Below are 57,955 nucleotides of genomic sequence, written 5' to 3'. Positions count from 1 at the left end.
TCGACGTTTATCTTTTCCGGTCATTTTTTCCTCAAATTATATCTTAAAATTTGAACTTGTACATGAAATTTGATTTGAACCACAACTACTCGAACCCGGCCATGCTAACCAGGGGTGCATAGTGGCGTCCCACCAGAGCCTGTGAGAGTGCTGAGTTTGCACAAATTAAGCTAGAACCACCTCAAGTTGGCTACAACTAAGTCTGCCTAATCTTGAATACGGGGCGGGATGGGTCGGGCGCTGCCTTGCATCCCTAATGCTAACCCTAGCCAATAACTACCATCCTCGCCCGAAAATTGTTTCCTCACCACATTTACTGGTGTGGCACTCTTGAGAGAGATCACAGTCCCATGAGTCCTCTCAGGGGTGTAATGTCGTTCGGTTCCTCACCGGCTTGGTATGAGGGTGGTAAAACCACATATTATGAGTGAGTCACCATGTTCTGAACCATTATTTTGCACACTAACTCGAACATGTCTACTTTCTACTCTGTTGTCACAAAGTGCTTCAAAATATCTTGCGCTAAGCCCTGTTTGTTTGAGCTTCGGGTACCAAATTCAGCTTTGCCATTGAAGCTAAATTTGGAATATGAAACAAACAACTATTTCATTTTTGTTGACAGCAAAATCATGCCTCTCAAAATAGTTTTATCTCTCTAAATTAAGCCTTGAGCTCTCGCACCTCTGCAAATCTCTGCTTCCCTATGTGAAGTGTCTATCTATTTACTTTTATGCAATTTTTTTATACTATTGACAAACTATAGACTATTGCTTTGAATCATTCAAGTACAAATGTCCATGCCATAAAAGAAAATATTATATGATGAATATGATAGGTAGCATTCCACATCAAAAATTATGTTTCTATAATTTACATACTCGAGGACGAGCATGAATTGAGCTTGGGGATGCTTGATACGTCTCCAATGTATCTATAATTGTTTATTGTTTCATACTATTATAGTATCAATCTTGGATGTTTTATATACACTTAAAATCAATTATATATCATTTTTTGGACTAACCTATTAACTTAGTGCCCAGTGCCAGTTGCTGTTTTTTGCCTGTTTTTGGTTTTTCAGAATATCAGTACCAAACAAAGTCAAAATGCCACGAAACTTTTTAGAGATTTTTTTTCTGGACATAAGAGACCCTGGAAGTTTCGAGAGGGGACGAGAAGATGGAGCAGTGGCCCACGAGGCACCAGGCGCGCCCAGGGGGTAGGGCCTGCCCTGGTGGCTCGTGGGGCCCACGTGGCTCCGTTTGACCTAACTCTGCATCTATAAATTCTCTAAAATCAGAAAACCAACAGAGGAGTCCACGGGATACTTTTTTCGCTGCCGGCTTCCTATTCTCGAGAGATCCCATCTGGAGGCCTTTTCTGGCACTCTATCGGAGGGGAATCAATCACGGAGGGGCTCTACATCAACCTTACCACCCTTCCGATGATGTGTGAGTAGTTTACCACAGATCTACTGGTCCATAGTTAATAGCTAGATGGTTGTTTCTCTCTATTTGATCTTTAATACAATGTTCTCCTTGATGTTCTTGGAGTTCTATTCGATGTAATCACTTTTTGCGTTGTGTTTATTGGGATCCGATGAATTGTGAGTTTATGATCATATTATCCATGAATATTATTTTAGTTCTCTGAACTCTTTTATGCATGATTATTATAGCTTCGTATTTCTCTCTGATCTATTGATTTGGTATGACCATCTAGATTTATTTATCTTGTAATAGGAGATGTGCTTTGTAATGGGTTCGATCTCGTGGTGCTCAATCCCAGTGACAGTAGGGGACATGACACGTATTGTATCGTTTGCTATTAGGGATAAAAAGATGGGGTTTATTCATGCGTGATTTTACTTTTTCTACATCATTTCATCTTGCTTAAGGCATTACTCTGTTCTTTATGAACTTAATGCTCTAGATGCATGCTGGATAGCGGTCGATGTGTAGAGTAATAGTAGTGCATGCAGAATCATTTCGGTCTACTTGTTTCGAACATGATGCCTATATACATGACCACTGCCTTGGATATCGTCATGATACCATGATTATTTGTTTCTCTGTGAATTGCCCAACAATAATTTATTTACTCACTGTATGCTATTTTTAAGAGAGAAGCCTCTAGTGAAAACTATGACCCCCTGTTTACTTCTATCATATATTAAAATCCTAAAAATACCTTACTGCAATTTTACTTTATTTATTTTATTTTGTATTTTTGTTCGATCTATCTACCTATCTATCTATCTATCTATCTGTCTATCTATCTATCTATCACCATACAATTTAATCTTGCAATTAACCGTTAAGAGATTGACAACCCTTTGTCCGCGTTGGGTGCAAGAATTTGTTATTTTGTGTGCAGGTGCTATTAGCGAGTTGTTGCCTGATTCTCCTACTGGTTTGATAATCTTGGTTTCGTAACTAAGGAAAATACTTATCTCTACTGTATTGCATCATCCCCTCCTCTTCGAAGGAATCCCAACGTAGCTCACAAGTAGCAAGCACCAACATCTTTGAGGAGTCGGATACACAAGATGGTTGGTTGATCGGTCCGGTGCCTTCTCGACGAAATCTATGTATGAGCGTTTGGGGATGGGCATAATCCAATCGATATGTTGGAACTTTGGAAAACTAGACTTCCTCCTCAGATGAAAGTGTTCCTAGGGCAGCTCATTTGGGGCCAACTCTCTTCCGGGGACCAAGTGCTAAAAATAAACATTCCAGCGACTGTGACGCCCGGATAATTAAGCTATAGTAACCCTCTACTAATGATGCCACATCACCTTGATTACTCTTGATAAACTCGCGTTGATTCAAAACTGAACTCAAATTTTAAAATTAAGTCAAATTATTATTTTTTTAATCGGTAAAACAAAAATGTTCGTTGTGTTGCAAATATTCAATAAGAAATTGTGATGAATTAACCAATCTCATTTGAATTACTAAAATTCCCTTAACAAGTTAATAAGTGTCCAACAACACATATCTTGGCCATTTTGAATTCAAAAAAATAATTAGCCTTTTCCAAATATTCTAGCGACTTGTGTGTGGCCCAACAATTTTGCCTTGGATTTTTGTGCGAAGTTTCACATTTGACTAAATTCATTTGGTCACTTAATTAAAATAAAGAGTAGTAAAGAAATATAAAAAAATAGAAACGAGGAGGCCTCCTACTCTATTGAAATATTTGGCCCATCTAGCACCATAGCAGGCCCAACCCACGCAGGCCTCCTTCTGCCTCAACTACAGGAGGCAGAGAGGTCGTGGCGCGCATCCATGGCGCCTTGGCCATGGATGGCCTCCACGTCGCCCTCCCCACGACCTATAAAGGTGCCGAACGAAACCCTAGAGCACTCCCTCCCGTTCCCCTCCTCGATCCCCTTGCGCCCCCTACCTCTACTGCTCGATTTCGAGCTCGGAAGATCCGCGGTGACCGCTACCTCTCCGTCGACAGACGCGGCCACCGGCCTCCCTGCACCTCCTGCTGATGCCCAATGGAACCGCCGCCGACCGCTCCATCCTGTGCGGGCATCCACTTACCCGGAGCCGCTCCGTAGCTTCGCCATCGTCCTGTCTTCTTCAACGGGATCCGTCGCTGCTCGACGCCGATTCGCGCCGCCCCGACAACCCTCGGCTTCCTCAAGCACACCACCGACCTCCGTTGTGAGCTCCTCCTCCATTCCCCCCTCCTTGTGCCTCAATTCGTGCCATAGCCGCTGCCCTTGAGCTTGGTCGGAGCTCCGCGTGCCCGCTCGCCTCTGGCCGCGCTCACCGCGCCTAGCCCGCGACCTGGGTCCCCCCCTGCCGTACCCACACGCCCAAGCCATCCCCTGGCCACGTCCGCCTGGGCGTGGTGCGCCAGCCGCGCGCCCGTGCCGCCGCACTCTCGGCCGCCCTGTGCTGCTGGCTATTAGTGCTGCCCCTTGCGCGCTGCTACTGCTCCTTCCCTGCTGCACTGCTGCTGGCTGTTGCCGCTACCATGGCTGCTACTCAAGCTGATGCCGTTGTGTGCCGCTGCTTGCTCCTGCCGTTGCTTGCTGCTTCGCTCTGGTGCTGCGCTATTTGCTACCGTGTCGTACTGCTACTAGCTGATGTCGTGTACTGCTCCTCCTTGGTCATGGCTGAGCAGGCGTGTGCGTGATGTGTGTGTGTGGCGTGTGCGTGCTGTGTGGGTGTGTGATGAGTGTGCGGCCGCCCATGGCCATGGCCGAGTGCATCAGGTGCGTGTGGTGTGTGTGTGTTCGGCTGAGAAATTGCCAACGAAGGTCGGCCTTCATTTGATTAGTACTAATCCCTCTCTAGTGCTAGTCCCCTCTAGTATTAATTCCCTACTAACCCACCCCCACTTTGAGTCTATCACGTGTGGCCCCACTAGATAAATTGTTTAAACTAAAATAACTTTTAACACATATTACACTTACATGTGGGTCCTCTAACCCTGTTGACTGGTCAATCATTGACTTGGTCAACAATCAACCAAACCCCCTAACCCCACCATCATAGACTAGGCTAGGCAACCCCTTGGTACACTTAGAAATTATGTTTTAATTTCGAATTAATAATAAATCCAGGAATTTCAAAAAAAACTTTAAAACTTTGAAATATCATAGAAAATAAATCGTAACTTGGATGGAAAAGTTTTCTACATGAAAGTTGCTCAGAACGACGAGACGAATCTGAATACGCAGCCCGTTCATCTATCACACATCCCTATTATAGCAAACACACAACAATCCACTTCCGATTCATTTGTCCGAAAACGACAAACTTCGGGAAAACATTCTCGGATGTTTTCCCCCTTCACCTATATCGCCTAGCATTGCGTTAGGTCATCCCTAGCGCCGTGTATTGCCGTGTCTTGCTTTGTGATGCTTTTGATTGCTCTGTTATTTATTGTGTTTCCCCTCTGTTACTTCTTCCCGGTAAAACCCAAGACTGCCGGCGACCCCCAGTTCGACTACGGTGTTGATGACCCCTCCTTCTCGTCTGAGCAACCAGGCAAGCCCCCCTTGATCACCAGATATCGCCTATTCTTCTCTATACTGCTTGCATTAGAGTAGGGTAGCATGTTACTGCTTTCAATTAATCCTATACTGCTGCATAGCCTGTCCTTGCTACTACTGTTGTTACCATTACCTGCTATCCTACTGCTTAGTATAGGATGCTAGTGTTCCATCAGTGGCCCTACACTCTTGTCCGTCTACCATGCTATACTACTGGGCCGTGATCACTTCGGGAGGTGATCACGGGCATATACTATATACTTATATTGTTACATTACTTATGATACTGTTCGGAGATGGGGGTTGAAGGGGCAGGTGGCTCCATCCAGGTAGTGGTGGGCCTGAGTTCCCGCCGGCCCCCGATTGTTACTTTGTGGCGGAGCGACAGGGCAGGTTGAGGCCACCTAGGAGAGAGGTGGGCCTGCCCCTGGTCGGCGTTCACGGATACTTAACACGCTTAACGAGATCTTGGTATTTGATCCGAGTCTGGCTACTGGCCTATACGCACTAACCATCTACGCGGGGACAGTTATGGGCACTCGACGTCGTGGTATCAGCCGAAGCCTTCGTGACGTCAGCGACTGAGCGACGCGCGCCGGATTGGACTGGAACGCCCGCTAGGCTAGGTCTGCTTCCGGTCGCGTTCGCAACGTGCAGGTGTGCAATGGGCGATGGGCCCAGACCCCTGCGCCATAGGATTTAGACCGGCGTGCTGACCTCTCTGTTGTGCCTAGGTAGGGCTGCGACGTGTTGATCTTCCGAGGCCGGGCATGACCCAGAAAAGTGTATCCGGACAAAGGGGATCGAGCGTGTTGGGTTATGTGGTGCACCCCTGCAGGGAAGTTAATCTATTTGAATAGCCGTGATTTTCGGTAACAGGACGACTTGGAGTTGTACCTTGACCTTATGACAACCAGAACCGGATACTTAATAAAACACACCCTTCCAAGTGCCAGATACAACCGGTGATCGCTCTCTCACAGGGCGACGAAGGGAGGATCATCGGTTAGGATTATGCTATGCGATGCTACTTGGTGAACTTACCATCTACTCTCTTCTCCTGCTGCAAGATGGAGGTTACTAGAAGCGTAGTCTTCGATAAGACTAGCTATCCCCCTCTTATTCCGGCATTCTGCAGTTCCGTCCACATATGATACCCTTATTCCATTTGATACCAATGCATACATATGTAGTGTAGCTCCTTGCTTGCGAGTACTTTGGATGAGTACTCACGGTTGCTTTGCTCCCTCTTTCCCCCCTTTCTATACCCGATTGCTGCGACCAAACGATGGAGCCCAGGAGCCAGACGCCACTGTCGATGACTACTACTACTACTACTCGGGAGGTGCCTACTTCTACGTGCAACCCGCTGACGACGACCAGGAGTAGTTTAGGAGGATCCGAGGCAGGAGGCCTGCGTCTCTTTCGATCTGTATCCCAGTTTGTGCTAGCCTTCTTAAGGCAAACTTCTTTAACTTATGTCTGTACTCAGATATTGTTGCTTCCGCTGACTCGTGTATGATCGAGCTCTTGTATTCGAGCCTTCGAGGCCCCTGGCTTGTAATATGATGCTTGTATGACTTTTTTTTATTTGTAGAGTTGTGTTGTGATATCTTTCCGTGAGTCCCTGATCTTGATCGTACACGTTTGCGTGTATGATTAGTGTACGATTGAATCGGGGGCGTCACAGCGACGATATTTATCCGCTTTGTGGTGTCCAGAAGAACCTCAGCCACATATTTTTCTATTGTGCGACCGTGTAATTTCGTTGGGGCTGCCGGAGGGAAGTGTGGGGCAATGATTGGTGCCCTAGCAATTTTCCGAACTTTTATAAGAATATCGCTAGTTTTTCAGGGCATGCCCGCAGATTGTTGTGGATTAACTTTGGGGCCATGACTTGGACCTTGTGGTGCACTAGAAACAAGATGGTCATTGAGCATAGCTTTCCTGTGTGAACCTCTGACATGATTATAAATTGTGTGGTTTCATGCAACTGTGGAGACCTATCAACAAGCGGCGTGACAGGGTGGCCGTTGGTAAGTTAACAAGGAAGCACAAGGAGTTGGTGGCCACGCTCATGATGATCACCTACCCCTTCTGAGACTAAATTTCATTTTTTTCGGGCATATTGTTATTGTTGCCCCAGCTGACCTTATGTTATTCACTTCCCCCTTCCCCCCTCACTCACTCGCCTCTCTCTTTTGCGGACCTTCGTTTTGCGGTTGCTTGTATGTTTGTTTGGGCTTATTCTATATATACCTAAATAGTTCATCTTCATTATTTTTATTATCATAACATGAGCACATACCACATCATCGAAGGCCTACCGCAACAGGCATGGGAATTTCTTTTCATTATTAGTTGATCCTCACTATTTATATTTATTTCAACATGCACACCTACGCTATGCATACATGTCACCTCATCGAAGGCACACCCAACATGCATGGGAAAATATTTCATTATATTATACTACCTATATTCAATAAATTTTTTAACTATACAATAATCCAATACAATATATAATACGTATTTTTAGTTTTTTCCACATATCATTAATCAAAATGTTTCATTCAACCAAATTTTATATAAATATATTGCAATATATTCCCGCTGCAAAGCGCGAGATATCATCTAGTTATAAAGCGGGGCGCGAAGCCTTTTCTGGCTAAGGCACTGATGAGCTTATGTAGCAACAGCTTGGCATGATCTACTTATGGGCACATTGTCGCTGAGATCAAATCTTTGATGGTAGACCGAGAGTTTATTCTGCAATGATAATAAAATAGAATAACAAATTGACAGTTGTACTGAGCGAAGTATTGTTGTGTGGCTACATAGAGGACCCCATGTATTCATGTGGCTGTAGTTTAGTGGTGAGAATTCCACGGTGTGGCCGTGGAGACCTGGTCTCAAATCTCAGCAGCCACAGTTACCCTCTTCACCAGGGTTCAAATCCTGGTGCTCGCATTTATTCCTGGATTTATTTCAAGATTTCCGGTGATGCGCATTCAGTGGGAGGAGACGTTCCCGTCGACGACGAGGTGTCTACAGTGACTTTGTAAATTTCAAGATGATATGCCGGCTCAGTCTTTTAAAGATGCTCATAAAGGTAGGGTGTGCGTGTGTGCGTTCATATGAATGAGTGTATGCGCGTGTATATGAGCGCTTGTGTCTATACTGATGTCCAAAAAAACCCTATTATTATGAGCAAAACTCCTATTTAAATAAAGAAAAGCCTGCATCATCTAAACACCGTGCTCATTGATTTTGAAGCCCTCCCATTCAATTAAGATGTTTAGTTTTGGATTTGGTTGATGAATTTGACCAGGTCAACTATTTCTCAAGGATCTTTTTTATTCATTCATAGTATTCAATATTGGATTTGATTCATGATTTTAACTGAATCAACTACTCCCTCAATTCCACAATGTAGTGCGCTCGCACTTCCAGAGATTCAAGTTTGATCATAAATTTAACCAACTAGACCGACTGCGGTGGGAGAAAAAAATTATATCACTGAATTCATATCGAAAATACGAATTCAGTAATATAATTTTTGCTCCCGCCGCAGTCGGTCTCGATCGTTAAATTTACGGTCAAACTTGAATTTCGAGAAGTGTGAGCACACTGCATTATGAAATAGAGGAGGTATTTCTCAAACAGCAGTAATCAGACTGCACATCCCCTTGCCACCTAGAAACAAAAAGTGCAACCACTTAGACATTCTAGCACCAATGTAATATATATGGTCACCGGTGCAAGAAACTTTCCTACATAAATGAGAGTTAATTAACATATATTAACATTTCTTTTTATTCATTTGGATAACAAGTATTTTTGAACGGAGAGAGTAACCTAGAATCACACTGCAAAGAGCCACCAAAACACTGCATTATAAAAAAACACTCACCATCTTTCGTAGGCGCCAAACCAAATATATATAAAAAAATCTTAACAACATCAACGGTTTAGCGAATAGGAGTAGCGTTGAACCCTTCTAGCATTGATTCATCATGGTATAGGCACCAAGAGTAGGAGTAGCGTTGAACCCTTCTAGCATTGACCAGGACATTTTTTTTCTTTCGCAGGGTCCGTCCCCCATCCCCCGCGCCGTTCCTGTGAGCGGCCCAGGCGGAACCCTAGTTCGCCGCTGCCGCTCCCCTTTCTCGCCTCCTCCCTCCTCGCCGTCGCCAGGGAACGGCGGCGGGCAAAGCCCGCGCGTGCGTCGGCGGCGGCGGGGCTCCTCCCCTCTCGCGAGGCTCCTGGGCGGCGCGGGACAGCCGACCCTCGTGGCGGCGCTCGGCTCGGCGGCAGCGTGCGTCGGGCCGCCGACGGATCTGGGCGGCGTGGCTCCCCTGCTTGGTGGTGCTGCGGCGCTGGCGGCGGCGGGGTCTGCGCGGGACGGCGAGGCGCGGGCTCCTCCTCCTCCCGATCTGATGGCGCCGCGGCGGCGTCGGTGCTTGGGCGTGCAGCGGGGTCCGCGCAGGTCGGCGGCGTGCGACGTTTTCTTCCTCCCTGATCTGATGGCTCCACGGTGGCGCCAGTGCTCGGGCGGCGGTCGGCTTCGGCGTTCTGTGCGCGATTCCAGGATCCCACGATCCGGATCTGGCGCGGGTTGGGAGGTTGACGGCTCCTCTTGGTGGTCGGTGCGCGAGGCTCACAACGGGGTGTGTGTGCTGGCGGCGGTCGTCTGAAGCCTGACGTAGGGCGCATCAGGCTGGTGGGAGTTGGTGGTGCAGCGACATCATCTGTGGCGGCGGTGCTGCGAGGCCCTGCTAGGAAGGGTCCTAGCGGGCAGCGGGCGCTCGGCTACAGCCGTGTGAGGCATGCGGTGATGCCTCGACGGAGTTGGTGCCGGAGAGTGGCTCGAGGTGCGGATCAGACTGGATCTGGTGGCAGTCCCCTGGTGCGGGCGAAGCCCGTCGTGGCGGTTCTGGTCCTTGCACCGCTCGGCGGATGCTGCGGTTCTTTGTTTGTGCTGCAAGCGGTGGCTTGAGGCGTTCTCCCTCGGCAGTGAGGTTGGAGTGGTTCTCGTTGGTGTGGCTTCGATGGCATGTTGCTGCAGCGTCGACGGTGCGAGGCATTGGTCAAGGCTGGCCATGATCTTGGCAGCGTGGATATGTGCAGCGCTATGGATGAAAATCCTGTTCGGCTTTGGTTGGACCGGCGATGATGGCATCCGTGGATGTCATTTCCCTTCCTGGAGGCATCGCCGTGTGTGTTGCCATTTGCCTCGTTGCCTGGTGGCGGCAATTGTCTCCGGGGCGAAAGCCTTGATTCGCAGGATTGGCATGGTGGCGGTGTCTTTGACGCTGTTCCTCTGTTGAGAGCATTGTGCTGGGAGATGAGAGGCCCTTTAATGCACTCCTCCGGTGTTCGCGACTGCCCGGATCGCTTCTCTCATGCGCTATGTACGGTCGTCGCTGGTTTATCCAAGGAAGCTGGAGTTGCTGTTCTTCGAAGATGACCGGTGTTGGTCGAGACGCGGCGAGGTTCGCGGTTTTGGGTAGGGAGTGATGTGATGGCTTGGTTAGGGTTGGTTTGTGACTCTTAGCTAGCGATGTGTAATCTCTTGTGCATATTTTTCTTCCTTCTATAAAGCTAAAGTACGCCATTGGCGTATCTAAAAAACCAGAAATGAAAGAAATGGAGTAATCTTTTGGGGAAGCACTAGCAACCAGACTACTGCTATTTAGCTTCCCATCAGACTACTAGTAAGTATGCACGTGCAACGCACGTCTGAAACAAAATGAGTTGATATAATATATTATTAAAATATATTTTCAAAAGAGTGACATATTTTGTGATCCAGAAACATGTCTTCACATAAAATGCACGATGACATAATAATTGTATTATAATTTGTTACAAAAAGATAATTTAGAAACCACAACTATATATCTCTTGAAGGTCCATCTTTTGAAGCAATGAAGGTCCATCTATTAATACGATCTATGATGCTTCGTTCAATTGATGGGATATTGTTTTGAGCTTCATACTTTAAAATATGCACCAAAAATTGCTTTCTCGGTTCAAAATCATCCTACATATGCATTAAGCAACATTGTTATAACAAAATAATGTGAAATGTGTATACAAATAAGCATGGTGTAAATACTAACCTGGGGTATGGGAAAATATAGCTGTCCATCGCACAATGAGTGCATGAAATTAAACACCAAATAACACGACAAGGCACTCCATTTATAAAAATATTACATTGTCTATTGAATAAATCAATTAATCTTGTAATGCATTGAAAAGATTCATACCCATGTGAGTTTGTTGGAACAATAGGAACTTTGCATTCCCATTTAGAGATGTCGTCTTTGAATGCAGGGTTTGCAACTTGGAGTGCACGATTTAGGTTGTTGACCACAGTTTTAAGTATAATTTTTCTCAAAATAGGTATTGGTATCGGATCCATAATTGAGACAACCTTTTTATTTTGATCGAGAACAAACAATAGAAATATCCCACAAATATCCCATGGCAATAAAATCTGCAACGATGCATACGATTAAAAATTTAGAAAACATTAGTTAAGGCATGACAAACCATTGTTATAAATTAAAATTTTAAAACTTACTATATCGCACTGTGAAATATGATACTCATTACTGTCTGGCCAGCTATCAAACATCGATTTGAACATAGCAATGTCCATATTGTCACGATGACGTGAGTCTCGTGCATAGTAGGACATGGACTAAAATAAGAAAAAGAAAATATTAGTTCCATGAGGCAAAATGTAATACAGGATTATAATGACTTACACAAAAATTTAGATCCATGTAGTGACATGGAATGTCTCTGAAAAGCTGGACTTCGTGGCGCGCTAGTATCCGTACAGCCATATTGAAGCAATCAACATCCATGCATTCATCATTATTTAATATGTCTTTTATTTGTCTCAAATTCAAACTAATGGGATAAGGATCAGAGCTTTTCACCCATTCGCTTCTATAAAATTGAAATTCTGTCAATTATAATAAAATCACAGTAATTTATTACAATACAAAATGAACTTAAAAAATATGGCTTACTCTAGTAGAGCGACATCATCAACCATACCGATGAACAAACAAAGTTCATCTATTAAGTCGTCATTTGTTGGAGTGAGAGAGGGCGAAAGGATAAATGATTGCGAGATGAGCTCTACTTCTGACAATGTACTCGATGGTTTGAGGTTCTCAGGGGGTGTGTCCAGAATCATACAATCCGTGGGATCTGTGTTGTTTTCGTCATCTTCAATGTCTCGATTTCTTATATTATCATCATTCAATTCCGAGTCCACTAAAATGACTGCTAGTTTTGTTCTAAAATCTGTGATATGATCCTATTAAAATAGAACTCATAGTTAAATAGTGATACACCATAGAATGCAAGTATAATGATACACATCGAAAAATACCTGTGTAGGAGAGTCAGACAAAATTTCTCCTGTGAAGTACTCCATAAAATTTACCATCCACAAACCACAAGATGACCTGCATGATTACAAAATTTAAAGATATTCAATAATTTTTTTAATCAATTATATATATATTTATATAAGAAGACTTTTAAAATCATCAAATGATCATGACTGTAACAAAGAAGTGATGATAAAGAAAATCCTGTGCTCACTCACAATCCCTCTTGGGAATGTAATCTCAATAATGTAAGAAGTTGATATATTTTGGTTTGGACAACCCCGCACTCACTCATAATACCTCTGCGAAACGTGCTTAACAGTGGAGATTAGTAAAGTAGTAGAGTATTAAATAAAAAACTCAGTTAGTGAACCTTCCACCGCCCCCTCACTCCCTCCTCCTTCACAGGCACACGCCAGATTCCCCATTCTTCCCCCTCCCTCCCTCCTACACTGGCACACGCCAGATTCCCCATCCACAGCCGGCGATCTGTGGTGGCCGCCCCTCCCCTTCGTCACCACTGCCAGCCGCCACGGAGGTCCCTGATGTGCCCCTTCCCCTCCCTTCGTCACCACTGCCGGCCGCCACGAAGGCCCGTGATGTGCCCCGCCCCTCCTCTCCGTCACCACTGCCGGCGGGCGCGCAGGCCCTTGATCTGCCCCGCCCCTTCTTCGTATAAGGTCGCCGAGGTGCTCGAGGAGGTGCTAGAGCTCGGCATGGGCGCCGGCGACGCCGGGGCCCTCCCTCCTCCTGACGCACTCGCCGTCGCCGCCATGAGCGTCTCCACCTTCTCCCGCGCGCCATGAACTTCCCTTTCCCCCCTGCTCGGGATGCCAGCAAGGTCCGGTTTCAACTCTCATCCCCTCGATCCGGATGCTCTACTCTCCGACCACAACTTTATTTGGCTGTTCGATTCGGTCCGGAGCAGGAGCTCAGATCTGCAGTTCCTTCCTTCCATGGATGACCACGAAGACCTCTGCATGCTGTGCTGCTGCTCGGGACCCTCCCTATGCTTCTCATCGCTCGTCTGGGTCCAGGCTAGTGTCTCCGACCCCTGCTTGTCCCCGTCAAATCGGTGCATAGCCTCATTTTATTCTGCATTCTGCATCCTTTCAACTTGTATACTTTATTCTTATTGTGGAGAAATTTCTTTTGTGATGCAACTAATGGGGACATACAAAAAACACATAATGTCGATTGCTTTGAGTTAGAAGGTATACCCATCTGTTTGCAGTCTTCTCTTAATACACTCTTCCCTTGGCCATGCACTGATGTTTAAGTCTTTCCACTTATCAGATTTTAGTTCCATTTGAAGCTTAGCATATTGGAATACATTTTCCAGTCCTTTCAGTTGTTGCATGAATAAATGACAAAGTATTAGCATCACAACCGAAGAATAACAGAAAGTTGTCTTATCAAAAGATGGTGCAGTGGGACTAATAACTAACCATAGCAGTGAGGTCTTTGCGGTTCATTCCTGGGCCTACCGAGTTGAGCACCTGGATACATCGCTTTCCGGTATTTATAACTGCTAGGTACCAATGAAACTCTTCAATGTTAACTAGAACGAATATCTGAAAATAGGTTTTTTGTTAGTTTAGGTCCCATGTATACAAACATTTGTCCTCTGTTGAATTCATAGTAATATGTGCGGAACTGAGACTCACCATATCATGTTCCAAATAAGTTTTAGCTCTCTGTAATACCCATCTTGGTGCGTCATCCCATATAGAGCTAAATTCCTTTATCATCTTAGAGATGCATGCATTCTCTAAGAAAACACTTCCACCTGACCTCATCTGTAGATGCTCTTTAGCACTTATGCAATGTATGCATGCGTCTATGATCTACAATATCAAGTGCACACCTTGGTTAAGAGATAACAGGAACTCATGTTAATAACATCCTCTTCTCATAAAGCTACATATACTTACTTCGTCGCCAACAAATTCTCCTTCAGTTAAAAGGCGTACTAATTGTAATTTTTTGAGATATGAGTCGTTGACGCTCACTAAATTTCTTTTATCGCTTGGTTCAGTCATGATATTTTCAATCACGGATCAATCATCGCCGGTGCAGGCATAATCTATCATGATGTAAGTCAAAACATTTATTAATAACGAAGAAAATAAATGTAGCAAAAGCAAGGCATAGAAGGACTTGTCCGTGCCTTCTGGAGCCACCACATAGTCTGGTGCCTTCTTGGGTTTGTTATGTAGTCGGATAGGCTTCCCTGTTTGTGGCCCTTTCATGCCGGACGTTTGTGCTAAATCTTTGTCCTCATCTGCCACCATTTGTTCACTTGTTTCATCAAAGGATAATTCCTGAAAGCCACGGTACAAAGAATAATCGGTATACAGGATATAACATAATTAGAATTAGAACTATTTGGGACATAGTTGAAAAAGAGAAGATGCCTCTGTCACTTCGGAGACTTCGGAATCAGTGGACTGCGTGCTCTGCTTTTTCTCCACTTCTTCTGTGTTGGCTATTCCATTTGATTCTGCCAGAGTGTCCCCTATAGTTTTCGCCCCTTCATTGCCCAATGTTTGTGCTAATTCCTCATCCTGAGCTAGCCCCATTTGTTCACTTGTTTCGTCGAAGGTTAATTCCTGGGAGCAACATTACAAAGAATATTTTGTATGCAGGATATAATATAATTAGAATTCGAACTATTTGAGACATAGTTGGAAAAGAAAATATGCCTCTATCACCTCGGAACCAGTGCTCCACGTGTTTTTCTTTTTCTCCACTTCTCCTTTGTCGGCTATTTCATTTGATTCTGCCAGCTTGTCCCCTATAGTTTCTGCCTCTTTGGTGTTGAATATTTGTGCTAATTTATCGTCTTGACGTGGCTGCATTTGTTCGCTTGTTTCCTTGAAGTTTAATTCCTGAGAGCAATATTACAAATAAGGATAATTCCTATGCAGGATATATTATATAATTAGAATTAGAACTATTTGGGATAGTTGAAAAGAAAGCATGCCTTTGTCACTTCGCAATCAGTGGCCTGCATGCTATTATTTTTCTCTACTTCGTCTTTGTCGTCTATTCCATCTGGTTCTTCCTCGCTTACTAACTGAAACACACAATAATATAATATTATCCAGTACTTATAAAATAGCAATTATTATTAAGGTGAGTAAAGAATTATAGGCATGATATTATTATATTGTACAAACTACATATTGTTTTGTCCCGGCAGAATAAAAATAATAGTGACATGTCAAAATAAAAACCGCCTTTGTCGACTTGGGGTTTTGTATGCTTGTCTTAGGGTATGACCTCATCAATTTGCATATTTTCTGTATCATCGATGATGGTTTGTTCTTCTATTGCATTTGTTGACTCGATGTTGTCCTCGTGTTTGGTTTTATGCTCGTCCTTGCCTCCCCCGTCGATGTTTTCCTGAAAACCAAGCACATATTATTGTCACGTTGTTAACATGAGGCCCCTAAGTTCTGTTACCTTGAAAAACAATTTTATATGTTGGGACGGAGGGAGTACATCACAACTGGGTGCACATATTTTGACATTCACTTGCGTGACTATTCTCTCAAGTAATCAGGTGGATGTTGCCCAAAGAATTTCTACAGTCAAGCATCTTGGCAATTTTGTGCGGTCATACAGGGCATGTTGATTCACTTTGTTGGAATCCCTACTATGTTGCCTTGTAGATGTGAAATCGTGAATAGGATTTAATTACAGAGACATATCATTACCGTGATGATAGCAGATTGATCGGCACAGGCCACCGAGGATTGTGACCCAGACATGGAGGACGATGGTAGTTCACCACGGACAGATGCTGGAGAGTCTTGCGGTGGAGGAGGCAGGCGCGGTGGAGGGGTGTGAGATGCAGCAGTCCTTTGCGAGAGATGATGAAGGAGAGGTCGAAGGAAACCCTACGGTGCAAAACCCGTTGCTTCTTTATGCTCTTGATGATCGAGAGATCGTTTGTTGCCACCAATATGGAAGGCAGAAATCACGGGAATTCCTTCCATAGCATGAGGAAAGGGAATCGTGAGTGTTATCTCAGGCCCCACACTTTCCTTTAATTTATCTTAGGCCCAATGCTTTTTTTTCCTTGGATTTATCTCAGGCCCAAAGCATTTCGTTTTATTTTTTATACCCCACGCATACAGAATTAATGGAGTTATTTTCGCAATACATTTTTATACAGAAATATTGGTTTCAGCTCATTGGAACGTATCTTTGATTTTGTGTGTGTTTTCTCTTACCTTTTCATATACAGAAAGTTTACCTCAGTGGCCGTGCTGGACAGGAGGGGCCAGGGAAGTGCTTTAAGTTGTTCCAAGAAATGTGAGCCTGATAAAACGGTGACATAGAAGATTTTCACTATGGTGAGTTTCGTACTATGTTTTATTATTATATTATTGCTGCTCACGTGTAAAATAAAATTTTGCAATGAGAAGATACACGCTAGTTATTTCAGCCAGCTTAAATATTTCTGGTAAAGCAAACTTCTGTCCTGGACGTATGTTTAATATAGTAGTAATAATGCTTGACATTATCAATTAGCAAGTCCGCTAAAATATATTATAAACAGAACTGAAGTGTGTTCTTCAGTTTTCTTATGCATGAACAGTTGCATACACCAAATCAGTTACATTAAAACATAACCCATTCGGTGAATTATCAGAACATGGAAATCTGATGGCCCAAAAGTGGAGCACAATCTTAGCTGAAGCTCAACTATAGGCTAATCAGCGAGTGAATAGCAAAAGCTAATAACTATGATAGATTGTTGATGTTATTAAGACTGCATCATTTTAACTTCGGGTGCCTCTCTTCATGTGTTGTCTCCTTTCTTTCTCCTCTTTCTCGCGGAGTACCTCGACACTCAATTTGTCCTCTGCCTCTTCCTGGCATGAATGTCTGTTCAACCTTTTTTCTTTGCAGGTTTCTCACCTGACACGCTTAAACTCCCTGAAATATTGCAATACATTAGTACATTAGCACATTCTGCTCATAGAAAAATATTTTGCATGGAAGCTCAAAAAGAACACAGTAGCATACTTTTTACTCTTATCATCTGAAAAAAGGTGTAGGCACTATTATTTTATCTATGCCTACTCCATCTGATCATTACATATCATGTGCGTACCCCATTTGGTCATTACATACATATCAGAGGGGGATCAGATGGAGAAGCAGAGCAAAGCTCTCACCTTTTGCTCGATCGAAGAAGATACCCTTGTGTTCATATACCTTACCTCCTCTTCTGCTGCTTATTCTCCTTCGCTAAACCTGCAAATAAAAACAAATAAAGTTAGATCCACGAGTAGTTATAGATACAATAACAAGGTGCAAATAAATAATGGAATAACGCACCCGCCTCATCTCCCCAAAACATCTCTGTAGACAATGTTCTTGGTGCTTTTCCCAGAAATATCAACCTCGTTGTTTGGCTTGGCCAAAATCCGCGTCGTCTCTCTGGACACTCCCCTTGACAATGCAACATATAGCTGACCATGTGAGAATACTGGCTCGGGAAGGTAAATACCGACGTTTGGGATAGTCTGACCCTGCGCCTTGTTAATTTTCATCGCAAAACTCAGGCGAATGGGGAACTGTTTTCTCTTAAGTTTGAAAGGAAGTGAGATGTCCTCCGAGGGCGACATAGGGATCCTAGGTATGAACACCCTCTTTCCAGCATGCTGACCACCAACTATCTCTGCGTCGATAGCATTATCCTGGAAGGCTCTAATCATAAGTCGTGTCCCATTGCATAGGCCATTATGGGGGTCGATGTTCCGGAGCAGAATGACCGGGCAGTTAACCTTTAATCTCAACACATGCGGGGGCAAGCCATTTGGTGTGATCGAGTTTAGAAAATCAATCGTGTAATTATTCTGCAAGTCATCCTCGATGGAGTCGAAGCTATGGTATAACTTTTCTTCGCCTGGAAACCTAGAGATCATCTTGTCATTCAGGTGATCGACATGATCGTTCTTGGTGGAAAGAATAGCACGTGTGCTCATATACTCTCTCGATCTAGCATTAGCATACAACGATGGGAAGACATTGTCGATGAGTGTGTTAATAGCTTTCTCATCCTCGGTATAGCCGATCACAATGTCATCAGGGAGACGCACATAGTCGTCGCCAATTGTCTCTTCTGTTCCATTGCCGATCCGTAGGAGGTATTCGGAGAACCAAGGATCAGCCTGTGCTCGCATATTGCGCGTGAGGCGTATCTTCCGGGTCTTCTCCCACAGATAGGATCTCAGAAGTGTAGCATCCGTGATCTGTGCTCTTGTCCCACGTGTCACAACTGGAAGGACCTACCTGAAATCCCCACCAAATACGACAACCTTTCCCCCAAACAGCAAAGAACAGTCCATTATGTCCTGCAGGGATCTATCAAGCGTCTCAACTGCTTGACGTTTTGTCATAGCGACCTCATCCCAAATTATCAAGGACGCTTGTTTAAGCAACTCCGCTGTACCACTCTGCTTTGTGAAACTACACATGCTATTGTCAGTGAGTTTGATTGGAATTTTGAACCTGGAGTGCGCAGTCCGTCCTCCGGGCATTATCGACGCCGCTATACCTGATGTAGCAGTTGCGATCGCTATCTGGCCCATCGAACGCACCTTTGCAAGCAATGCCTTGTACAAGTATGTCTTTCCAGTGCCTCCTGGACCATCAACAAAGAATATCTGGCTTTTTTGTTTCATCACATGATCCATTATTTCATTGAAACCAGCCAGCTGCTCATTGTTCAAACTGCTAAATAAATCTAGGTGTTCTTTGTCCATGCTGATTTGCCTCTCCTTTGTTACCTCTTTATACTCACCGTCATAAGAACCATCGTTCCCAACCAAATCCGGAAGTCCATAGCTTGTAATATCTTTTCCCATGGATTGCAACATATCCCTGATATCTCTGAGGACCATCTGCTCAAGTGTTGCCTCATTGGATTGATTACGACGGTAATCCTCAGACATTGATGCCAGGTGTTTGTCCCACAGCTGCCGAATTTCTGTTGCCTCGCAAAACACCAGTATAGTTGCAAATAACCGTCTCAGGGCAGAAGGCATCTGAAATGTGGCTGCCTCCGTCATGCAATCATCAAGAGTCCTGTCGTGCTCAATGAGGCCTAAGTGCTCACATGCCTCCCTGAAGGAATTGCATGGCTTGCCGTTTACTGTTTTTAAATCATCGTATGAAGTGGCACCTCGGACATGACTTAGGAGCACACGCAAGTAGTAACTCTCTCCTTCAGCAGGGTGTGCATGCACAAGTCTTCCAATCTGTGATCTTTTATTTCTTCTATTCTGCCACTTCTTATTTCCAGGTATCCATCTATAATGTTCTGGAAACTCTCTGTACAACCATTTTCGTGCTGTTGGAAACTTCCGGTTCATTTCAAAGTATTCTGTAAGCATGGACTTGGAAGAAGATGGTCGAGCTACAACATCTGCAAGATTTTCACATGCTTTAAATGCAACTGTATGCATATTTGGCAAATGAAGCTGGAGTTGTAGCACAGATGGACTGACACCAAACATTTTAAAACCAAAAATCCTGTAAATAGCCTCTGGAGGAGATACATAGCGTGCATCCCTATATTGTCGGATTTCATTGATGATTCCACCATCATTGATGATTTCCTGCTCGAATGCAAAGGATGTACGATTATGCCCTTTGTAGATGTACTTGAACAAGTACTTGACTGCCTTGATGCTCGAGCATGCTTCGACATTAATGTGGCAGTTGTATCGCATAAGTAGTGAAGGGTTGTAAGGGACCACCCACCTATTGTCCAAATCTGCTCCTCTGATCCTAATTCGACGCCCATCGTCCCTCCGCCTATAGATGGGATATGAGTCTTTCCCTTGTTGTGTGGCATCACAAAAATCTCGCGGGTAATGAAACCGACATTGCCCATCAATCATGCAAGGGCAACTTTTTTTCAACTCGCCACATGGTCCATGCAGCATGTGTTTGACGACCAGATCATGTAGAACAGGGTGTTTTTCTTTGTCCGGTATCTCTGCACATATCACTCGATCATAGTCATCTGGTGTCGCTAACTTGCTTTTTGACTTCATGATTAGAAGTATATGCTCATGAGGGAGACCTCGCTTCTGAAACTCAGTTACATGTACATAGGCTGCGACTTCTCCGAAATGCTTACCCTTAGTTAGTAAGTCCATCATATCTCGCTGTTTAGCCTTGTATACTCTTGCCACCAGGTCTGGACGGTCCTGCGGCAGTTGTCCAGGCAACAGTTTCTCGGTTATCTCCTCCCAATAGGGGTTGCAAGTCATCGTGATAAAATAATCCGGTTTACCCCACCGCTGCACTATTGCCATAGCATCCAAGAACCTCCGCTGCATGTCGCGATCACCACCAGGAAATGTACGTGGAAGCACAATTCTTTTGCCAATTCGATCTCCGCGTGACTCGCCGACAACGACGGTGTCAACAAGACCCTATAATAGCATAGAACGTTATAGAAACTCATGGAACAAACCTAATGTCATTGCATTATGATGTATTAGAATAAACACAAGCACACTACCTGGTACAGGTCAGCGCGTATAACCTTCTGATTTTCCGGCTTTGAGTACCAATCAAGCCGCATCGTCTCAATCTTGATATACATGTCAACAGCCCACTGTTGGAAAAGGCGCCCCCCGAACAAGACGATGTTAAAAAGCTTCCTCCTGACTTGCAGCTTGAAACAGTAGTATTCCCTTGCGCTAACAAATTTTCTGGATTGTGTTGCATTGACCTCATTGTCACCAAAATTGTCATCTGGGTTATCCTCATTGTCATCTACAAGATTGAGAACATCAATATCAATATGGTGGGTGGACCTGTAATGATCGACAAAATAATATTTGAAGAATAAGGAATGATGATTAATACCCGAAGGTAAATTAGTGCCATGGGCTTCATGCGGTGTAAAATTCCCATCTTGTTCTCTTTCTCTAATGAAGTTCCCATCTGATAGATATGACAGATGTAGATGAAAACACAAGTTTTGACCAAGCCCCTGAAAAATAGAAAGTATATAAATTATATGGTATTACATCATACCAGTATATAATTCAGGGGCTTGGTTTCCTTGTGGTGCAGGATTATCGGCTTCATGCGCTGCAAAATTACCATCTTCTCTTTCTCTAATCAAGTCTTCAACTGATACATAAAAGCTCTCATCATCATTCATAAAGCATAAATTTAAATATAACAGTGAACATCATACCTATGTGCAAATCAGATGCTTGGTTTCCTTGGAGTGCAGACATATGTACTGAATTTTGGGCCGTGTCATCTAGGGCTCGAATATATGGCATGCAACGATTCCAGCCAGTCTCTCCACGTGGGAAGAATAGTGGATATGACAATGGGTCATAGCACCCATAGTATGCTCTAATATACAGGGTCCATTTTTCTTTTTTTCCATGCACAACAACACTCCTGTCAAAGCAATTATGTGGGTCACTCCCTTCAACCCATATGGCTGCCACTTGGGAACTCGTTGGGGTATTGTACCTTCGTTGATCCAACTTGATATCCGTGTTTAGCGAGATTCTATACTCATGTAGATTCGGAACAGACCCAAGGCTCTTAAAAACTTGCGCATAAGGGTTACGCTGTAGTATTCTCAGAATCTGCCGTATGAGGTCTATATTAAGATCTGGAGACCTATTAGCCCTGTGAACCAAGTTTTGATCTGTATCATAAATATAGAGTTGCAAATGCCGAGGGCCATTATCAGCCGGCACCAGATTGTCAAGAGCGTGGTACAGCCCACCACACGCACGAAATGTATATATGCCAGTTCCTGCCGCAGTGCTTACTCGTCGATCTAGGGTGACGCCTAGACTTGTGAATGAGAAGTGCGAGTTGAAATACCGTATATGTTCTCTGAAATACTTAGCGTCCTCATCATCTTGACTTGTAAACAACCATTTCAACTCTTCTGGAACATCTGGAGTAAACAAATCGACTTTTCCTTTTCTGCAACAAAATGCTGGCCCCTCGAATGGAAACCGCAACGCCCCACAGTGGCGACAGTCCGCAACCTTTCTTAGGACATGGTACTTTGTAGGTAGGTTTCGGTATATGAAGTCATCAGTATTTGCTACGGGTACTGCTCGTGTAGCATGGTGTCCAATTTGGTACGATTCAAAAGCAACATCTAGCACAGGACAGCACATGTATTATCAAAGAACACTAATAATATGTGCATTTTAGATTTCTAAATATGAAAATACGCTGAGCACATACCCTGATCCATAAAAATTCTAGCTTCTTCATCAGGCTCATGGTATGCAGCTTCTCCGTTATGCAATGGCTCCAAACAGTCTAGTAGGGAATATATTGGTCATACAGAAATGATTCTAAATTAAGTACGATGGCCTTTTATGTGTGTAACCTGGACTACTAGTCCGCCGTTGGATTGCTGCAACCTGGACCGTGTGATTTGAGTGGTGGGCCTAGATAGTTAGCAGTTTGCATGTTGCACTAATTGGGATTTGCTACCTGTCAAGTACTCCCTAGAAATCTCGCCAGACCAGTTAAAAAAAACGTGCTAGACCTACATCACTTTAGCAGTATCCTCCTCCTTACTGCTTCATCTGTACGCACTTTGAAAGTGTTGTTGGGCAGTTTTTTGTGACTGGGAAGCACGTACTATGATATATGAAAACACATTCTAGCACTTGAGACTTTGCTATTACTGGTGGTTTTGAAGAAATTTAATTGAGACTTTGCTTCCAAAGAATTCGGTATTTGCGTCCAAAGAAATGGGAATTTGCTTCCAAAAAGTTGGTATTTGCTTCCAGAGAATTCGGTATTTGCGTCCAAAGAAATGGGTATTTGCTTCCAAAAAGTTGGTATTTGCTTCCAAAGAATTTCGAACTTGCATCTAAAAAAATGAGGATTGTTCCCATATACAACAAAAATAATGCATGTGACCAGGGTTTGTATCGTCTGGGCACAATGCAGACGCCATGCTTCCAAGGATATATATTTTGCTTCAAAATCATTATGATACTATTTTCATACATCAGAGAATTACTTCCATACAAACTTATATTTGTTTCAAACAAACAGGGAATATATATAATTTAAACATCGGGATAGTTTTCCACAATTGTGAACATCTGTCTTAGTTAAACGGAGAATTTGCTTCCATGGTGATCATGAAGCACTGCACCATCTACCACAGTAACACGATCTGCAAGCATACGTGCGAAGACGTTGTCAACGGCACCGTGGCCTTGCAGAAAGACGTGTTGAATCTTACGAGCTTCTTCTGTGCTTCCTGCAATTCAAGACATAATTATGCGACAGACTTAGCAAAATTTGATGAACAAATCCTAGAGAGATGGAGAAGAACTCTACAATGCTTCAAATAAGGGAAATGTCCCAACGAAAAAAGACAATACAAGCTATGCCTCATACATTCATTCGTGGTGAAATAATGATACGTACAATGCAGTTTCAAACTAGTGCATCAATCGGGACTACATGTGCTTACCATCGTCGCCTACCTGTACATGTGACGCTGAGATGCAACGTCACCTGGTAATCCACACTACTCCTGTCTCCTGCATGGCGTGAGAGATCCTATCCCAGCTGGCCTCGTTTCCAAACCAAGAAGGCGCTCAGGCGAAGTGGATCAAAGGCTAAAACTGCAGGTGAAACAGGGCCTAATCCTGGCGGAATTAAGCACGGTGGCGAGGGAGGTTACGAGCTCGTCGGCGGGCAGGTGGTGGGTCAGTCCACGCGCGGTCGACGGAGAAGTTGGCGCGACGATGAGGTGCGACGGAGGCCGCAGAGGTGTGGGTCAGAAACTCGTGCTGGGCGAGAGATGAGAGGCAACGAAGGGCATGGCGAGCTCGGCAATGTGCACGAGATGGGAAGGAGAGATGGAGAGAGTTAATTGAGGGAGAGATATGGGGCATGGGCCAGAATACTGGGTGGTGAGACAGGCTTGATTTCAGGGCATCCCTCAGCCGTGAGATCAAAGGCAAATCGACGTCGTCCGACAAGTCTGGTGAGTCATTCTCATCAGACGTCTGTAGCAAAGTGTTTCCCAACCTTTTGTACGGCCAGGTTGAGCACGCAGAGGTGGTTGTAATCATTACAGCGGCAATGTAGCACTCACTCAATACTGGATGGGATGGGATCTCTTCCCTTGGTCGCCACATTACGGCTCATCTCATCATGACTAGCTTGAACCCAGCAAATTAAGCAACCATAGCTAACAACAATGTTGATACCCCCTTCTGAATTGATTATTCTATCCAATTTTCCTTCTGAATTACTATTACTGGATACTTTTCTGGTCCTTTTTACTCTGCATATAAGGATTGTCCGAAGTCAAACTTCGTAAAGTTTGACCATATTTATATGAAAAAGTATTAACATCTACAATCCAAAATTTATACAATATGAAAAGTAAAGTCATGACACATCTAATGTTGTTGATTTCACATTCTAAATCTTGATACTTTTTTTTATAAATTTGGTCAAAGTTTACGAGGTTTGACTTCAAACAAATCTTATATATGAACTAAAAAGAAGGGAGTAGCAAGTGCGTACTACGTACGTAGTAGTCATAAGAAAGAAGCAAAGCCAGATCGAGATCATGCAAGCCATGCCCTGGTGCCCATGATAATGAGGAGCCGTGCAAGCAGAAGCAGAAGCAGGGGTGGAGGAGTGAAGTACTGTGGCCTATGGGCAGCGGCCATCGCCTCTGTTCTTCTCGCCATCTTGCTTGCCTCCACCACACACCTCCCTGCTTCGCCCTCCGATCCTCTGCTACACGGCCGCCGTCGGCGGAGGCAGTGTGACGAGGAGGCCAGATGGGTGGCCGGCATCGCGTCCCAGCTCAACGCCACCCTCGTCCTGACCGTCGACCACCTCGGCTGCGGCAACTTCAGCAGCGTGCAGAAGGCGGTGGACGCGGTTCCTGACCACGGCGCGGCCGGCGGCCGGACGCTGCTGGCCGTGGGCGCCGGCATCTTCAGGGAGAAGGTGGTGGTGTGGGGCAACAAGACGGGCGTGACGCTGCACGGCCGCGGCAACCTCAACAGCACCGTGGCGTGGAACGACACCGCCGCCTCCAGCGGCGGCAGCACCCCGTCCAGTGCCACCTTCACCGTCCTCGCCGCCAGCTTCGTCGCCTACAACATCAGCTTCCAGAACACGGCGCCTCCGGCGGACCCGGGCGCCAGCGGAGGGCAGGCGGTGGCGCTGCGCGTGGCCGGCGACCAGGCGGCGTTCCACTGGTGCGGTGTGTACGGCGCGCAGGACACGCTGCTGGACGAGCAGGGGCGGCACGTCTTCCGCGGCTGCTACGTCGAGGGCTCCATCGACTTCATCTTCGGCAACGCTCGGTCCCTCTACCTCAACTGCACTATCAGCTCCGTCGCGGCGGCCACCGGCAACGGCGGCCGCGTGACGGGGAGCATCACAGCGCAGGGGCGCGGGTCAGCGTCGGAGAAAACGGGGTTCGCGTTCGTGGGGTGCAGCGTCGTGGGGACGGGGAACGTGTGGCTCGGGCGGGCGTGGGGGCCCTACGCCACGGTGGTGTTCGCGAGGACGTACCTCGCCGCCGGCGTCGTGGCGCCGGAGGGGTGGAACGACTGGAACGATCTGGCCAGGCGGCAGACGGTGTTCTTCGGGGAGTACGAGAGCACGGGGCCCGGGGCGTGCAGGGACGGGAGGGTGCCGTACGCGCGGCAGCTAGATCGCCGGCAGGCCGCGCCCTTCATGGACGTCTCCTACATCGACGGCGACCAATGGGCGGTGCCGCCACTGCCAGTAGTACTAGCGCTGCCGCGGCAGGATGGCGGAGACGATTCAGATCATGCACCACGGGGAGAAGTAATGTAGATTTAGCATCTTTTTTGCCCTTTTCGTGGGTTTGATTTCATTTTTCTGACATTATTAAGCTTTTTCTTTTCGAAATGGGACAACCACAGATCATAGGATTCCACTTCTGAAAAATGATATCCCTCCTGTTCATATTAATTGTCCCTAATTTCTTTGCGATTTTTTTTCGAACTATTCATCTTCAATCATGATAGTACTACAACCGAACAACACAAATAATAAAAGTTACATCCAGATCTACTATCTAGGCCTGAAGCAAGCCGAAGGCGTACCGCCGTCATCGCACCTCCTTATCAAAGCTGACCAAAACTTATTATAGTAGACAGTCTGTAAGTCATCGTGCCAAGGCCTCGTAAGATTAGCGCACCACAACAAAAACCGTCGCTGATGAAAAGTGGTTAGTACAATATTATACTTCAAATAAGAACATATTACACCCTTTGTCAAGCCCTTCTTCCCTTCCCCTCGGCGCCTAGGGTAAACTCTCCCCTCCAAGTTTCGTGGGTGAGCGCACAGACTCACCTCTTCTCTACCTTTCTCCGGTGGCTGGTGGCAGGGAGGAGAATACCGATGCCTTCTCTCTAGCTAGTAGTTTAGGCTAGGATTTTCTAATCCTTGCAGGTGCGGCGCTCGGGCAGATGGCAACGCTTTTTCTTCGAGTTTATATTCCGGGCTCCGATTCTTCTCAAGTTAGTTCATCTGAACGTAGCCGACGAAGCCCTGGCGTAGACTCCTTTCATCTCCTTGGGGAGCGAGGTTAGGGTTTCTCATTGTGCATGCAAAATGACAAGATTTCATATCTATTGCTTCAGATCTATATCTATAATGATTCAACCATGGTGATTGCGGCTCCATCGTGCTGGTCCTTAAGGGCACATGCACAAAGACTTTTTGAGTCATCAACAAGGTCAAGTCGACTCCAGTAGAGGAGCGGTGACAACAGCGCGTCGGCGGCTCATTCTAGCAGCTATAGTGGTCGTTCGGTGATCTAGAGACCTCACTGTAAATTTTATTATGTTTGAGATAATTTATACTTTTGATGAACTTTTATAATAGACGTGGATTTTATTTTCAAAACAATAACTATCACGCCCTTTGTCCCTCGGCGGTGTTGGTGGGGAGGCGATTTGTAACACGTAGTGCAGGGGCACTAACCCCATTTTTCTTTTGACTTTCATTTTTTGAACCAAAGTATAATTTAAATTTCGTTTGCATATTCGTGTTTCTTGTGATGAGGACTTTGAAAAAAGGCCACTTTTAAATATATTTTAAGAAGTTTGAAAAGTTCACCAAGTATCAACTACTTAAATTTAATAAGAATGAACGACAAAACCACTAAGTTTTAGAAAATAAGTCTTGCAATCGTGCAAGGAATCAAATGAGTTTGTGAGGCTAAATTTCGTTTTTTGACCCTTTTCTGAAACCTATTCGAGATTTGACCCTAGTTTGTAATTTTTTCGAGATCTGACCCTTTTGCTACCGCCAGGGACCATGGCGGTAGAGTATAACAGCCTACCGCCAAGGTCCCTGGCGGTAGGGTTGCATGCCCTACCGCCAAAAACCTCCTAAGTATTGAACACAGTGTGTGCTCGTGCCTACCGCCAAAAACCTCCTAAGTATTGAACACAGTGCGTGCTCGTGCCTACCGCCAAGCACTTTGGCGGTAGGGTTGTGCAGGCTACCGCCAGCCCGGTTGGCGGTAGCGATGTTTCCTACCGCCAAAGTCCCTGGCGGTAGGCTGTGATACGTCCCCATCGTATCTATAATTTTTGATTGTTTCATGCCAATATTCTAAAACTTTCATATACTTTTGGCAACTTTTTATACTATTTTTGGGACTAACATATTGATCCAGTGCCCAGTGCCAGTTCCTGTTTGTTGCATGTTTTTTGTTCCGCAGAATATCCATATCAAACGGGATAAAAACTGACGAAGATTTTTTTGGAATATATATGATTTTTGGAAGAAAAATCCATGCGAGACGGTGCTCGAGGTGGACACGAGGCAGGGGGGCGCGCCTGCCCCCCTGGGCGCGCCCCTGACCCTCGTGGGCCACCCGTAAGGCGGTTGATGCCCTTTTTTCGCCGCAAGAAAGCTAATATCTGGATAGAGATTGTGTTAAAATTTCAGCCCAATCGGAGTTACGGATCTTCGGAAATATAAGAAACGGTGAAAGGGAAGAATCTGGGAACGCAGAAACAGAGAGAGACAGAGAGACATATCCAATCTCGGAGGGGCTCACTCCCCTCCCATGCCACGAAGAGAATGGATCAGAGGGGAAACCCTTCTCCCATCTAGGGAGAAGGTCAAGGAAGAAGAAGAAGAAGGAGGGGGGCTCTCTCCCCCTCGCTTCCGGTGGCGCCGGAACGCCGCCGGGGGCCATCATCATCACCGCGATCTACACCAACACCTCTGCCATCTTCACCAACATCTCCATCACCTTCCCCCCTCTATCTACAGCGGTCCACTCTCCCGCAACCCGCTGTACCGTCTACTTGAACATGATGCTTTATGCTTCATAATATGATGTGTTGCCATTCTATGATGTCTGAGTAGATTTTCGTTGTCCTATCGGTGGTTGATGAATTGCTATGATTGATTTAATTTTCTTGTGGTTATGTTGATGTCCTTTGGTGCCCATCATATGATTGCGCGCGTGGATCACACCCTAGGGTTAGTTGTATGTTGATAGGACTATGTATTGGAGGGCAAGAGTGACAGAAGCTTCAACCTAGCATAGAAATTGATGCATACGGGATTGAAGGGGGACCAATATACCTTAATGCTATGGTTGGGTTTTACCTTAATGAACATTAGTAGTTGCGGATGCTTGCTAATAGTTCCAATCATAAGTGCATAGAATTCCAAGTCAGGGATGACATGCTAGCAGTGGCCTCTCCCACATAATACTTGCTATCGGTCTAGTAAAGTAGTCAATTGCTTAGGGGCAATTTCGCAACTCCTACCATCACTTTTCCACACTCGCTATATTTACTTTATTGTTTCTTTATCTAAACAGCCCCTACTTTTTATTTATGTACTCTTTATTATCTTGCAAACCTATCCAACAACACCTACAAAGTACTTCTAGTTTCATACTTGTTCTAGGTAAAGCGAACGTCAAGCGTGCGTAGAGTTGTATCGGTGGTCGATAGAACTTGAGGGAATATTTGTTCTACCTTTAGCTCCTCGTTGGGTTCGACACTCTTACTTATCGAAAACTGTTGAGATCCCATATACTTGTGGGTTATCAAGACCTTTTTCTGGCGCCGTTGCCAGGGAGCAATAGCGTGGGGTGAATATTCTTGTGTGTGCTTATTTGCTTTATCACTAAGTAATTTTTATTTGCTGTTCTTAGTTGTTTTCTATCTTTAGTTATGGGTAGGAAACGCAAAATACCAAAAAAATTAGTTGCACCTACTAAACCAATGGTTGAAGAACCACTCAAAATCTATCACACTGCTGAAGCTTATTACTTGGATTATTTTCGATCCCTATGTGCTCGTGCTGAAACCCCAACTAGCTTAGTTGAGGGCAAATCTTTAGATGAGCATGCTTGTTATGTGCGACACCGAATATCTGAAAAAGGGAAAATTTTACTGGGTTAAATTCATCGTTTGCAATGCTATGCTTGGAATTTATGCGAAATATATAATTTTACTTGTTGTTCTGAAAACCCTAAGAAACACATTCCCTAGCAATGTGAGTTTAGCGATAATGGAATCGTATCTTCGTATGCTAAGGGTGTTTATAATTACTATGATGTTCAACAAATTGAAGAATTTGTTGCTTTTAAGGGTGCTTACGAAATTGCTTCTTTAATTGAAAAGTATGATGCTACTCTTTACAAATCTGAAATTTTTGCCATACTTAAATATTGCTATGATAATTATGCTTCTAATGCCTATGTTGAACCATATATTGAGGACTACTCCGCTGTTCAAGAAGAGACTAATATTTTGCAGGAGTCTATGGAACAAGAAATTGATGAAACTGTGAGCTCATTGGATGAAAAAGATGATGAGGAGAGCGAAGAACAAAAGGAGGAAGAGCGGATTAGCTAGCCGTGCCCACCTTCTAATGAGAGTAACTCTTCAACTCATACATTGTTTAATTTCCCTTCGTGTTTACCGAAGGATAATTTCTATGATGACTATTATGATCCTTTTGATTCTCTTGAAATATCCCTTTTTGATGATGCTTGCTATGCTTGTGGCCAAGATGCCAATATGAATTATGCTTATGGAGATGAACTTGCTATAGTTCCTTATGTTAAACATGAAATTGTTGATATTGCACCCACACATGATAGTCCTATTATCTTTTTGAATTCTCCCAACTACACTATATCGGAGAAGTTTGCTCTTATTAAGGAATATATTGATGGGTTGCCTTTTACCGTTGCACATGATGATTTTGATGAATATAATATGCATGTTCTTGCTGCTCCTACTTGCAATTATTATGAGAGAGGAACTATATCTCCACCTCTCTATGTTTCCAATATGATAAAATTGCAAGAAACTGTTTATACTATGCATTGGCCTTTACTTTGTGTGCATGAATTGTTCTTTTATGACATGCCGATGCATAGGAAGAGAGTTAGACTTCGTCATTGCATGATATATGTTACCTTGTGCTCACCACTAAATTACAAATAATTTTTAATTAAAATTGGCTTTGATATACCCTGGGATCCGGGTGGATCCATTACTTGAGCACTATATGCCTAGCTTAATGGCTTTAAAGAAAGCGCTGCCAGGGAGACAACCCGGAAGTTTTAGAGAGTCATTTATTTCTGTTGAGTGATTTTATATAGTTTAAAAACAACAAAAATAAAGAGGGGAACCCAAAACTTTTTCAAAAAGGAAAGCGAAAGTGAGAAAGATAAGCATTGTTAAAGTGGGAGCTAGCCTTGAACTTTGTTCATGCTCACGGAAACTTTGTGAATCTTGATTACAGAAACTTTTCAATAAAAATAATTATCCCCTTGTACAATTCCATTGTATTATAAAAATAATGTGCCAAGGTTTGCCTTTAGGATGTTTACATTTGCTTGATGGTTTGTACGGTGCAGGACAAAAACTTTGGCTGTAGTGCACGATTTTACATTTTTTGTTGGAATGTCAAATGGTTCTGATTCTTTTTGAAATGTCTTCCTATACATTTTTTTATTTTTCCTAATTTTTGTAGAATTTTTCAAGTATCAGAAGTATGGTAAATGTTCAGATTATTACAGACTGTTCTGTTTTAGACAGATTCTGTTTTTGATGCATAGTTTGCTTGTTTTGATGAAACTATCGATTCATATCAGTGGATTAAGCCATGAGAAAGTTATATTACAGTAGACACAATGCAAAAACAAAATATGAATTGGTTTGCAACAGTACTTAGAGTAGTGATTTGCTTTATTATACTAACGGATCTTACCGAGTTTTCTGTTGAAGTTTTGTGTGGATGAAGTGTTCGATGATCGAGAAGGTCTCGATGTGAGAAGAAGGAAGAGAGGCAAGGGCTCAAGCTTGGGGATGCCCGAGGCACCCCAAGTAAATATTCAAGGAGACTCAAGCGTCTAAGCTTGGGGATGCCCTGGAAGGCATCCCCTCTTTCTTTAACAAGTATCGGTATGTTTTCGGATTCGTTTCGTTCATGCGATATGTGCAATCTTGGAGCGTCTTTTGCATTTAGTTTTCATTTTTCTTTTATGCACCATGCTGGTATGAGATAGTCCTTGGTTGATTTATAGAATGCTCTTTGCACTTCACTTATATCTTTTGAGTATGGCTTTATAGAATGCTTCATGTGCTTCACTTATATCATTTGAAGTTTGGATTGCCTGTTTCTCTTTACATAGAAAACCGTCATTTGTAGAATACTTTTTTGCTTCACTTATATTTGTTAGAGCATGGGCATATCTTTTGTAGAAAGAATTAAACTCTCTTGCTTCACTTATATCTATTTAGAGAGATGACAGGAATTGGTCATTCACATGGTTAGTAATAAAATCCTACATAAAACTTGTAGATCACTGAATATGATATGTTTGATTCCTTGCAATAGTTTTGCGATATAAAGATGATGATATTAGAGTCATGCTAGTGGGTAGTTGTGGATTGTATAAATACTTGTGTTGAGGTTTGTGATTCCCGTAGCATGCGCGTATGGTGAACCTTTATGTAACGAAGTCAGAGCATGATTTATTTATTGATTGTCTTTCTAATGAGTGGCGGTCGGGGACGAGCGATGGTCTTTTCCTACCAATCTATCCCCTAGGAGCATGCGCGTAGTACTTTGTTTCGATGAGTAATAGAATTTTGCAATAAGTATGTGAGTTCTTTATGACTAATGTTGAGTCCATGGATTATACGCACTCTCACCCTTCCACCATTTCTAGCCTCTCTAGTACCACGCAACTTTCGCCGGTACCATAAACCCACCATATACCTTCCTCAAAACAGCCACCATACCTACCTATCATGGCATTTTCGTAGCCATTCCGAGATATATTGCCATGCAACTTCCATCATCATCATATACATGACTTGAGCATTCATTGTCATATTGATTTGCATGATCGTAACATAGCTAGCATGATGTTTTCATGGCTTGTCCGTTTTTTGATGTCATTGCTACGCTAGATCATTGCACATCCCGGTACACTGCCAGAGGCATTCATATAGAGTCATATCTTTGTTCTAGTATCGAGTTGTAATATTGAGTTGTAAGTAAATAAAAGTGTGATGATCATCATTATTAGAGCATTGCCCTAGTGAGGAAAGGATGATGGAGACTATGATTCCCCCACAAGTCGGGATGAGACTCCGGACTTTAAAAATAAATAAAAGAGGCCAAAGAAGCCCAAATGAAAAAAGAGGCCAAAGAAGCCCACCAAAAAAATAAAAATAAAAAAAAAATAAAAAATGAGAGAAAAAGAGAGAAGGGGCAATGTTACTATCCTTTTACCAGACTTGTGCTTCAAAGTAGCACCATGTTCTTCATATAGAGAGTCTCTTAAGTTATCACTTTCATACACTAGTGGGAATTTTCATTATAGAACTTGGCTTGTATATTCCGATGATGGGCTTCCTCAAGCGCCCGAGGTCTTCATGAGCAAGCAAGTTGGATGCACACCCACTTAGTTTCAGTTTGAGCTTTCATACACTTATAGCTCTAGTGCATCTGTTGCATGGCAATCCCTACTCACTCACGTTGATATCTATTGATGGGCATCTCCATAGCCCGTTGATATGCCTAGTTGATGTGAGACTATCTTCTCCTTTTTGTTTTCTCCACAACCACCATTCTATTCCACCTATAGTGCTATGTCCATGGCTCACGCTCATGTATTGCGTGAAAGTTGAAAAGGTTTGAGAACGTCAAAAGTATGAAACAATTGCTTGGCTTGTCATCGGGGTTGTGCATGATGTGAATATTTCGTGTGGTGAAGATGGAGCATAGCCAGACTATATGATTTTGTAGGGATAACTTTCTTTGGCCATGTTATTTTGAAAAGATATGATTGCTTTATTAGTAGGCTTGAAGTATTATTGTATTCATGTCAAATGATAGACTATTGCTTTGAATCACTCGTATCTTAATATTCATGCCATGATTAGATTACATGATCAAGATTATGCTAGGTAGCATTCCTCATCAAAAATTATCTCTTTTATCATTTACCTACTTGAGGACGATCAGGAACTAAGCTTGGGGATGCTGATACGTCTCTGTCGTATCTATAATTTTTGATTTTTCCATGCCAATATTCTACAACTTTCATATACTTTTGGCAACTTTTTATACTATTTTTGGGACTAACATATTGATCCAGTGCCCAGTGTCAGTTCCTGTTTGTTGCATGTTTTTTGTTTCGTATAATATCCATATCAAACGGAGTCCAAACGGGATAAAAACTGACGGAGATTTTTTTTGGAATATATATGATTTTTGGAAGAAAAATCCATGCGAGACGGTGCCCGAGGTGGCCACGAGGCAGGGGGCGCGCCCCTGACCCTCGTGGGCCACCTGTAAGGCGGTTGTTTCCCTTCTTTCGCCACAAGAAAGCTAATATCTGGATAGAGATCATGTTAAAATTTCAGCCCAATCGAAGTTGCGGATCTCCGGGAATATAAGAAACGGTGAAAGGGAAGAATCTGGGAATGCAGAAACAGAGAGAGACAGAGAGACAGATCCAATCTCGGAGGGGCTCTCGCCCCTCCCACGCCACGGAGACCATGGACCAGAGGGGAAATCCTTCTCCCATCTAGGGAGAAGGTCAAGGAAGAAGAAGAAGGAGGGGGGCTCTCTCCCCCTCGCTTCCGGTGGCGCCGGAACGCCGCCGGGGGCCATCATCATCACCGCGATCTACACCAACACCTCCGCCATCTTCACCAACATCTCCATCACCTTCCCCTCTCTATCTACAGCGGTCCACTCTCCCGCAACCCGCTATACCCTCTACTTGAACATGGTGCTTTATGCTTCATATTATTATCCAATGATGTGTTGCCATCCTATGATGTCTTAGTAGATTTTCGTTGTCCTATCAGTGGTTGATGAATTGCTATGATTGATTTAATTTGCTTGTGGTTATGTTGCTGTCCTTTGGTGCCCATCATATGATTGCGCGCGTGGATCACACCCTAGGGTTAGTTGTATGTTGATAGGACTATGTATTGGAGGGCAAGAGTGACAGAAGCTTCAACCTAGCATAGAAATTGACGCATACAGGATTGAAGGGGGACCAATATACCTTAATGCTATGGTTGGGTTTTACCTTAATGAACATTAGTAGTTGTGGATGCTTGCTAATAGTTCCAATCATAAGTGCATAGAATTCCAAGTCAGGGATGACATGCTAGCAGTGGCCTCTCCCACATAATACTTGCTATCGGTCTAGTAAAGTAGCCAATTGCTTAGGGGCAATTTCGCAACTCCTACCACCACTTTTCCACACTCGCTATATTTACTTTATTGTTTCTTTATCTAAAAAGCCCCTACTTTTTATTTACATACTCTTTATTATCTTGCAAACCTATCCAACAACACCTACAAAGTACTTCTAGTTTCATACTTGTTCTAGGTAAAGCGAACGTCAAGCGTGCGTAGAGTTGTATCGGTGGTCGATAGAACTTGAGGGAATATTTGTTCTACCTTTAGCTCCTCGTTGGGTTCGACACTCTTACTTATCGAAAACTGTTGAGATCCCCTATACTTGTGGGTTATCAGGCTGTTAGACCCTACTGCCATGGACTCTGGCGATAGCAAAAGGGCCAGATCTCGAAAAAATTTCAAACTAGGGTCAAATCTCGAATAAGTTTCAGAAAATGGTCAAAACACGAAAATTTGCCAGTTTGTGAATCGCGAAGCAATCGTGCGGCCGGACGACTGGGCACGCACGCACCTTTGTGCCCCTCGAATTTCTGACGCTCCTATAGTAGGTAAGTTGGTGATATCGTAGGCAAGGAAAGCAGTCAAGGACGACATCAACAACCACTGGATAAAAAATTCAAAACCCTGATGATAAAACTAACATAGACGAGTGCAGGAAAAGTCAGCATGCAAACGGTGAAGGGGCTTGAATTGGCAGACTTTTTTTATTTTTGAGGGGCGGAAGCATTTCATTACTCAAGCAATAACAATTTTATAATCATCGGTAATGATAATGCTAATCTCTTGGGGAGCATTTGCAAGCCAATAAGCTATGCGCTGCTGTCCACAACCAATTGCCGCCATTACATACCTAGTTTTATTTTGCCCACGACTAATCTTATGAATTACCGAAAAAGGCTTTCGCCCCGTTTTATATTATAAAGAAAATCGCCCGAGCCAAACATCCGACAAGGTTCACACACCCACACACACGTCTCACATGCAAATAAGGTAGCAGAAGGGTTAATGCTGAAGGCACGGCTCAACAAGCCCTGGAAACAAGCAACACACACAAACACAACAACACGTGCGACATGTCTACTCGGGCTCCGGTGGAGGGGGCAAAAGCGGAGGCGCCACGCGAAAGGCCATCGAGCGAAGGTCGGCGAGGAGGGTGTTGATGACGTCCCGGTCCTGGGGGCAGCTAAGCGGCCGCCATAGCTGCAAGTAACAATACATTTTGAAGATCGCGTCAGTCGCACGTCGAAGAGGCACCTTCTGAATAACAAGCTTGTTGCGGATGGTCCAAAGCGTTCAGGCGAGGACCCCAACGCACAACCATCTATTATGGCGGTAGCGCGGGGGGAGGGGGGAGGCGTGGATCTCCGCAAGTAAGTTGGGGAAGTTGGCGTTGCACCACTGCCCACCGACCGTCTCACGGAAGCAGGACCACAGGAATTGGGCTGTGGAGCAGGAGAAGAAGATGTGGTTAGTATCCTCCACCGTGCCGCACAAGGGACACATCCCATCTCCTGGTCCATTACACTTGAGGACCTCTACCCCAGAGGGAAGGCGTCCCCGTATCCACTGCCACAGGAAGATCCTGATCTTCAAGGGAAGGCGAATGTCCCAGATCAGGCTAAAGGGCTCAGGGGCCAACGAAGGAGTGATGGCTGCGTATAAAGACTTAGTGGAGAAGCGGCCGGAAGGCTCTAGGCACCAAGAAAGGGAGTCAGGGGCGCCCTCGACGTCCATCGAAAGAAGAGCGATATCCTGGAGAAGGGAGTCCCAAGCGGCCACCTCAAAGGGACCAAAGGGGCGCCGGAAGGCGAGACACCCTAAGTCAATAAGGGCCGTCTCGACGGAGACCCGAGGGTCAATCGCTATGGCGAATAGGGCCGGGAAGCGAGCGGCCAGGGGAAAGTCCCCTAGCCAGCGGTTGAACCAGAACAGGGTCGAGGACCCAGAGCCAACCGTGATGGACGTGCCTATGCGGAGCACGGGTAAAAGCTGAATCACAGCCTGCCAGAATTGGGAGCCACCAGAGCGCTGATAGAAAGCTAAGGGTTGGCCCCGAAGGTACTTGTTTCTGATGATAGTAAGCCAGAGGTCGCCCTCCCCATTGGTGATGCGCCAGAGCCAATGAGTCAAGAGCACAATGTTCATGCGCCGAGAAGACAGGATCCCCAGACCCCCCTGGTCCTTGGGTTTGCAGATGTCGGGCCAGCTTACCATATGGTATTTCTGCTTGTCCCCCTCGCTTGCCCAGAAAAACCTAGACTGGTACCTGGCAATGGCAATCTCCTGATGGAGTGTCTCATGGAGGCTGTAGAAGCTCATGAGGAACCATAGGAGGCTGGCAAGCGAGGAGTTAATGAGGATTACCCGAGCCGCCTTCGAGAGCCATCGCCCCTTCTAGGGCTCGACCCGGTGTTGCATCCGGGTCACTGTCGGGCGGAGGTCAGCCACGGTGAGTCGCGAGTCACTAATGGGTATCCCCAAATACGTCATGGGGAAAGTACCCAAGCGGCAGTTAAGCCGATCAGCTATGGCTTGGGTCTCCTCTGGAGGATAGCCAAGGATCATCACTTCGCTCTTATCGAAGTTGATAGTGAGCCCAGACATCTATTGGAAGCAGAGGAGGAGAAACTTCAGGTTGGCAATATCGGTCGCGGAGCCCTCAACCATTATTATGGTGTCGTCGGCATATTGGAGGAGGGAGACCCCTCCCCCTCCTACCAGGTGAGGGACACTGTCGTGGATATGGCCAGCAGATTTGGCCTTATCTAGGATGACCGCCAGGGCATCGACCACCATGTTAAATAGAAACGGGGAGAACTGGTCGCCCTCGCGAACCCCACAAAGCGTGGAGAAGAAGGGCCCGACCTCACCGTTAATGTTAACCGCGGCCCGACCACGGGAGACGAGCTACTTAACTCTGGTCAGCCAGCAGTCATCGAAGCCCTTACGAAGCAAGACTTCTCGAAGGAAGGGCCAGTGAACCGTATCATAGGCTTTATGAAAGTCAAGCTTCAGGAAGACCGCTCGATGTTGTTTGGACCGGACTTCATGGAGGACCTCGTGGAAAACCAAAACCCCATCCAGAATAAACCGCCCCTGTATGAAGGCGGATTGGTTGGGGTGAGTGATGGTGTCAGCTAGAAGAGTCACCCTATTGGCGTACCCTTTGGCCAAGATCCGGAATATCCCATTGATCACAGTGATAGGCCGGAACTAGTGGATGTCAGAAGCACCCGAAACTTTGGGGATGAGAGTGATGACCCCATAGTTTAGGCGCCCAAGGTCCATGGTCCCCGAGAAGAATTCGTCGAAGAGGGCCATTGTTAGGGAACGCGGTAATTTCAAATATTTCCTACACACATGCAAGATCTATCATGGTGATGCATAGCAACGAGAGGGGAAGAGTGTTGTCCACGTACCCTCGTAGACCGTAAGCAAAAGCATTATGACAACGTGGTTGATGTAGTCGTACGTCTTCATGATCCGACTGATCCTAGCACCGAAAGTACGGCACCTCCACGATCTGCACACGTTCGGCTCGGTGACGTCCCACGAACTCTCGATCCAGCTGAGTGTCGAGGGAGATCTTCGTCAGCACGACGGTGTGATGACGGTGATGATGAAGCTACCGGCGCAGGGCTTCGCCTAAGCACTATGACGATATGACCGAGGTGGATTATGGTGGAGGGGGGCACCGCACACGGCTAAGGGATCACTGATCAACTTGTGTGTTCTAGGGTACCCCCTGCCCCTGTATATAAAGGAGCAAGGGGGGGGGCCTTGGGCGCGCCAAGGAGGGGAGTAGTCCTCCTCCTAGTAGGAGTAGGACTCCCCCTTTCCTAGTCCAACTAGGAGGAGGAAGGGGGAAGGAAGGAGAGGAGAAGGGAGAAGGAAAGGGGGGCGCCGCCCCCCTTCCCTAGTCCAATTCGAACTAGAGGGGGAGGGGCGCGTGGCCCTGCCTTGGCCGGCCCTTTCTCTCTCCACTAAGGCCCATGTGGCCCATTAGTTCCCCGGGGGGTTTCGGTAACCCTCCGGCACTCCGGTTTTCTCCGAAATCACCTGGAACACTTCCGGTGTCCGAATATAGCCGTCCAATATATCAATCTTTATGTCTCGACCATTTCGAGACTCCTCATCATGTCCGTGATCACATGCGGGACTCTGAACTATCTTCGGTACATCAAAACACATAAACTCATAATACCGATCATCACCAAACGTTAAGCGTGCGGACCCTACGGGTTCGAGAACTATGTAGACATGACCGAGACACGTCTCCAGTCAATAACCAATAGCGGAACCTGGATGTTCATATTGGCTCCCACATATTCTACGAAGATATTTATCGGTCAAACCGCATAATGATATACGTTGATCCCTTTGTCATCAGTATGTTACTTGCCCGAGATTCGATAGTCAGTATCTCAATACCTAGTTCAATCTCGTTACTGGCAAGTCTCTTTACTCGTTTCATAATGCATCATCCCGTAACTAAATGATTAGTCACATTGCTTGCAAGGCTTATAGTGATGTGCATTACCGAGAGGGCCTAGAGATACCTCTTCGATACACGGAGTGACAAATCCTAATCTCGATCTATGTCAACTCAACAAACACCACCGGAGACACCTGTAGTGCATCTTTATAGTCGCCCAGTTACGTTGTGATGTTTGATAGCACACTAAGTGTTCCTCCGGTATTCGGGAGTTGCATGATCTCATAGTCATAGGAACATGTATAAGTTATGGAGAAAGCAATAGCAACAAACTAAACGATCATCATGCTAAGCTAACAGATGGGTCAAGTCAATCACATCATTCTCCAATGATGTGATCCCGTTAATCAAATGACAACTCATGTCTATGGTCAGGAAACATAACCATCATTGATTCAACGAGCTAGTCAAGTAGAGGCATACTAGTGACAATCTGTTTGTGTATGTATTCACACGTGTACTAAGTTTTCGGTTAATACAATTCTAGCATGAATAATAAACATTTATCATGATATAAGGAAATATAAATAAAAACTTTATTATTGCCTCTAGGGCATATTTCCTTTAGTCTCTCACTTGCACTAGAGTCAATAATCTAGAATACATTGTAATGATTCTAACACCCATGGAGTCTTGGTGCTGATCATGTTTTTCTCGTGAGAGAGGCTTAGTCAAGGGTCTGCAACATTCAGATCCGTATGTATCTTGCAAATCTCTATGTCTCCCTCTTTGACTTGATCGCGGATGGAATTGAAGCGTCTCTTGATGTGCTTGGTTCTCTTGTAAAATCTGGATTCCTTTGCCAAGGCAATTGCACCAGTATTGTCACAAAAGATTTTCATTGGACCCGATGCACTAGGTATTACACCTATATCGGATATGAACTCCTTCATCCAGACTCCTTCATTTGTTGCTTCCGAAGCAGCTATGTACTCTGCTTCACACGTAGATCCTGCCACGACGCTCTGCTTGGAACTGCACCAACTGACAGCTCCACCATTTAATAAAAACACATATCCGGTTTGTGACTTAGAGTCATCCGAATCAGTGTCAAAGCTTGCATCGACGTAACCGTTTACGACGAGCTCTTTGTCACCTCCATATACGAGAAACATATCCTTAGTCCTTTTCAGGTATTTCAGGATGTTCTTGACCGCTGTCCAGTGATCCACTCCTGGATTACTTTGGTACCTCCCTGCTAAACTAATAGCAGGGCACACATCAAGTCTGGTACACAGCATTGCATACATGATAGAACCTATGGCTGAAGCATAGGGAATGACTTTCATTTTCTCTCTATCTTCTGCAGTGGTTGGGCATTGAGTCTGACTCAACTTCACACCTTGTAACACAGGCAAGAACCCTTTATTTGCCTAATCCATTTTGAACTTCTTTAAAACTTTATCAAGGTATGTGCTTTGTGAAAGTCCAATTAAGCGTCTTGATCTATCTCTATAGATCTTGATGCCCAATATATAAGAAGCTTCACCGAGGTCTTTCATTGAAAAATTCTTATTAAAGTATCCTTTTATGCTATTTAGAAATTCAGTATCATTTCCAATCAACAATATGTCATCTACATATAATATCAGAAATGCTACGGAGCTCCCACCCACTTTCTTGTAAATACATGCTTCTCCAAAAGTCTGTATAAAACCATATGCTTTGATCACACTATCAAAGCATATATTCCAACCCCGAGAGGCTTGCACCAGTCCATAAATGGATCGCTAGAGCTTGCACACTTTGTTAGGACCTGTTGGATTGACAAAACCTTCTGGTTGCATCATATACAACTCTTCTTTAAGATATCCATTAAGGAATGCAGTTTTGACATCCATTTGCCAAATTTCATAATCATAAAATGCGGCAATTGCTAACATGATTCGGACGGACTTAAGCATCGCTACGGGTGAGAATGTCTCATCGTAGTCAACTCCTTGAACTTGTCAAAAACCTTTTGCAACAAGTCGAGCTTTGTAGACAGTAACATTACCGTCAGCATCAGTCTTCTTCTTGAAGATCCATTTATTCTCTATGGCCTGCCGATCAACGGGCAAGTCAACTAAAGTCCACACTTTGTTCTCCTACATGGATCCCATCTTAGATTTCATGGCTTCAAGCCATTTTGCGGAATCTGGGCTCATCATCGCTTCCTCATAGTTCATAGGTTCATCATGGTCAAGTAACATGACCTCCAAAATAGGATTACCGTACCACTCTGGTGTGGATCTTACTCTGGTTGACCTACGAGGTTCGGTAGTAACTTGATCAGAAGTTTCATGATCATCATCATTAGCTTCCTCACTTGCTGGTATAGGAATCACTGGAACTGATTTCAGTGATGAACTACTTTCCAATAAGGGAGCATGTACAATTACCTCATCAAGTTCTACTTTCCTCCCACTCACTTCTTTCGAGAGAAACTCTATCTCTAGAAAGGATCCATTCTTAGGAACGAATATCTTGCCTTTGGATCTGTGATAGAAGGTGTACCCAACAGTCTCCTTTGGGTATCCTATGAAGACACATTTCTCCGATTTGGGTTCGAGCTTATCAGGTTGAAGCTTTTTCACATAAGCATCGCAGCCCCAAACTTTTAGAAACGACAACTTTGGTTTCTTGCCAAACCATAATTCATAAGGCGTCGTCTCAAAGGATTTCGATGGTGTCCTATTTAACGTGAATGCAACCGTCTCTAAAGCATAACCCCAAAACGATAACGGTAATCAGTAAGAGACATCATAGATCGCACCATATCTAATAAAGTACCATTACGACGTTCGGACACACCATTACGCTGTGGTGTTTCGGGTGGCATGAGTTGTGAAACTATTCCGCATTGTTTCAAATGAAGACCAAACTCATAACTCCAATATTCTCCTCCATGATCGGATCGTAGAAACTTTATTTTCTTGTTACGATGATTTTCCACTTCACTCTGAAATTCTTTGAACTTTTCAAATGTTTCAGACTTATGTTTCATTAAGTAGATATACCCATATCTTCGCAAATCATCCGTGAAGGTGATAAAATAATGATATCCACCGCGAGCCTCAATGTTCATTGGACCACATACATCAGTATGTATGATTTCCAATAACTCTGTTGCTCGCTCCATTGTTCCTGAGAACAGAGTTTTAGTCATCTTGCCCATGAGGCATGGTTCGCAAGTACCAAGTGATTCATAATCAAGTGATTCCAGAAGTCCATCAGAATGGCGTTTCTTCATGCGCTTTACACAAATATGACCCAAACGGTAGTGCCACAAATAAGTTGCACTATCATTATCAACTCTGCATCTTTTGGATTCAATACTATGAACATGTGTATCACTACTATCAAGATTTAGTAAAAAATAGACCACTCATCAAGGGTGCATGACCATAAAAGATATTACTCATATAAATAGAACAACCATTATTCTCCGATTTAAATGAATAACCGTCTCGCATCAAACAAGATCTAGATATAATGTTCATGCTCAACGCTGGCGCCAAATAACAATTATTTAGGTCTAAAACTAATCCCGGAGGTAGATGTAGAGGTAGCGTGCCGACGGCGATCACACCCACTTTGGAACCATTTCCCACGTGCATCGTCACCTCGTCCTTAGCCAATCTTTGCTTAATCCGTAGCCCCTGTTTCGAGTTGAAAGTGTTAGCAACTAAACTAGTATCAAATAACCATGCACTACTGCAAGCATTAGTAAGGTACACATCAATAACATGTATATCAAATATACCTTTCACTTTGCCATCCTTATTCTCCGCCAAATACTTGGGGCAGTTCCGCTTCCAATGACCAGTCCCTTTGCAGTAGAAGCACTGAGTCTCAGGCTTAGGTCCAGACTTGGGTTTCTTCACTTGAGCAGCAACTGGCTTGCAGTTCTTCTTGAAGTTCCCCTTCTTCCCTTTACCCTTTTTCTTGAAACTGGTGGTCTTGTTGACCATCAACACTTGATGCTCCTTCTTGATTTCTACCTCCGCAACCTATAGCATTGTGAAGAGCTCAGGAATCGTCTTATCCATCCCTTGCATATTATAGTTCATCACGAAGCTCTTATAGCTTGGTGGCAGTGATTGAAGAACTCTGTCAATGACACTATCATCAGGAAGATTAACTCCCAGCCGAGTCAAGTGGTTGTGGTACCCAGACATTCTGAGTATATGTTCACTGACAGAACTATTCTCCTCCATTTTACAGCTGTAAAACTTATTGGAGACTTCATATCTCTCAATCCAGGCATTTTCTTGAAATATTAACTTCAACTCCTAGAACATCTCATATGCTCCATGACGTTCAAAACATCGTTGAAGTCCCGGTTCTAAGCCGTAAAGCATGGCACACTGAACTATCGACTAGTCATCAGGTTTGCTCTGCCAGGTGTTCACAACATCTGGCGTTGCTCCTGCAGCGGGTTTGTCACCTAGCGGTGCTTCCAGAACGTAATTCTTCTGTGCAGCAATGAGGATAATCCTCAAGTTACGGACTCAACCCGTGTAGTTTCTACCATCATCTTTCAACTTAGCTTTCTCTAGGAATGCATTAAAATTCAATGGAACAACAACACGGGCCATCTATCTAGAACAACATAGACATGCAAAATACTATCAGGTACTAAGTTCATGATAAATTAAAGTTCAATTAATCAAATTACTTAAGAACTCCCACTTAGATAGACATCTCTCTAATCATCTAAGTGATCACGTGATCCATATCAACTAAACCATGTCCGATCATCATGTGAGATGGAGTAGTTTTCAATGGTGAACATCACTATGTTGATCATATCTACTATATGATTCACGCTCGACCTTTCGGTCTCAGTGTTCCGAGGCCATATCTGCATATGCTAGGCTCGTCAAGTTTAACCCGAGTATTCTGCGTGTGCAAAACTGGCTTGCACCCGCTGTATATGAATGTAGAACTTATCACACCCGATCATCATGTGGTGTCTCGGCACGACGAACTGTAGCAACGGTGCATACTCAGGGAGAACACTTGTACCTTGAAATTTAGTGAGAGATCATCTTATAATGCTACCGCCAAACTAAGCAAAATAAGATGCATAAAGGATAAACATCACATGCAATCAATATAAGTGATATGATATGGCCATCATCATCTTGTGCCTTCGATCTCCATATCCAAAGCACCGTCATGATCACCATCGTCACCGGCTTGACACCTTGATCTCCATCGAAGCATCGTTGTCGTCTTGCCAACTATTGCTTCGACGACTATTGCTACCGCTTAGTGATAAAGTAAAGCAATTACATGGCGATTGCATTTCATACAATAAAGCGACAACCATATGGCTCCTGCCAGTTGCCGATAGCTGTGTTACAAAACATGATCATCTCATACAATAAAATTTAGCATCATGTCTTAACCATATCACATCATAACATGCCCTGCAAAAACAAGTTAGACGTCCTCTACTTTGTTGTTGCAAGTTTTATGTGGCTTCTACGGGCTGAGCAAGAACCATTCTTACCTACACATCAAAAACCACAATGTGGTATAGTGATTGCTTTTTGATCTTCAGAAAGGACCCTGTTCATTGAATCCGATTCAACTAAAGTTGGAGAAACTGACACCCACCAGCCACCTGTGTGCGAAGCACATCGGTAGAACCATTCTCGCGTAAGCGTACGCGTAATGTCGGTCTGGGCCGCTTCATGCAACAATACAGCCGAATCAAGAATCAACTAGCGACGACAAGCAATATGTATATACTCACGCACAAAAGTCCTTTGTGTTCTACTCATGCATATAACATCTACGCATAAACCTGGCTCGGATGCCACTGTTGAGGAACGCAGTAATTTCAAAAATTTCCTATGCACATGCAAGATCTATCATGGTGATGCATAGAAAAGAGAGGGGAAGAGTGTTGTCCACGTACCCTCGTAGACCGTAAGCGGAAGCATTATGACAATGCGGTTGATGTAGTCGTACGTCTTCACGATCCGACCGATCCTAGCACCGAAAGTACGGTACCTCCGCGATCTGCAAACGTTCGGCTCGGTGATGTCCCACGAACTCTCGATCCAGCTAAGTGTCGAGGGAGAGCTTCGTTAGCACGACAGCGTGATGACAGTGATGATGAAGCTACCGACATAGGGCTTTGCCTAAGCACTACAATGATATGACCGAGGTGGATTATGATGGAGGGGCACCGCACATGGCTAAGGGATCAATGATCAACTTGTGTGTTCTAGGGTGCCCCTGCCCCCGTATATAAAGGAGCAAGGGGGGAGGCCGGCCGGCCCTTGGGGCGCGCCAAGGAGGGGATGAGTCCTCCTCCTAGTAGGAGTAGGACTCCCCCTTTCCTAGTACAACTTGGAGGAGGAAGGGGAAAGGAAGGAGAGGAGAAGGGAGAAGGAAAGGGAGGCGCCCCCCTTCCCTAGTCTAATTTGGACTAGAGGGGGAGGGGTGCGCGGCCCTACCTTAGCCGGCCCTCTCTCTCTCCACTAAGGCCCATGTGGCCCATTAGTTCCCCCCGGCGGGGGGGGGGGGGGGGGGTTCCGATAACCCTCCAGCACTCCGGTTTTCTCCGAAATCACCCGGAACACTTCCGGTGTCCGAATATAGCCGTACAATATATCAATCTTTATGTCGACCATTTCGAGACTCCTCGTCATGTCCGTGATCACATCCGGGACTCCGAACTATCTTCGGTACATCAAAACACATAAACTCATAATACCGATCGTCACCGAACGTTAAGCGTGCGGATACTACGGGTTCGAGAACTATGTAGACATGACTGAGACACGTCTCTGGTCAATAACCAATAGCAGAACCTGGATGTTCATATTGGCTCCCACATATTCTACAAAATCTTTATCGGTCAAACCACATAACGATATACGTTGATCCCTTTGTCATCGGTATGTTACTTGCCCGAGATTCGATCGACGGTATCTCAATACCTAGTTCAATCTCGTTACTGGCAAGTCTCTTTACTCGTTCCGTAATGCATCATCCCGCAACTAACTGATTAGTCACATTGCTTGCAAGGCTTATAGTGATGTGCATTATCGAGAGGCCCCAGAGATACCTCTCTGATACATGGAGTGACAAATCCTAATCTCGATATATGCCAACTCAACAAACACCATCGGAGACACCTGTAGAGCATCTTTATAGTCGCCCAGTTACATTGTGACGTTTGATAGCACACTAAGTGTTCCTCCGGTATTCGGGAGTTGCATGATCTCATAGTCCTATTAACCTAGAGCCTAGTGCCAGTTTCTGTTTTTTTCCTTATTTTTGAGTTTACCGAAAAGGAATACCAAACAGAGTCCAATTGACGTGACAATTTTTGATGATATTTTATGGACCAAAAGAAGACCCCGAAGTAAAAGAGTTGGGCCAGAAGAGTTCCGGGCCATCCACGAGGGTGGTGGGCGTGCCCACCCCCCGGGCACGTGGGCCTACCTAGTGGACGACTCGGGCACCTTAACGTGAGACCTACGCCAAAAATTCCTATAAATAGAGAAACCTCCAGAAAATAACCTAGATTGGGAGTTCCGTCATCCCGACGCTCTCCATGATGAGGAGGGAGTAGTTCTCCCTCGGGGCTGAGGGTATGTACTAGTAGCTATGTGTTTGATCTCTCTCTCTCTCTCTCTCGTGTTCTTGAGTCGGCACGATCTTGATGTATCGTGAGGTTTGCTATTATAGTTGGATCTTATGATGTTTCCCCCATCTACTCTCTTGTGATGAATTGAGTTTTCCCTTTGAAGTTACCTTATCGGATGAGTCTTTAAGGATTTCAGAACACTCGATGTATGTCTTGCATGTGCTTATCTGTGGTGACAATGAGATATCACGTGATCCACTTGATGTATGTTTTGGTGATCAACTTGCGAGTTCCGTGACCTCATGAACTTATGCATATGTGTTGGCACACGTTTTCGTCTTGACTATCTGGTAGAAACTTTGGGGCACTCTTTGAAGTTCTTTGTGTTGGTTGAATAGATGAATCTGAGATTGTGTGATGCATATCATATAATCATACCCACCGATACTTGAGGTGACATTGGAGTATCTAGGTGACATTAGGGTTTTGGTTGATTTGTGTCTTAAGGTGTTATTCTAGTACGAACTCTATGATAGATTGAACGGAAAGAATAGCTTTGTGTTATTTTACTACGGACTGTTGAATAGATCGATCAGAAAGGATACCTTTGAGGTGGTTTCGTACCCTACAACAATCTCTTCGTTTGTTCTCCGCTATTAGTGACTTTGGAGTGACTCTTTGTTGCATGTTGAGGGATGGTTATATGATCCAATTATGTTATTATTGTTGAGAGAACTTGCACTAGTGAAAGTATGAACCCTAGGCCTTGTTTCCACGCATTGCAATACCGTTTTTGCTCACTTTTATCATTAGTTACCTTGCTTTTTTTATGTTTCCAGATTACAAAAACCTATATCTACTATCCATATTGTACTTGTATCGCCATCTCTTCGCCGAACTAGTGCACCTATACAATTTACTATTGTATTGGGTGTGTTGGGGACACAAGAGACTCTTTGTTATTTGGTTGCAGGGTTGTTTGAGAGAGACCATCTTCATCCTACGCCTCCCACGGATTGATAAAACTTAGGTCATCCACTTGAGGGAAATTTGCTACTGTCCTACAATCATCTGCATTTGGAGGCCCAACAACGTCTACAAGAAGAAGGTTGTGTAGTAGACATCAAGCTCTTTTCTGACGCCGTTGCCGGGGAGGTTAGCGCTTGAAGGTATATCTTTAGATATTGCAATCGAATCTTTTTGTTTCTTGTTTTATCACTAGTTTAGTTTATAAAACAAAACTACAAGAAAAATGGAATTGAGGGTACCTCATATGCTTCATCTTTTTAATATCTTCCATGAAAATAAGGATTCCGATAATTGTGCCAAAGTGCTAGAATAAGAATGCATTAGAATGCTTGGCACTAAATCTTTGGATGATGAGCATGATTGCAATGTTGTTGGTATGAATTGTTTGAATACCCATGATGATAATGATATGCAAAGCCACAAGCTTGGGGATGCTACATTTAATGAATATGATATTTTTAGTCTCCCAAGTTTTGATGAGCAAAATTATTATGATGATAGCATGCCTCCTATTTATGATGGTTATATTGATTAAAGTGGGTTTGGAAGAGTGTCAACTTTAGGAAGTAATGATCCCACTATTTTGGAGGATGTTTAATCTTATTGTGATAATTATGAAAGTGGATTTGGAGAGGTCATGACTTTATTTAGTAATGATTCCACTATCTTGGAAGAGGTTTCAATTGATTATGATGAGAACAAAGTTTCTACTTATGATGATTATTGTGATGACATGTATGCTATAAAAAGTAGTGATGATTATATTAAAACTTGTCATGATTATGATTACCCTTTTCCTGAATATTACTCTTTTAATGAGGAAACAATTTGTAGTATTCGAGTTTCTTATGATACTCCCACTATTCCGAATGAGAAGAATTTTACCTATGTGGAGAGTAGTAAATTTTATATGCTTGTGGCTCATGAAAAGAATGCTTTATGTGATAGTTATATTGTTGAATTCATTCATGATTCTACTGAAAATTATTATTATGGAGGAATATATGCTTGTAGGAATTGCAATAATATCAAGTTTCCTCTCTATGTGCTTAAATTTTTAAAGTCATGCTTGTTTTGCCTTCCTATGCTAGTTGATTATTGTTCCCATAAGTTGTTTAATCACAAAATCCCTATGAATAGGAAGTGGGTTAGACTTAAATATGCTAGTCATATTCTTCATGATGCTCTCTTTATGTTTCAATTCTTATCTTTTATGTGAGCATCATCGAAATCATCATGCCTAGCTAGGAGTGTTAAATGATAGCAATTGTTGGGAGGCAACCCATTTTATTTTTGTTCCTGTTTAGTAATAAATAATTCATCTAGCCTATGTTTAGATGTGGTTTTTTGTTTTAATTAGTGTTTGTGCCAAGTAGAACCTTTGGGAAGACTTGGGGGAAGTTTATGTGATCTTGCTGTAAAAAACAGAAACTTTAGCGCTCACGAGATTTGCTGCCATTTTTTACTGGAGAGTGCGATTAGGTTGATTCTTTTTGAAGATGATTAACAGACAAATTCCTCACGTCCAACAATTTATTTTAGAATTTTTGAGGTTCCATAAGTATACGTTTGATCTAGATTACTACAGACTGTTCTGTTTTTGACAGATTCTGTTTTCTATGTGTTGTTTGCTTATTTTGATGAATCTATGAGTAGTATCGGAGGGTATGATGAAGGAAATATGCCCTAGAGGCAATAATAAAGTTATTATTTATTTCCTTATTTCATGATAAATGTTTATTATTCATGCTAGAATTGTATTAACCGGAAACATAATACATGTGTGAATACATAGACAAACAGAGTGTCACTAGTATGCCTCTACTTGACCAGCTCGTTAATCAAAGATGGTTATGTTTCCTAACCATAGACAAAGAGTTGTTATTTGATTAACGAGGTCACATCATTAGTTGAATGATCTGATTGACATGACCCATTCCATTAGCTTAGCACCCGATCGTTTAGTATGTTGCTATTGCTTTCTTCATGACTTATACATGTTCCTATGACTATGAGATTATGCAACTCCCGTTTGCCGGAGGAACACTTTGGGTGCTACCAAACGTCACAACGTAACTGGGTGATCATAAAGGAGCATTACAGGTGTCTCCAAAGGTAGATGTTGGGTTGGCGTATTTCGAGATTAGGATTTGTCACTTCGATTGTCGGAGAGGTATCTCTGGGCCCTCTCGGTAATGCACATCACATAAAGCCTTGCAAGCATTACAACTAATATGTTAGTTGTGAGATGATGTATTATGGAACGAGTAAAGAGACTTGCCGGTAACGAGATTGAACTAGGTATTGGATACCGACGATCGAATCTCGGGCAAGTAACATACCGATGACAAAGGGAACAACGTATGTTGTTATGCGGTCTGACCGATAAAGATCTTCGTAGAATATGTAGGAGCCAATATGGGCATCCAGGTCCCGCTATTGGTTATTGACCGGAGACGTGTCTCGGTCATGTTTACATTGTTCTCGAACCGCAGGGTCCGCACGCTTAAGGTTTCGATGACAATTATATTATGAGTTTTGATGTACCGAAGGAGTTCGGAGTCCCGGATGAGATCGGGGACATAACGAGGAGTCTCGAAATGGTCGAGACGTAAATATCGATATATTGGACGACTATATTCGGACTTCGGAAAGGTTCCGAGTGATTCGGGTATTTTTCGGAGTACCGGGTAGTTACGGGAGAAGTAATGGGCCTTGATGGGCTTTAGTGGGAAGAGGAAAAAGGCTGCTGCGCCCCCCCTCCCCTCTAGTCCGAATTGGACTAGGGAAAAGGGGGCCGGCCACCTTTCCTACTCCTACACTTCCTTCTCCCTTCCTCCCCTCTTGGTGGACTCCTACTAGGACTTGGAGTCCTAGTAGGACTCCCATCCTGGCCGCACCAATAGCCTTGGCCGGCCTCCTCCTCCTCCATCCTTTATATACTGAGGCAGGGGGCACCCCATAGACACAGAAGTTGATCTTCGTGATCGTTCCTTAGCCGTGTGCGGTGCCCCCCTCCACCATATCCCACCTCGGTCATATCGTAGCGGTGCTTAGGCGAAGCCCTGCGACGGTAGAACATCAAGATCGTCACCACGCCGTCGTGCTGACGGAACTCCTCCCCGAAGCTTTGCTGGATCGGAGCCCGGGGATCGTCATCGAGCTGAACGTGTGCTAAGAACTCGGAGGTGCCGGAGTAACGGTGCTTGGATCGGTCGGATCGGGAAGAAGACGTACGACTACTTCCTCTATGTTGTGTCAACGCTTCCGTTGCGATCTACAAGGGTACGTAGATCATACTCTCCCCTCGTTGCTATGCATCACCATGATCTTGCGTGCGCGTAGGAAATTTTTGAAATTACTACGTTCCCCAACAGTGGCATCCGAGCCTAGGTTTTATGGTTTGATGTTATATGCACGAGTAGAACACAAGTGAGTTGTGGACGATACAAGTCATACTGCCTACCAGCATGTCATACATTGGTTCGGCGGTATTGTTGGACGAGACGACCCGGACCAACCTTACGCGTACGCTTACGCGAGACCGGTTCCCTCGACGTGCTTTGCACATAGATGGCTTGCGGGCGACTGTCTCTCCAACTTTAGTTGAACCGAGTGTGGCTACGCCCGGTCCTTGCGAAGGTTAAAACGGAGTCTATTTGACAAACTATCGTTGTGGTTTTGATGCGTAGGTGAGATTGGTTCTTACTTAAGCCCGTAGCAGCCATGTAAAACATGCAACAACAAAGTAGAGGACGTCTAACTTGTTTTTGCAGGGCATGTTGTGATGTGATATGGTCAAGGCATGAAGCTGAATTTTATTGTATGAGATGATCATGTTTTGTAACCGAGTTATCGGCAACTGGCAGGAGCCATATGGTTGTCGCTTTATTGTATGCAATGCAATCGCGATGTAATGCTTTACCTTATTACTAAACGGTAGTGATAGTCGTGGAAGCATAAGGTTGGCGAGACGACCACGTGACGACACATTGATATAGATCAAGATGATGGAGATCATGGTGTCATGCCGGTGATGATATAGATCATGAAAGTACTTTGGAGATGGAGATCAAAGAAGCAAGATGATGATGGCCATATCATGTCACATATATTGTTTGCATGTGATGTTTATCTTTTATACATCTTATCTTGCTTTGATTGACGGTAGCATTATAAGATGATCTCTCACTAAATTATCAAGAAGTGTTCTCCCTGAGTATGCACCGTTGCGAAAGTTCTTCGTGCTGAGACACCACGTGATGATCGGGTGTGATAGGTTCTATGTTCAAATACAACGGGTGCAAAACAGTTGCACACGCGGAATACTCAGGTTATACTTGACGAGCCAAGCATATACAGATATGGCCTCGGAACACGGAGACCGAAAGGTCGAGCGTGAATCATATAGTAGATATGATCAACATAACGATGTTCACCATTGAAAACTACTCCATCTCACGTGATGATCGGTTATGGTTTAGTTGATTTGGATCACGTGATCACTTAGAGGATTAGAGGGATGTCTATCTAAGTGGGAGTTCTTAAGTAATATGATTAATTGAACTTTAATTTATCATGAACTTAGTCCTGGTAGTATTAGCATATCTATGTTGTAGATCAATAGCTTGCGTTGTTACTTCCCTGTGTTTATTTTGATATGTTCCTAGAGAAAATTGTGTTGAAAGATGTTAGTAGCAATGATGCGGATTGGATTCGTGATCTGAGGTTTATCCTCATTGCTGCACAGAAGAATTATGTCCTTGATGCACCGCTAGGTGACAGACCTATTGCAGGAGCAGATGCAGACGTTATGAACGTTTGGGTAGCTCAATATGATGACTAGTTGATAGTTTAGTGCACCATGCTTAATGGCTTAGAATCGGGACTTCAAAGACGTTTTGAACGTCATGGACCATATGAGATGTTCCAGGAGTTGAAGCTAATATTTCAAGCAAATACCCGAGTTGAGAGATATGAAGTCTCCAACAAGTTCTATAGCTAAAAGATGGAGGAGAATCGCTCAACAAGTGAGCATGTGCTCAGATTGTCTGGGTACTACAATTGCTTGAATCAAGTGGGAGTTAATCTTCCAGATAAGATAGTGATTGACAGAATTCTCTAGTCACCATCACCAAGTTAGTAGAACTTCATGATGAACTATAATATGCAAGGGATGACAAAAGTAATTCCCAAGCTCTTCGTGATGCTGAAATCAACGAAGGTAGAAATCGAGAAAAACATCAAGTGTTGATGGTTGACAAGACCACTAGTTTCAAGAAAAGGGCAAAGGGAAGAAGGGGAACTTCAAGAAGAACAGCAAGCTAGTTGCTGCTCAAGTGAAGAAGCCTAAGTCTGATCCTAAGCCTGAGACTAAGTGCTTATACTGCAAAGGGACTGATCACTGGAAGCGGAACTACCCCAAGTGATTGGCGGATAAGAAGGATGGCAAAGTGAACATAAGTATATTTGATATACATGTTATTGATGTGTACTTTACTAGTGTTTATAGCAACCCCTTAGTATTTGATGCTAGTTCAGTTGCTAAGAGTAGTAACTCGAAACGGGAGTTGCAGAATAAACAGAGACTAGTTAAGGGTGAAGTGACGATGTGTGTTGGAAGTAGTTCCAAGATTGATGTGATCATCATCGCACACTCCCTATAATTTCGGGATTAGTGTTGAACCTAAATAAGTGTTATTTGGTGTTTGCGTTGAGCATGAATATGATTTGATCATGTTTATTGTAATACGGTTATTCATTTAAGTAAGAGAATAAATTGTTGTTCTGTTTACATGAATAAAACCTTATATGGTTACACACCCAATGAAAATAGTTCATTGGATCTCGATCGTAGTGATACACATAATCATAATATTGAAACCAAAAGATGCAAAGTTAATAATGATAGTGCAACTTATTTGTAGCACTGCCGTTTAGGTCATATTGGTGTAAAGCGCATGAAGAAACTCCATGCTGATGGGCTTTTGGAATCACTTGATTATGAATCAGTTGATGCTTGCGAACCATGCCTCATGGGCAAGATGACTAAGACTCTGTTCTTCGTAACAATGGAGCGAGCAACAGATTTGTTGGAAATCATACATACTGATGTATGTGGTCCGATGAATATTGAGGCTCGTGACAGGTATCATTATTTTTTGATCTTCATAGATGATTTGAGCAGATATGAGTATATCTACTTGATGATACATAAGTCTGAAACATTTGAAAAGTTCAAAGAATTTCAGAGTGAAGTGAAAAATCATCGTAACAAGAAAATAAAGTTTCTACGATCTGATCGTAGAGAAGAGTATTTGAGTTACGAGTTTGGCCTTCAGTTAAAAACAATGTGAAATAGTTTCACTACTCATGCCACCTGGAACACCACAATGTAATGGTGTGTCCGAACGTCATAACCGTACTTTATTAGATATGGTGCGATCTATGATGTCTCTTACTGATCTACCACTATCGTTTTGGGGTTATGCATTAAAGACAGATGCATTCACGTTAAAAGGGCACCATCAAAATCCGTTGAGACGACGCCTTATGAACTGTGGTTTGGTAAGAAACCAAAGTTGTCGTTTCTGAAAGTTTGGGGCTGCGATGCTTATGTGAAAAAGCTTCAACCTGATAAGCTCGAACCCAAATCGGAGAAATGTGTCTTCATAGGATATCCAAAGGAAACTATTGGATACACCTTCTATCACAGATCCGAAGGCAAGACTTTTGTTGCTAAATTCGGAAACTTTCTTGAGAAGGAGTTTCTCTCGAAAGAAGTGAGTGGGAGGAAAGTAGAACTTGACGAGGTAACTGTACCTGCTCCCTTATTGGAAAGTAGTACATCACAGAAAAATGTTTCTGTGACACCTACACCAGTTAGTGAGGAAGCTAATGATGATGATCATGAAACTTCAGAACAAGACACTACTGAACCTCGTAGATCAACCAGAGTAAGATCCGCGCCAGAGTGGTACGGTAATCCTGTTCTGGAAGTCATGCTACTAGATCATGATGAACCTACGAACTATGAAGAAGCAATGGTGAGCCCAGATTCCGCAAAGTGGCTTGAAGCCATGAAATCTGAGATATGATCCATGTATGAGAACAAAGTATGGACTTTGGTTGACTTGCCCGATGATCGGCAAGCCATAGAAAATAAATGGATCTTCTAGAGGAAGACGGACGCTGATAGTAGTGTTACTATCTACAAAGCTAGAATTGTCGCAAAAAGGTTTTCGACAAGTTCAAGGTGTTGACTACGATGAGATTTTCTCACTCGTATCTATGCTTAAGTCTGTCCGAATCATGTTAGCAATTGCCGCATTTTATGAAATCAGGCAAATGGATAAACAAAACTGCATTTCTTTAATGAATTTGCTAAAGAAGAGTTGTATACGATGCAACTAGAAGGTTTTGTCGATCCTAAAGGTGTTAACTAAATATGCAAGCTCCGGCGATCTATCTGTGGACTGGTGCAAACATCTCGGAGTTGGAATATACGCTTTGATGAGTTGATCAAAGCATATAGTTTTATACAGACTTGCGATGAAGCCTGTATTTACGAGAAAGTGAGTGGGATCACTACAGCATTTCTGATAAGTATATGTGAATGACATATTGTTGATCGGAAATAATGTAGAATTATTCTGCAAAGCATAAAAGGAGTGTTTGAAAGGAGTTTTTCAAAGAAAGACTTCGGTAAAGCTGCTTACATATTGAGCTTCAAGATCTATAAAGATAGATCAAGACGCTTGATAAGTTTTTCAATAAGTACATACCTTGACAAGATTTTGAAGTAGTTCAAAATGGAACAGTCAAAGAAAAAGTTTCTTGCCTGTGTTACAAGGTGTGAAGTTGAGTAAGACTCAAAGCCCGACCACGGCAGAAGATAGAAAGAGAATGAAAGTCATTCCCTATGCCTCATTCATAGGTTCTATAAAGTATGCCATGCTGTGTACCAGATCTATTGTATAACCTACACTAATTGGCATGGGAGTACAATAGTGATCTAGGAGTAGATCACTGGACAGCGGTCAAAATTATCCTTAGTGGAATAAGGATATATTTCTCGATTATGGAGGTGACAAAAAGGTTCGCCGTAAAGGGTTACGTCAATGCATGTTTTGACACTGATCTGGATGACTTTAAGTCTCGATCTAGATACATATTGAAAGTGGGAGCAATTAGCTAGAGTAGCTCCATGCAGAGCATTATAGACATAGAATTTTGCAAAATACTTACGGATCTGAATGTGACAGACCCGTTGACTAAAATTATCTCACAAGCAAAACATGATCACACCTTAGTACTCTTTGGGTGTTAATCACATAGATATGTGAACTAGATTACTGACTCTAGTAAACCCTTTGAGTGTTGGTCACATGACGATGTGAACTATGGGTGTTAATCACATGGTGATGTGAACTATTGCTGCTAAATCACATGGCGATGTGAACTAGATTATTGACTCTAGTGCAAGTTGGAGACTGAAGGAAATATGCCCTAGAGGCAATAATAAAGTTATTATTTATTTCCTTATTTCATGATAAATGTTTATTATTCATGCTAGAATTGTATTAACCGGAAACATAATACATGTGTGAATACATAGACAAACAGAGTGTCACTAGTATGCCTCTACTTGACTAGCTCGTTAATCAAAGATGGTTATGTTTCCTAACCATAGACAAAGAGTTGTTATTTGATTAACGAGGTCACATCATTAGTTGAATGATCTGATTGACATGACCCATTCCATTAGCTTAGCACCCGATCGTTTAGTATGTTGCTATTGCTTTCTTCATGACTTATACATGTTCCTATGACTATGAGATTATGCAACTCCCATTTGCCGGAGGAACACTTTGGGTGCTACCAAACGTCACAACGTAACTGGGTGATTATAAAGGAGCATTACAGGTGTCTCCAAAGGTAGATGTTGGGTTGGCATATTTCAAGATTAGGATTTGTCACTCTGATTGTCGAAGAGGTATCTCTGGGCCCTCTCGGTAATGCACATCACATAAAGCCTTGCAAGCATTACAACTAATATGTTAGTTGTGAGATGATGTATTACGGAACGAGTAAAGAGACTTGCCGGTAACGAGATTGAACTAGGTATTGGATACCGACGATCGAATCTCGGGCAAGTAACATACCGATGACAAAGGGAACAATGTATGTTGTTATGCGGTCTGACCGATAAAGATCTTCGTAGAATATGTAGGAGCCAATATGGGCATCCAGGTCCCGCTATTGGTTATTGACCGGAGACGTGTCTCGGTCATGTCTACATTGTTCTCGAACCGTAGGGTCCGCACGCTTAAGGTTTCGATGACAGTTGTATTATGAGTTTTGATGTACCGAAGGAGTTCGGAGTCCCGGATGAGATCGGGGACATAACGAGGAGTCTCGAAATGGTCGAGACGTAAATATCAATATATTGGACGACTATATTCGGACTTCGGAAAGGTTCCGAGTGATTCGGGTATTTTTCGGAGTACCGGGTAGTTACGGGAGAAGTAATGGGCCTTGATGGGCTTTAGTGGGAAGAGGAAAAAGGCTGCTGCGCCCCCCCTCCCCTCTAGTCCGAATTGGACTAGGGAAAAGGGGGCCGG

General features: G+C 43.8%; 1 protein-coding gene, 1 long non-coding RNA gene and 3 pseudogenes across 2 annotated transcripts; 2 read left to right on the top strand and 3 right to left on the bottom strand.

The window, feature by feature from the left end:
* Nucleotides 1–2,771: 2,771 nt before the first annotated feature.
* LOC147960026 (uncharacterized) lies at nt 2,772–6,603 on the top strand. Its single transcript, XR_015611629.1, has 3 exons — nt 2,772–3,677; nt 4,949–5,012; nt 6,317–6,603. It is a non-coding gene; the product is annotated as an uncharacterized LOC147960026 (long non-coding RNA).
* Nucleotides 6,604–10,913: 4,310 nt separating this feature from the next.
* Nucleotides 10,914–16,211, bottom strand: LOC147960025 (uncharacterized; annotated as a pseudogene).
* Nucleotides 16,212–17,795: 1,584 nt separating this feature from the next.
* On the bottom strand, nt 17,796–19,502 carry LOC147960024 (uncharacterized; annotated as a pseudogene).
* Nucleotides 19,503–19,873: 371 nt separating this feature from the next.
* On the bottom strand, nt 19,874–22,634 carry LOC147960023 (uncharacterized). The gene is made up of 6 exons (XM_087533095.1): nt 21,677–22,634; nt 21,511–21,609; nt 21,340–21,417; nt 20,990–21,246; nt 20,649–20,900; nt 19,874–19,882 (listed from the first exon to the last, which is right to left on the bottom strand). The coding sequence occupies exons 1-6, from the start codon at nt 22,632–22,634 to the stop codon at nt 19,874–19,876; spliced, it is 1,653 nt and encodes a 550-aa protein (XP_087389221.1).
* Nucleotides 22,635–25,021: 2,387 nt separating this feature from the next.
* LOC147960022 (putative pectinesterase 14 pseudogene) lies at nt 25,022–26,456 on the top strand (annotated as a pseudogene).
* Nucleotides 26,457–57,955: the final 31,499 nt, after the last annotated feature.

The sequence above is a fragment of the Triticum urartu genome, chromosome 7A (assembly GCF_056163025.1).
Source record: "Triticum urartu cultivar PI428250 chromosome 7A, HENAU_Tu73, whole genome shotgun sequence".
NCBI lineage: Eukaryota > Viridiplantae > Streptophyta > Magnoliopsida > Poales > Poaceae > Triticum > Triticum urartu.
The sequence above is the reverse complement of the archived record's forward strand: the minus strand, read 5'-3'. Positions and strand labels throughout refer to the sequence as shown.

Coding starts and splice junctions, on each gene's coding strand:
- LOC147960023 (XM_087533095.1), bottom strand. CDS start 22,634: ATGTGCTGTCCTGTGCTAGATGTTGCTTTTGAATCGTACCAAATTGGA. Junction 21,610..21,676: donor AGCATCTGATTTGCACATAG/GTATGATGTTCA, acceptor TTTATGTATCAG/TTGAAGACTTGATTAGAGAA. Junction 20,901..20,989: donor TACGCGCTGACCTGTACCAG/GTAGTGTGCTTG, acceptor ATGCTATTATAG/GGTCTTGTTGACACCGTCGT.